This window comes from Uranotaenia lowii, chromosome 2 (assembly GCF_029784155.1).
Source record: "Uranotaenia lowii strain MFRU-FL chromosome 2, ASM2978415v1, whole genome shotgun sequence".
NCBI classification, from domain to species: Eukaryota; Metazoa; Arthropoda; class Insecta; order Diptera; family Culicidae; genus Uranotaenia; species Uranotaenia lowii.
In genome coordinates this window covers 82,773,507-82,845,249 of record NC_073692.1, presented here as the reverse complement: position 1 = coordinate 82,845,249, position 71,743 = coordinate 82,773,507, and the positions used below count along the sequence as shown (strand labels likewise).

Here is a 71,743-nt window from a genome sequence, read left to right as displayed (position 1 = left end):
CTCATATCCCAAAAATTCGACAATCCTAACCTCTCCCGGTATGTCTCCGCGCCATCTTCATCTCCATCTTCATCCTTAGAACCAGCGATATTTCATCCCCCGCCCCGCAGTCATCTCAAGAGGAGATGAAAAAAGATTAACCTACACGCGTGATGGGCGGCTGCTTAACTCAAAATTCCTCACCTCTCCGTGTTCTTGGCTGATGCGCGGGCGGGTGTGTATGATTCAGATCACATTTCTCTGCATCCTCGCTAAGAAAAGAGGGGGGAGAAAAAGTTATTCATAAAAAAAATGAATCTATAACATCTCACTCTTCACGGTGGGTAGGTAGATCTCGTTCATGCTAGACAGCTCAGCTCAGCTAACTCACGTCCAACGCAGATGTCGCTGTCTCCCCACCACCGTGCTGGGGAATGTATGTTGGTATTTTTAATGAAACTTATCAAATATTTAAGCGTTACTAATATTTCTCTCGTTCCGAAGGCTGTCCGGAGGGAGAACGATGATGGTTCGTTTGTTTGTGTAACATCAAGTTCCTCATGCCCGGGTTGGAAGCAAAAATGAGCCCCCCACTGAAATGGTGGGTAGCTAGTGGAGTAATCTATTGGATTAGTTTTTAGTTATCGTTTTGGCTTAAATCGCATGATTAATACAAATTTATTAACTATTCCCACAAATGTCATCATATCATTTTTTTTTTTGAAAATGTGGATATTTGTTTATTTTACATTCAGTCCGAACAATTCGCCATTAACATCTGTAGCTGCAACATATACTTAACAACTTTTTTCAACAATTAAATTTAAAAAAAATCAAAATAACTTTTGAAGCTAATCCAGTGATAAGCCTTGACAACGATTGAATCAGAGTATATCTCAGGGCAGTAGAGAGATAATGCCGATGGTTTCGAGAACGATGAAGAAGCGTCACGTCAAATTGATTCATGCCAAGCCTTCAAAATCTCTATCCCTCTACGTTACTTTATAGAAGCGTTCCGTGTATTGTACCAAGCGACCGAAGAAGCCTACGCCGCTGCTGCGTATTTTAGTATTCATATTTCCTACCTACCTAAGGGTCCGGCGCCGATTGACCAACGCATAAGGCTGATCTCTACTGCTGGCGATCCGGAGCCAGCGTCTTCACTTGCTGCCAGCCAAGGTTTTCGTCAACTGTGCGGAATTCAGCGGCTAGACTACGCCGCCACGAGCTTCTGGGCCTGTCTCTTCTTCGATGCCCATCTGGATTCCAGTCAAGAGCATCTCTGCAAATCTCGTTTTCATCTCTTCGCAGCGTGTGTCCAATCCATCTCCACTCACGCTCCCGAATCTCGATTTCTAGCGCCCTTTGAGTACACCGGCGATGTAGTTCCTCGTTTGCGATCCAGTTGACAGGCCACCAAGCACGGATGATTTTCCGCAGGCAGCGATTCACAATACGGATTTGACGTTTGAGTTGAAGATTAGGATTTTTATTCAAAGAGAGATCTGGCGTGAGTGCCAGATGTTTCGGAGACTCGCAAACGCACATCGGGCTTTTCTGGTTCGGGTTTCGATGTCTTTTTGATACTCCCATCAGGCGTTACTTGGCTAACAAGATACTGGAAGAACTCCACTTTCTCAATCTGTTGGCCAGCTACCATGAAACTGGAGGCATTTTCTGTGTTGATCTCCATCGAATTGATCTTTCTGACATTGACTTTGAGACCTCCTGCCTTGGAGCTTTCGATGAGGTCTTCGAGTTTGTTCTGCATATCCGGTTGTGTTTGGGCGAGCAAAACAATAGATATCGTTTGCCAGGTCAAGGTCGTTTAGTTGCTCCAATTTCGAAGGATTCTACGGCAATCCTCAGTTTGGTTTACAGTCGATCCATCAAGTCAAGACCTCATCCATAACGATGAGAAAGAGTAGCGGTGATAAGATACATCCTTGTCTCACTCCAGCAGTTACCGGGATTGGATCAGACAAGACACCGACGTGCAGAACGTAATGAGATGGACTATTTTCTTTGTGACTCGTCGCCTTAGAGCCGCCCAGATGTTTTCATGCTTCAGTCGGTCGAATGCTTTTTCGAAATCAATGAACACCAGCATAAGAGAGTTCTGGAATTCGTTGTGATGTGGTCCACACATGATCGGAATCCAGCTTGTTGCCGTCGGATTGTGACATCAAGTTTCTCCTAGATCCTGTTTGGGATCACTTTGCAGAGTTTCTTCGAGACCATTACGAGGATACCCTGCATCCAGTCGGTCGGGAATCCCAGAATCAGCGAAAAAACAGTGCAACATATGCGCTGACAAGGCAGGTTCGGATTTGAACATCTCAGCAGGAATGCAACCGATTCCAGGCGCTTTATTAGATTTCATGTCTTTGATTGCCGCTGCTATTTCAGCCAGCGAGGGCGCTTCCGAGTTAACGCCATTAATGTGACTTACTGTTGGCGTTTCAAGCTGCGGTTTCTGTTGGCCATCGCTATTTGTGACTCGGAAGAGTTGTTGAAAATGCTCAGTCCTACGCTTGAGCTGATATGTTCGATTTGTCAATAGCTGACGTGCTCGATCTTTATGCGGCATTCTTGCATTCACTCTGTTGTGAGCCTACTTGGTTGAATGATTCAACTAAATAAAAGCAATCGAAAGATTCCTTTTAATTCAACCACGGTTGAATTAAAAGGAATCTTTCGATTGCTTTGATTCATTCTTGCATTAGTCTTTGCACCACTAAGGTGGCGAGAAATGGATATCTCCAATGGCGGCGGCTCTTCCTCCCTCTTCGACTAGGGAGTTTATCCATGTTATCTTGTCGCGTCTCGTTTAACTGCCTTTTCCAGCTCCGCATATCGCAAGTGGGCGGCTGCTTTGGCTCAATTCCGACTTTGGCCTTTCTCCGATCATCGACCAACTTCCAGGTTTCATCTGACATCCATTCACTTTTTCTTCCACAGACTTTACCGAGAGCACCATGGCTCGTCGTGATAAATTCTTGATTCCACACCAATGTTCTTCGACTGTTCTGTCTGTCGGCAATTCCGAGGCTCGGGATTCAAGCTGTTCAACGTATGCCCTTTGCACCTCTGGATTCTCCAACCGACTTTCTCCTCGCGCCGTTGGACACGCGCAATTCTCAGTCGTATCTCGCCAATGACGAGGTGATGGTGAGATGCGATGTCTGCGCTTCGTTTGTTGCGGACATCAAGAAGGCTTGTTCTCCATTTTCAGCTGATGCAGATGTGGTCAATTTGATTTTTTGTTCGACCATTTTGGGATACCCAAGTGACCTTATGTGCTGGTCGATGGGGGAAGAGCAATCCACCTATCACCATGTTGTTGTTCCACAAAGTTCTACAAACAGATCTCCGTTTTCGCTCATCTGTCCTAGATCATGACTGTTCAATTGACTGTATAACTGCTCTTTCTTCCGCAAATCGGCAACGTCAATTGGCACATAACACTGGACCAAGGAAAAGTTTCCAAACCGTGTTCTGAATCTGGCTACGATTATTCGTTTGTCTATCGGTTCCCATCTAATGAGGGCCGCATGGGCTTGTGGGCTTAACAGGAACCAACTCCTCGTTCCCGAGTAGCGTGTTCTACTCGTATGCCAGAGTAAAGCAGGACTTGCCCGGACTGTGTCTTGTGCAGGCTTCCGAAAAGTACAGCTTGCTATGACAGCTTTTTTCTTGCCAAACCAACTGTCTGGGTTTTCCTTACCACACGGTTCGCTGCTGTACCGTCGGTAACGAATCGTAATGCTTCGGCTACATCGCACACGTGCGAGAACCCAGGTTGTACCTGAACAATCGGCTCAAAGCATGCGTTGCCGAAAATGTTGTGCTTTAAGCTGTAGCGAACCCAACCGACAGTTCGGTTTTCATCCCTTCATGCCTCCTGTTTCGAAAATAATTTCATCCTAACTGTCGGCTGCAGGGCGTGACAGTTTTTGCAGGACTGTCACGGGTGACTGTCGTGCCCATACCGTACCCATGCCCGACCGTATGCGCTGCTGCTCGGTTCGAATAGCCATCTATTTGCACCGAGCAGCAGCATACGATCGCCACGCAACGCGATGTGTGGTGCCGGTGCAGGTTAGGCGAGAAGGGAAGGGGAGGGTGATTGGGGTGATCACCACCCGCAGTAGCTTCAAGCAAAAGGAAAATTCAAACGTTCGTTTGAAATTAACTCGGCCCGAGCGAATCTCGGCTACAGTCGGACGGAGTAAGTAGTACCTACTGTCATGCGAAATTCAACGCATTGAAAACTGTCACGAAGATTTTCCCAAAACTGTCACGAAGCTTAAAAAACTTTCATACCCACGAGCAAACTCTCGCATGAGGTAAAACAAGCCATCGCTGTACATCGCATGATCGCTCTTTTTAAAACTGTCGGGGAAGAAATATTCGGGAAGCTTTCATCGAGGTGCATGTGCGTCGTTTGCAAGAATACTGTCGTTCGCCAGTACTTTTCGGAAGCCTGGTCTTGTGTTCTCCAGTTTTAGGCCAATGGACTTCGCTCAGTCCCAGAATTTCAAGCTTGAGGCGGCTAACTAGCTTCTCTAGCAAGTTGAGCCAGCTTGCCTTGCTGGGCAAGGGTTAAAACGTTCCAAGTTCCAATTCGTGTCCGTGTTTTCATGCTAACAGTCGTCGCCAAAGTTCCAGGTCGGTCATTTCTTTCGGATTCCGTAAAAATTTTATAAATCGGGAGCAGTAGGTTGTTAGCCTAAGGTCCCTATCCCACGATGGGGCTGCCATCTTGGACTTAGCTGGTGGGAGTCGCATTTCATAAATTTAGGCGCTCGCTGAGAGACAGACGCTGTTTGAACCGCCCCTGACCTGGAGAACAGACGCTTGGTTGATGTTGCACGCCGCTCCTGACCTAGGGAACAGACGAGTGAGGCCACTATCTCAGTCTGCATGCGACCAAAGCTACCCACCGGGGTAGGGTACCCGATCTCCGCTCAGGTTACTCGCATCCCAGCTAGCCAATGGTCAAAAAATGGAATTTTGAAAAAAAACATCCAAAATTTTAAAATTATGAAAATTATGAAAATTTCATAAAATTTTGTGAAATTATAAATTTTTCTGTGATTTCGGTAAACCTTGGCCCTAAGCCCATCCAGCGGAATATTCATACGTGCTTACATTAATTCGGCCTCAAGATCTTGAGGCCTTCTGCTTCATGATCAAACATCAGCCAAATATTTTTCGGCCGAATGTACGGCCTTCAACAGAAGTATGAATGTATTATCAAAAACCTTGCATATTACCTTTGAAACATTGAAGCACAAAAAAATACTCAAAGAGCAAACAAAATGTCTCAATGTGTTTGTTTGAACTATTTCTATTAAATTTAAAAATTTTGTCAAATGTTATTTTATCAATAACTTTATTATCTTAATTTATTGAGGTATAAGGAAAGAGTATATATTTGTTTAAAGATCATCAGATAACTATATTTAAAAGAGTATTTTAAAAGCCACTTAAAAAAAATTGTCGTAAACTCTACGTTGTTTCCTCCATCAAATAGTGTTTCTGTGCATGTTTGTAATAAATTTCGTGCTAAAGCTTACGCCCCTGTTCAAACAATACATACACTCGAGCGAGAGCTCTCAGAAAGGCGCGCATTCCAACCACTCCCAACGAGTGATACCCAACCTCCAAACAAATGAAGACTGTTGAAATGAATATGTTTCAAAAACACAAATATTCCAATGCACTCCATACTTCCCAGTTCCAACTGGGAGCATTATATCAATGTGAATTTTTTGGCGTGCTGCTTAAAGGTGCCGGAGTTAACATTGGGCCTTCATAATTGGCATTACTAGCCTGACCGCGCTGCTGAGCGCTCTCCCACAGACCACCCGTGAGCTACTAGGTCGTTTTGGAAAATCAATTCGAGCCTATGCGTAAGCTTGCTCGTTTGGTTGCGATTAGCCGTTTCGAATCGCTGCTATGTGTGTTGCATTTTTATCTGTACCATTTGCAGGTGTTGGAGATTTAGTAAGAAATACTAAATGTACGTTGATAGCATTCCCGGAGTCATTAGCATCAGATTTCACATTGCCCACACTGCTAATGGGCAATAATGGCATCTTGTTTGGTTCAATAGCGTAACGGTGTGCTGAATTTGTGTTTTATTATAAATCTAAATCGCTAGGTATGCAGGCTGTGCGTATCGATTTCAACGATGATGCCCTGATGCGCACAGCTTTAACTGGAAATGTAGTCACATCAGGTGTAAAAAATTACCATTTGAGAAGTGTTGTAATAGTTGAAAGTTATCTCTAGTCGCTACCAATAATGAGCTACCTATGTGATTACATCACGATGTATTCGAAGGAAAACTTCAAGCAATAATGGATTGCCTAATCAACTGCATTAATCACATATTAGCAAAGATAATTCCAATACACAAGCCTTCTTCTAACTAATCACAAAAAAGGTTCATTTATAGTCAGTGGTTCAAATAAATGTTTATTTTCATAACAACAACTTGTTTTTGTTTTTTATATTTTATAGAAGTTTATCTAAAGCGAGGCCCAAAGCTCGAGGTACTAAAATAGAAGCTCTCTCTCCAAAACGATCGTGTCAATGAGGAAAAACATAAACCACTGTTACGAAAAGTTTGTAAAGATGACAAGCTCGGATAAGACGCACAGAAGGGTTGATTCCGGCACTTTATTGCTTGGGCTGCGTATTTTTCTCCGTTTTAATTAATGAAAAAAAACAAAGGAAGGTGTCCTCGGAAAATGGGGTGCAGCTTTTCGAGTTGGTATCAACACTGTCGGGAGTTTTTTTTCTCCCTCTCTGCCTCCATTCACGCCATGAACATAATAAACCTGGCAATTATGGCGGCAGAGCTTGTAAATTAAGGGTTGATTTTCTCTATCAACATGCTTGCTGCTGCCGGCTGCACCAGGAGGGCCAAGAAAAACGCGCTCTCAAGTCTCAAGTTTATTAACCAACGCGAGTTTGGAGCTTTCACGATATTGTGCTTAAATTAATTAAATTTAGCATTATTACTGCGCGCAGCCAGGCGACAGTAAAATGAAGGTTTTATGGAAATTTATTCTACCGGTGTGAGCATGGAACAGAACAGAAAATAAAAATCTATTTCTAAGGAGAGCTTATTATGCACGGAATGTCTTGACGTAAATTTAACATTGTTGATCTGGAACAGCAAAGACTTGAGCAGTAGATATGTTTTTATAAAATACATATCTTATGAAGAATTGAAATACCTTTCAAGGTATGTTTCTGTAATATGTTTATGAATTGAATTACTTTATATAATTCAAAGCAGCAAAAGATTCAAGAAAATTTCTATAGATGCATGTTCTTCTTACTACTCAGAAAAATCTAGATAAGCTGAAAATTTTATGAAGCGGTTTTTTTTTTCAATGTCTTTTAAAAAGTTAGCTCAACCTACCTTAAATGAGCCAAGATGCAATGGCTGGCATTGGATGTGTTTTAAGGGTTTATCAATTTTATTGTTGATAAACCAGTGGTTCTAGCTGATCCTTTTATTCATCCTCAATATAAAAATAGATATTTTAAATTAAAGTTGTGTAGCCCGAGATATTTGAATCTACGATTCCTTTTAATATTTTTACAAAATTTGCATATTTGGAGCATACCTAACTCAAAACTATTCTACTGAAATTTGAATATCATTTTCGGATTCAGCGCCCGTGATCTTCAGTTTTAAAATGCTGTAAACTAGTGTTATTTATACAAAATTTAAAATAGAAAACGATAAAAAAAATGTCTAACGGGTTTTTATGCGAGGAGGGGCATTCATTATTTCAATTTAGACACGAATGCCATAATGCTGGTAAAGTGTCAAAAATAAAATCTAAAAAAAAAATATTTCAATTGATAGCTATCATGCACGCAAATCGTTTCCAGCAAGGAATGGGACGAAATATTTATATATATATTTATTTCTTGCACACAATAAGGCGCGAATAATATAGACATCAATTAATGCATAAAAGCAAATTTAAATCAAAACTCTATTTTCAAATGATCTTAGAAGTTGTCTTTATAGAGAGGAATTTTTTCCCTTATATTTTCTACATAGAATCTATACAGTGAGCGAAACAAGAATAGTATCACAATGTGTTTCGCTTGTTAAAATATAAATGATTGAAAATCGTAAAAATTTTCTTCAAAAATTTGTTTTAAATTATTCAACGGATAAATCAAGCATATGTATGTTTACTTTTATGGATGAAGCAATTGGCGTTGAGGATCAAAAATATGAATAAAAAAAAAGTAGGTGCGAGATAAGAATACTGTCCAATATGTTTTTCTACAAAAATCAAAATTGTTTCTTGAAGTTTACTGTGTAAAAGTGAATAATAAGGCTTCTTCAAACTATTCCAATCAATAACTGCATTTTAGGCATTTTCTAGAATTCCAATAGCTTTAAAGAGATTTTGAGTGATTGTCCCCTAGTACCAAGGAATTTGACAATGGGGGTGGTATATTCTTGTGCTGCTGGTGAGATTTTGCAAATCCAGAAATGCTTTCTTCAGCGCCCAGCAAACATGAAATCGTATCGGAAATGTTAGCTCAAGTCGTTTGCAATGGTGTTGCGAATCAAAATTCCAACTGCATAGTGAAAATGTCGTCTGAAGTCAGTTTAAATTGGATATGATAGAAAGTCCGCCATCTTTGTATATTTTGAAATGCTTTTGCTCTCGCGCGGGCTTCAAGCGAGAAAGTCATCGTCATGTTCTCTCTGCAACCAGCAGTAAATCCAGATGGCTAAAAACCAAATGGAAATTGTGCAATATTGACCAATGAGAGAACTTGAAAACATTGTCGCTGGCAACAGTTTGAAGGCTTTGAGAGCAAAATCTTGCCCTCCCTTGCATTTTTCGGATAGGTACGAATAAGGTGTCAGAATAAGTCGGATAACGCCCAATTGATCGCTGTAGAAAGAAATGAAATTTATGTTTGTATATTGCCTTTGGTAGGTGAATGTTGTTTTTTTTTTTCAACTTTTAACGATCGTTTTATAATGTATATGGAACGTATTTTAAAACAACATAGAAATATAGCTACCAGACATGTTAAAATCGTGAGTCTACATACTCGCACTTTGCCATATTTGCAGATCGATTTTATTTCGTTAAACTCAAACTGCAAGATGCTATCGGTAAGTTGCACTCGGACGGAAAGCATCAGTAAATTAACGTACAGTGTACAGTTCAGCGTTTCAGGAATTGCCTGATTTTTGAAGGTCCATCTTGATAACCTGATAAGCCTCGTCTTTTCTCTGATTTTTTGGTATTCACATAAAATGTGTACAGATCCGTTCAAAACTCAATAGAAATTCAGTGCTTGCTTGTCGTCACTCCAGCTTTGAACTTCACACTCTGTTGGATTCAGATCTTCTATCAATGTTTTATAACTGGTTTTGGAAAATTTTGGCGTCCTGAACTCAATTTTCTTGTCAGATTTTGTCTATCGCGTCCAGTTTAACTGACGTTTAAAAAAACAGTTTTATGATAAATCAATCATTGATATCATTTTATTATTTTTTACTTCTTTGTTGAAGACTTCAAAGCGTTTTGACTGATACTTTAAAAAATATCTATAATTTATTTTGGTTTTAAATTTTATAGGAATTTCGATTTAATAGAACGGGGAAAAAATGAATAAAATTTCCTTAACTTCAAAGTCAAAATTAAATTAACTTCAAAGTAAATACCTAAATACTGGACGTTTTACGGAAAAACATATCATGTTTTCACCCAACAATCAGACAATATTGTCGCCGAACCCCCAAACCGGAGTTTTTGCCAACATCAGCGACGGCGATATCACTGACGATATTGCATGTTGACCTGACATCTATCAAACATCTTCCTCGTGTCGGAAACAAACAAGAGAAAAGGTTGCCGATTGACGAGGTGTTCGGTGAATTTTTCATCGTCGCTAGTTGGCACGGTTGCCAATCACCAGCGCGAATACTTCAGATTTTAAATGCATAGACAATAGCATAATCTTCAAAGTAATAAGTATAGAAACGGAATGAATGATTGATTTATTTTTCAAAGTCTGAATGATCTTGGCGTGATCCTCGTTGCGCAGCTTACTTTCAACAGTCAACGCTCTTCAGTTATCAACAAAGCGAATCGTCAGCTCGGCTTCATCACCAAAGTGTCACGTGAATTCAAAGATCCTTTGTGCTTGAAATCACTGTACTGCGCCCTCGTCAGATCTATAACTGAGCATGCTGCTGTAGTTTGGGCTCCGTATCAACTAAATTGGATCTTGAGGATTGAACGTGTACAGAAGCGGTTTATCAGATTCGCCTTGCGACACCTGCCTTGGCGTCATCCCGAAGATCTTCCAGCATATTCAGATCGGTGTCAGCTTTTGGGTCTCGAAACCCTCGAATGTCGCCGAAAGACTCAACAGGCTTCTTTCGTTGTTAAGATTATAAATGGAGAAGTTCAATCGCCAAATCTTCTAAGGATGATAAACCTCAGTGCCCCATCGAGAACTCTGCGATATAATTCGTTGCTGTCGCATCAAATCCACCGAACATCGTATGGCTACAATGAACCACTCAGTGCAATAATGCGTATGTTTCAGGATGCTGAGCACTTGCATCAGTTCGAAGAATCATCCAGCCGATTTATTCGTCGAATTCGTCAGTCCAAATTGTTTTACTAATTTGATTGTAACTAAATCTTTTCATTTAAACATTTATGTTCGATGAATTCAATTATAATAAATAAATGAATAAATAAAGTCAGCAACTTAGACAAATGTACATTTTATACAAATTAATTGAATAGAAGACTAATGACTGAAAAATATGATTGTCATATACAAACATTTCTATAGAAATCGGATTTTTTAAAAGTTTAAATAACGGTTTTTGCGAATCTATTGCTACGAAAACTTTTAAAATCCGTCACATTTAAGCTTAACTTTGCGAGAACTACTATAATTTTTTTTTTCAAAAACCTTTCCTTAGTCTCTCAAATATTAAAGTTTGAATAAAACAAGTTCAAAAAGGTAAATTTCCAAAAAAAACTGCTGAATCACATATCACATACTTGAAAATCGCATCGTGAAAATCGCGTTCGTGCGCATTTTGTGTTCGGTAAGCTTCGTTCTGTTGTTTCGTTGTGAAGTTTTGTTTCTGCGATCAGAGATCAGGCACATTGATTTTTCAGGATTTGCCTGATTTTCCGAGGCTCAGTCTGACAACCTGATAAGCCATTGATTTTGCCTGATTTTTGAAAATATGCCTGATTTTGCCTGATTTTTACGAATGTGATGAAAAATGGGTAGTAAGAAATTGGATTAGGAACTATTGCTGAATTTATAAAGTGAAAATGTGGCTGAATCAAAGCAACCAAAGGTTCCCTTTAATTTATATTTAAAAAAGGGAATTAAAGGGAATCTTTCAATTGCTGTGGTTCAGTAGAATTATTCAACCAAGTAGGCTCACTAAACATATTAGTAATTAGAGTGAAAATGTGGAGTCATGACCAAAAAAAAGGTCATCACTTTGAGCGTAATATCTGTTACTTTTACGTAGCCTGATTTAGCCTGATTTACATTTAACCAGTTCCCAGATTTTTGAAAAAAAAAATGTTGGCAACCCTGTCTGCGATGCTTCGAAATCATCAATGTAGAACTGTTCTCTTCGTTTTGTGCGCTTTGACGTAATGATTGGAACGAAGATAAAATCAATCTGCACATAAAACATTAAACTAGGACGAAATCAGAAGAGCGATTTTTTCCGAAGCGAGTTTACGCATGCCTGATGTATGTATGTATGTATGTAGATAATCCATAATGGGTGTACAAATTCACCGCAGTTTCGCCAACGTATGCGCTGAATTGTTCGGCTAATCTTCGATGCAAATCACCACATACCCGACATCATGGCTTCGTGTGAACTGTCATGTAATTTTTTTTTTTAAGTTTTATTAACGACACTTTACCATCCTTATGGCATTCGTGTCGAGGAACTGTCATGTAATGAATGTGTTTTATGTATGTGTGAGTTTTATTTTGGAGAACGAGACAATCAGTTTCGCAACCGCAAAATTCATCACATTTTAAGTGTTACGAAGTGTTCCGCACTCGTGTATATACCTGGCCAGCTTGCAACTGATTGAACATTCTTATTATATAGTCAGATATAGGAGGAAACACATCTTATCTTACTGATGGGATTCGAACCCAAAAGTTTTCTTGCCGATACCGGGAATCGAACCCCCTGGCATACCAAAACCAGACTCGCGCCAGCCTATCCGCTAGACCACATCGGCGCTGTGCGAGTTTATGCATGCCTGATAGCAACAAAAATGTTTTCTGGGCGTGAACTCCAACAAAATTCTGTTGGAAGATTACTTCGGAATGATGAATGTGGGCCTAAATTAATCCAGGAAATCAATGTTGAGACTGTGTGGTTAACTGAAAAAAAAAGTTTTGAATTTATTTTTACCGATTTAAAATTAACCCAGAACGGTTTTTTATCATTTCACGTCATAATAACGACGAAATTAAGTAATTTGATGAATTATTACAGCTCAAATGTCAAATTCCTTGCTGCTAGATGAAAACTTCTTAAAACCCCTTTTAAAACGTTTGGAATACTTGAAAACGCCTAAAATGCAGTTATCTATTCAAATAGTTCACAGAAGCCTGTTTATTCACTTTTGTACAGAATTTTTTTAGGATAATCTTGATTTTTGGGTTAGTGGTACTATTCTTATTTCGCACTTTTATTCATATTTTTGGTCTTCAACGCCAATTTCTTCTTCAAAAAAAAAAGTAAATTCATGCTCGATTTATTCGTTGAACAATTTAAAACAAATTTTTGAAGAAAATTATGACGATTTTCAATTATTCATATTTTAATGAGCAAAAAATATATATATATATTTTATCAATTACAAATACCGAAATACCGAATTTAAAAAAAACGGTAAAACCGACCACCCTAGATACCTCGTACTTGATCCGCAATGTGCTTATCCATAAAACTTGTTATTACATACAAACTTTTGACATTTCATAATCATGTTGTTTAATAAAGGAAACATAATGAAACTCAAGCAGTCAGTTTATTTTTAACTCAACAATTTAGCTGTTTTATAATTTTAATATGGATGTTTTGTAAACAAGTTTTATTATTGCTTTATAGCTATCTAGTAAACTCCTATATAGAACCTGATGAAAATTTTATTTAAGAGTTTTGTAACGTTTAGGGTATTTTTCTATATTTTATTTGATTTGTATAAAAATTGTTGATACTTACGGTTTCCTTCAGCAGCAGCACAGCGGCACAGCAGCAAACTTTCGCTGCCACGAGCGAAACCAAAACAGTTCGTTTTGGTTCCGCATGCTTTGAGTCAATTCGCAATTGAAACAATAGCGGTGATGATTGATGATGACAGCTGATGATGGTAAACACGGTATAAATGTTTACATCATCACACGGTTAAGCGAGACAACACAAATTGGGTTCGTGGTAACTCACCAGTGTTGCCAGATATTCTGAGTGGTTAGCTCAGAATATCACACGAAAATGAGAAAACTAATAAGTGAGGATATCATTTCAGTGAATATTGTAAATAGCTATCGCTTATGTTATAAGTAGTTCTTTAAGGACTTGACCTGCGTTTTCAACAGGTTATGGGCCCAGATACGTCTGGATTTTTGGAAATACGAGTTAGTGAGAGGGGTACTCTCAAGTTTACCAGACTTGCGGTTAGCAAGTGCTTCAGCAGCCAGCGCAGTAGGACCAGCCAGGTCGAGGAGCCAGCCACCAGCCAGAGGACCACCGAAGAGGGCCAGCCAGCTGATGTTGGACCAATCAGCGCCGAGACGAGCCAACCTAGGGTCCCCGAGCCAGCGGAGATGGACCAGCCAGGGCAGAGGCCAGGCAGCCAAGAGTCCACGGCCAGCCAGGAGGTATCGCCAGAGTCCGGGGAGGTTCGCGGATTGAGAGGGTTACTCTCGACGCCGTCACGAGCCACGTTGCGGTTAGCAAGCGTGAGCTCACGACCGACGGCCGGGAGGAGTCCCAGGATCCGCAACCGAGAAGGTACAGCGCGAAGGTCGATATATCCACCCCGGAAATATTGGGTGGAGCTGATAGCCGAGAGGGTTACTCTCGTGCTGTGGTTGTGCGCTGTGGTCAGCAGCTATGAGCTGATCAAATCGCAGAAAACCACCAGCGCAGAGGATCGTCAGCGCAGAGGCCACGAGATGCTTCAGGTCAGCCAGAAGGTGCCACTGAAGTTCGAGGTCGGGAAGTCGAGTTCCGAGAGGGTAACTCTCGATGCCGACACGAACCGCGCTGCGGTTAGCAGCATGGTTTCATTTCCGACGGCAAGGAGGAGTTTCAGGATCCGCAATTGGGCTGCGCAGGGGAGGAAAGGTCCAGCTGCAGCAACACGCCGGATTAATTGGGTGGTGCTAATAGCCGAGAGGGTTACTCTCGTGCTCTTGTTTTGCGCTGTGGTCAGAAGTTTTGAACTGATCCAAGCGCAGAGGATCACCAGCGTAGAGAATCGGCAGTGCAGAGGCCAGGAGATACTCCAGGTCAGCCAGAAGGTGCCAATGGAGTTCGAGGCATGGAAGTCGGGTTCCGAGAGGGTTACTCTCGATGCCGACACAAACCGAGCTGCGGTAAGCAGCGTGAGTTTATTTCCGACGGCCGGGAGGAGGACTCTCGGGATCTGTAACCAGGATTGGTCAGGTCCGAATGCTCCAGATGGAGGATTAGCCCGTATCGGAGATTGGAAGAAGGTTACTCTCGTGATGTGGAGCTACGCTGCGATCAGTACGCGTGAGCTTATCCAAGCCTACAGTATGGTTTTTCTGTGGCTTTGGAGATGTTTTGGGCGACGGTTAGTTGCCAGCAACTTCAGTAACGCATCAGAGCCAGACCGGGCTCATGCTGCTGAACGTTGCTCTCCGGCTTTTTGGAGCGCTCGAAGCATTGAAGCAGCGGGACGAAAGTCTATGGAGCTGCAATTCGAGAAGATCGTTCTCATGCTTTTAAGCTGCGCTGTGGTTAGCATGCGCGAGCTTGTCTTCGATATTTGGAAGTTGTTCCGGGTGCTGCGGAGGAGGTGGTTCAGGCGACGGTTAGTTGCCAGCGATTTCAACCACTTCTTGATTTTTGCGGCATTTAGGACGAGTGCTGCCGATCGAAGTCAGGCTAATTCTCGGAGCCACCGAGAGAGGGCTTTGTTAGCTACAAGAGGATGCTTTTCTAGGGTTACCAGAACACAACACTCAAGATATGTTGTACGATCGCACGCTGAGGTTATCAGCCACCAGAGTCAACGCAAAATTAGCGATTCTGGTGCCCGTCAGCGTAGGGTGCGAAACGAGAGCGACTTCAAAGGTAGCAATGACGACGATGACGATGATGATCAAGATTCCGTCAATCCAGAACCTGCCAAGAAACGCAGCCAGCGAACACGAGAAGCTAATCAACGCTACGTGGTTAACGTAGCCGCTAATGATAAGGAAGAGCAACTTCGAATCGTCAGTAAGCTCAAGGGCCAAAGGGACTGCTTTTTTTCCGGAACACCACCGCAGCCATGAAAGGAACGAGATTCGGGCTGAACGAAGTGAGGTTATCACTGAGCAGCCGTTCAACGATTTGATCGGTTGTTTGCAGTTTTTGAGGCCGAACATCAGTGCTGCGGTTGGCGTACTAAGCAGCTATCGAGCAGCCCTGGATGAGAGCGAGATTTGGGAAGCGGTTAGCTTAACCCAGGTTACAGGAAACCCATTCTGTTTCTGACACGAATGTTCGGTTGCCGCAGCAGAACGATGGTGAGGTTATCACCGAGCAGCCGTTCAACGATCTGATCGATTGTTTGTAGTCATCTTGGAGTTTAAACATCAGTGCTGCGGTTAGCGCACTTTGCAAATACCAGGCCAGCCCGGCGGATAGGCGTTGGTCAGGTCTAAAGCGTGTTCTGCAATACCTTCGACGTATGACCGATATGTCGTTGGTATGCCGCAGAAACGAGAAATAGAAACCACTCATCGGATATGCTGATGCAGATTTTGCCAACGACTCAGATGATCGAAGATCTGTATCAGGTTACGCTTACATGATCTTCGGGAATCTAGTTTCGTGGTCAACGAAACGTCAGCAGACGGTCAGTCTGTCGTCGACCGAAGCTGAGATAGGAGCCCTTTGCCATGCGGTCAAGGAAGGTTTGTGGTTAACAAACTTCCTTGGTGAATTGGATGTGGTTAGCACTCCTTTCACGTTAATGGAAGACAACATCCCTTGCATCCAGTATCTGGAAGAGGCGCGGACTCATCAGCGGATGAAGCATCTGGATGTGAAGTATGCTTTCATCAGAGACATCATAAGAAGCGGTCAGCTATCTTTGCGACACATCTCCACTGAGGATCAGCCAGCTGATGCGTTCACGAAGGCGTTACCAAGGGCGAGGCACGCGAAGCTGTTGAGCATTCTCAATCTGCGAATTGAGGGGAGGTGTTGATACTTACGGTTTCCTTCAGCAGCAGCACAGCGGCACAGCAGCAAACTTTCGCTGCCACGAGCGAAACCAAAACAGTTCGTTTTGGTTCCGCATGCTTTGAGTCAATTCGCAATTGAAACAATAGCGGTGATGATTGATGATGACAGCTGATGATGGTAAACACGGTATAAATGTTTACATCATCACACGGTTAAGCGAGACAACACAAATTGGGTTCGTGGTAACTCACCAGTGTTGCCAGATATTCTGAGTGGTTAGCTCAGAATATCACACGAAAATGAGAAAACTAATAAGTGAGGATATCACTTCAGTGAATATTGTAAATAGCTATTGCTTATGTTATAAGTAGTTCTTTAAGGACTTGACGAACAAAATGAATAAAGATCAACTCTATTCCACCACTGAAACCTGCGTTTTCAACAAAAATAAAACATCTCCGCGAATAACTCATTAAATAATTAAAATTGTTGGTAGATCTTATGATGTCAAAAAAGCATCAAATTAACTGCTGAATAATATTACACAACCCGATTCCTATTATGTATTTGTGAATCAAACTAATGACAGCGATATGAGTAGAAATGGAGATATACGTCTTAGAACACAATACAACGTTACCTACAAGATCAGCTGTAATAAAAGCATTTCAACAATTTTGAAAAGTGCGACCGGACCAGGTATCGCCAAGACTAATGTGCATTCCGCTTGAATTCGAATCATTCGAAAATTATCCGGGAATGTCGTTAAACTCGTTGCCAGGACAAGATGCTTCGCTCTTTCTCCGCCGGCTCTATGAAATTCATCACCTGCCTTGCCTGCCTTCCTTCCACTTTTCATAAACGTTCTGGTTCTGCTCGGACAACTCAGGTAGGTGGCGGTCTCTCGTTTTGTTTCTGTTTGATATAATAATAAGTTCTGATCGGGCCGCGTATTGTGACACAAAGTAGAATTTAATTTTCGACCCGTTTTTAGGTTTTCTACCACCTTCGTAGACAGCTAAATAGGGCTTGAATTCTGTTTTAGTTTTTTGAACCTATCATAGGTGAAGGTGATTTTGAGCTTGGCGTTATGGCAATGTTCATCGTTATCTTAACGACCTTCAGCGGCTTTTCGGATGGGTTGAAAACGGAGTTGTCTCTATTATAGATTAGAAGCAAGTTTCCGTATTGTATTAAGTCCTGATGCGGGGTGGTCTGTGGTCCAAAACATTACTGCGAGGCTCGAATGGATCCAATTCAAATTTTATCGCTCTCGGGAAAAACGATGAAAACAAAAGCTTTCGGCAACATCTCAAACCAAATTTATCTCGCAAATGAACGGTGTGGTAGCGGCGGTTTCTTCAATCCCAATCAGAAGAAGACGATATCAAAAGTTTAACACGCTACCGGGGGCGCTGATTGTCGTTATGTTTATATAGGCCGGTATAAAACGCTTCGATACTTATCCTCGGATGCTTCTTGGGTGGTGAGCCACTTCAACTGGGAGCTAACAGGAACCCAATTCGATACTCCGATGTAAATCAAACCCGTAACGAAGCGCACGATGCCGATTGAGGGTTTCCCGAAAATGGTTTCAGCCACCACAACCTTCAATTCCGGTGCGGCGAGAAGAATGTTTCCCGATATCGCGGCTTGAAGTGAGCATAAAATAAAATTGTTATCAACTCAATTATGATAACGACCTAATTCAGCTCCCATTCGGCAGGCTGCATCAATTGGACCCCGACCTCGAAGATTCTCAATGGAACCGTAAGATCGCCGGAGGACCACCGCCAAGAATGCCGTGAATAAGGCCCAACAAAACGAGGAAAGTGATATTAGCGAATGCCAGTTCAATATTAATGCGAAATAAAGCTCGAATAAAATTAATTCCAGAGTGGTGAGGAATTGATAAGCATGAATATTTATTGGCGCTCGCGTTCTTCGCGGTAAACATACGTCCGCTTGGGTCAACCAGAAAAGTAAAAACGATTTGCGATTGCTGCGAAACTGTGGGAGTGTTCTGTCTTTTTTCCATCTCCTGATGCTACACGGAATACAACTATCTACTACCAATCAATGCTCCATTTTAGCCGATCGTCGGCTGGTTATTGCTTTATTTATAGCAATGTTGGATTTCTGGTACAAATCCGAACACAAGAAGCTCATTTGAATTTTAAATATTTTCCTGTTGCTTGACCGGGTGGGATTTTGTGTGATGCTGAACGGATGCTCAAATGCTCAGCTCGCTGCTGTGAGAAGAAGCATCCATATCGAACCGAGGTTTAGGTGAATTCAATTTGTATTTTGCATGCCGACTGGGTGGAATTCGATCGGCAACTTCTGGTTTTTGGTTTCCGAAAATTACAAACAGGGAGCTTTATCGATTTGGAATTGTGTGATGGTTTCTGGAGAAGATATTTGCGATTGGTGACTCAAAAAAATGCAAGGCTACAATGAGCAGGGCCTTTTTTATAGAACAAGTATTAGTGCTACCGAAGCTAAGCACTGATTTTAAGCGCAAAATTGTAATACAAAAAATAGCCCAAAATATCTACGAATCAGTTGGCCCATGCACTGTACAAATAGGTGCAAATACGGAAACAGCTTTATAAACAACTAAACTTAACAATCAAGATTAAAACTGGCCAAATGCTTGCCCAAATAGTACCAGGCATAATCAAGTATGGCCGTAAGAACGGGAGGGAGGGCGGGGTTGGTGGTTAACATCCGTCCCCCCCCCCCCCCTTCGCCCACGGCCCTATAAGCTCCTAGGATAAACAAGCGAAGTACTCTATTCTACAATCAAAATTTTAACAAAAATTCCGCCAATGAAAATATATGGCTATAAAGCCAAGTTTTATGGTCAAGATCACAAATTGATGTTAAACTGGACCAATGTGACTCTCCCTTGGATTTGATCACGCATGCCAAAATTTTAATAGGAGCATATGTGCATATGTTTAAATAACTGTTTCGAAAGATTTAGGCGTCATGGATTCAAATATTTCGTCAAGATTTGGTGCAATGGCTCGTAAGTTTAAAAAATCGAGCGATTTTTATTTTCAGTTAATAAATTAATATATCTACATGTAGAGACGAACCAGCCAAAGGTTAAAAGTCTCTATGATAAAGATAAAAAAATACCTACATTGCAACCAAATACTGATTAAAGGATCCAGATTTTGCCTAGATTTTCTAATTTCAGATATACAATGCAATGCTTTAGGACAAGGTTACCAGAATTTTTTCAGATCGTATCCTGCCGAACAAAAAAGGGCAAATTGAACTAAAAAGCTGGCAAAAACGAGCAGTTGATTTCAAAATTTTCTTTTGAACTCAATAACTGGGCAATATTCGGGCAAATTTGAAAAAATTAATCATAAATTATTGCTTGAAAATCAAGAAGAAAAACTATTATTCTAATCAAAAGTGTATCAACCGAAGTTCAATTGTATTGTAGGCTACCATGAAATCGTTCATGTTAATTTTGACAAAACTTGTTCAAAAATTCATTTTTGGTCACAAAAATTAAAAAAATATATAGTTACTCGTTTAAAGTCTTTTGTTTGTTTTTGCAAATAAAGTGAAAAAATCCGGGAAAATCCGAAAATTTTTCCACAACATCCGGACAACCGGACCGTTCTTAAATTTTGAACTAAATATCCGGGCAAGTCCAGATATAACCGGGCAATCTGACAAGCTCAATTTAGAAAAAAAAATAGGCGTTTTGGTTTGATTTAAATTTATTTAACAACTATATACCTAGAAGACCGCTAAACGATTTGTTATCGAGTATATATAAGATTCATTTTGATTTAAGTTTTTAGGAAATTTGGTCAAATTCTTTTTTTTTCATAAAGCAATTCAAAAACCAAAAAGAACAGTTCTATAACTTTATCTCAGAAGTTAAAATAACTCGCAGTCATCGAGAAATTAATCATTCAATCAAGACCATTATTTTCAATGGCTATGTTACATGTTCCAGTTATTTAAAAAAATTACGCAAATTTTCAACACTCCTAAACTAGTCAAAATCAGTTCTTAATTTTTTCGCACCAATGTGGTTTTTGGTTGCCTTATGCTATCAGAAATTGCTCCATTTCATAATTTTTAAATTTTTTCTCAAACATCGTTTCGAAATATAGGGAAAATTGTGTCCTTCAAGGAATAAAAAACTTTTTTTCATTTTATGCATACCCTCTTCGTTGCAAAATTGTTACTATTCTGAACAAATGATTAAAATTTTATTTCATTCGTTTCAGATGGAAAAAAGTTTTAACATTTAATTATTTCCCCAAATTCATTTCAGAATTGTTGAAAACACAATATTTTCAAATAACTATTCTGAAAAATACCTATAACAAAATAATAGAATCAAATCCAAGTTTTCAAATCGGTTTTCAGTTCATAGAAATTCTATAACAAAAACTTTATCACAAATATGTGTTTTTAGAACAAAAAGTTGCAAAAAAAGAATCCATAAAATTTCTTTAGGAAAACACTAATGATTGTACTAATGTGAAGAAACTATGGAAAAATAAACAATTGAAAAGCTTCTTAAAATTTTCTTCAATCCAACAAAAAGTGATTTTTTTATCTAATAATTTTTATTTATTTATTCCGAGAGGTCCTTAATGAGCTCATTTGTCATTAATCTCAACTTCCTGGTATACAAAATACGAAATTTATTTGACAATCGTTTTTAAACAAAATGACAAAAATGACAAAATTGACAAAATTGACAAAATTGACAAAAATGACAAAAATGACAAAAATGAAAAAAATTACGAAAATGACAAAAATGACAAAAATGACAAAAATAACAAAAATGACAAAAATGACAAAAATGACAAAAATGACAAAAATGACAAAAATGACAAAAATGACAAAAATGACAAAAATGACAAAAATGACAAAAATGACAAAAATGACCAAAATGACAAAAATGACAAAAATGACAAAAATGACAAAAATGACAAAAATGACAAAAATGACAAAAAATGACAAAAATGACAAAAATGACAAAAATGACAATAATGACAAAAATGACAAAAATGACAAAAATGACAATAATGACAAAAATGACAAAAATGACAATAATGACAAAAATGACAAAAATGACAATAATGACAATAATGACAAAAATGACAAAAATGACAAAAATGACAAAAAAAAAAATACAAAAAATACAAAAATTTCAAAAAGTTAACAGAATGACAAAAATTACAAAAATTACGAAAATTACAAAAATTACAAAAATTACAAAAATTACAAAAATTACAAAAATGACTAAAATGACAAAAATGACAAAAATGACAAAAATTACAAAAATTACAAAAATTACAAAAATTACAAAAATTACAAAAATTACAAAAATTACAAAAATTACAAAAATTACAAAAATTACAAAAATTACAAAAATTACAAAAATTACAAAAATTACAAAAATTTCAAAAATTACAAAAATTACAAAAATTACAAAAATTACAAAAATTACAAAAATTACAAAAATTACAAAAATTACAAAAATTACAAAAATTACAAAAATTACAAAAATTACAAAAATTACAAAAATTACAAAAATTACAAAAATTACAAAAATTACAAAAATTACAAAAATTACAAAAATTTCAAAAATTTCAAAAATTACAAAAATTACAAAAATTACAAAAATTACAAAAATTACAAAAATTACAAAAGTTACAAAAATTACAAAAATTACAAAAATTACAAAAATTACAAAAATTACAAAAATTACAAAAATTACAAAAATGGCAAAAACTTCAAATATGTTTTATTTATGCGTCTGTTTATTAACAAAAATTACAGCAACTTATAAGCACTCACCAAAAAAACCTCTTAATCGTTGCTACTTTCTAAATCCCTCTCAATAAAAAGTTTAATAAGTCATGTTATTAATTCCGATATCAGTTTCACAATAAAGGCCAAATAATCAACAAAAATTATGCTTGGCTCCGTTACACTTGTCCTAGCATCGATTTTATTGACCATAACATAAGGAAGGAACACGTGCGGCAGGAAGCGGCTTTTCTAGCTTCCTGCCTCATTTTCCGAACTCATCCAGATGCGTCTTTTCCCTACGATAATTTTTAACAAGTAAAGGATGACGTGAACCAAGTGAAGAGTAAGCTCAAAATGAAAAAGTTAAATTTATTCATGACACGAACGGAATAAAATCTTTCATCCCGAAGTGCTGCATACTGGGTCAAATTAAAATCTTCCCCGTCCACTTTCATCTTCAGTCAGTGCCCATATCATGACGCTGAATAGTGCAATAAAAGCAATAATAGATCAAATCATACACATACTTTGGCTACCATAAGCTTCCCATTGAACAAATCGTCACCAGCCAGGACTAGAGGGTATTTTTTTTTCTTGCTTCCTTCCTTCAACCCATTGTTGGGCGTCAAAGGAAAAGCAAGTATTTGATTGCGATTTTCACATCCCTTGGCTTAGAAAAGGGTGAAATCTTCCGCTGAGCATATGTAACAGTAGGGAAGGGAGAATTTGTTGGTTTGCTCCCATTGAATGTTGGCAAAAGGGCAGGGGTTGTTTTATTTGCTTTTTTAATAAAAATCAGATTAGTTAAGGAGCATTTAGCGTCATGCAGCTAGGATTCGATACGATTGCAGGTGTCAGACTCTGGTATAAAAACCCAGAACTTTAAAATCGAAAACCGAGAATCGTTGAGCAAAAGAGTAATATGTTTTTAAGCTTTTGAACTAACAGATATTCTAAAAATCTATTTAGATTGATTTTTGTGTGGACTTAAAGTGCTGAGTATAAAATTGATTTTAAAGTTACAATTTAACCCTGCTTTTCGTGTAGTCATTAACAACACATATTTTTTAAGTGAAAAGTCTTGTTTTTAATTTTTTTATGACCACATAAAGTAATGTTCTGTTTAAAATGTTTCTAAGAGGAATAAAAAACAAGAAACAAGTTTAACGAATTTCAATTTCTCGTAAATATTTAAGTGAAAATACTGCATTGATATACAAATTTAAATCACAAGAAGCTCAATATCATATCCCATTGTGTAGGGAAATTTATTAAAAACATATGAATAAAGACGGAACTCTCCGTTTTTTCGTAGATGGTGCCAGACTCCTTAATTGCGTACACACTTGCCCTTGATCCCTTGTTTGTACATTTATTAGGTTTTATTAGAAAAGTCCTCTCGATGTAGCAGTCAACCATATCCTCGTTCCACACCCTCCGGGAGGGATAAATTGCGGCGGCCACTGACTGTCGGATGTAAAAGTAATACGGATTCAACACGAGGTAGTGGTTATTCTTGAATTTTGCTCTGTTCTTAATAATCTGTAAACTCGACTTTGGGAGTGGGTGTGGATTTCAATATCAAACTTTACTCCGTTCTACATAGTTTGATCCAGTCCAGTCAGATCATTGAAATTATCATTGCCACCCTTGAGCAGTAGACCTTGCCTAAAACAAAAATAAAGCAAATAATCAAAGAATCAATTTACAAATTCTTAATTTTAAAGAACATCTGATTTATGGAACAATCGGTGTAATTGATCGAAAAAATGAAAATGATAAAGTAGTAAACGTTCGATCTCGAATCCATTTGTGTTCATTTTTTCTGTGGAAGTATTTACGATTAGGGATTAGTGATAAGTGGATCAATCTGTCGATTTTTTCATTCATTAAATGTGTAACGTCACAATTATTTTTCAGAATATTCACATTCAAATTTTCGTAATACCTTATTAAATTACCCTTTACAATATATTTAACGTTTTTAAGAAAATGCTCTTTCTTATTGTGGGCTCCGAAAAATGGAATTTAAAAAAAAATGAGAGACTTTGTATTTATTGAAATACCAAAAATTCTTTATGATAAATTAGAAAAAGTTAAATATTTTAAAGTGATTTTGGAAAAAAATAAACCAAGTTCGATTGGGATGAGTGAAATGATCTTAAACAAATCTTTGGAACAATTTTTATAATTCAGAAGTTTATGTGGTCTCAACCGGTTTCTGGTAATCCATTTCACTGGGTGACATTATTCTTAAAAGATAGATGTTTTTTTCCCTTTCGATCGTCCAAACAAACTTTTAATTGTTTTTTTATATGTTGTCGTGTAAAAACATCGAATGGATAGAAAATCTCGCACATTCGATCCTTAACGTAAAATTTGAATTACGGCCAAGAAAAGCAATCGTCCATGCAACTGTTTTTGCGAGTAAATACGCATAAATTCAGCCATAAATATCATTGCAAAACTTCGTTCAAAGAAACGAAAATTTGCAATAAGGATGACGATGTTTCTCCTACACCCAAAGGAGAGGTGGCAATATTTCAATGTCGCTCGGCGCTTATTGTATGCCAAAAATGAGCTGAACAGTGTACTGTATCAAAAATGATATGATTGGAAAGGCACTATTGTCATCAAAACGCCAGCAGATCGTGGCCTAGAGAATAGCATCCTTGTCTTCTAAGCCAACGGTCTTGAGATCGAATCTCGGTCGTGAAATAACCTGGCACCAGGGATGCCAACATTTTTTATTTTTTCAAAAATCAGGGAACTGTTGGAAAAAAATTCGGCAAAATCAGGCTACGTAAGTAAGGGAAATTCCGCTCCAAGTGAAGACCCTTTTTTATCATCGCTCTACACTTTAACTTCAATATGTGTTGTTAGCCTACTTGGTTGGATAATTCTACTGTATCAAAGCAATCGAAACACAAAGCACTTTTTTACTTCAGCAATGCTACCTAATCCAGTTCCTTACTGCCCATTTTTCATCACATCACAAAAAACCAGGCAAAATCAGGCACATTTTCAAAAATCAGGGAAATTCAATGGCTTATCAGGTTGTCAGGCTCTGCAATTGTTGAAAAGATTTGTAATCGTTCAAATTTTAACTTAACTCATGTATCTCAGTTTAGGTGCTACATTTAAGTCTGTTGAGTTAATGGCTGCAGATTCAAAAGTAAACATCGAATTGTACGCCTCAATGATGCAGCACATGCATTTTACGGGATTTTCATACTGCTGAATAATTTAACCCCAAAAAAAAATTAAAGTGAGAATCGAACCCAACACAATATTCTTATATCGACTTGCCATAACCACACAGCGCTTGGTACATCATTCGACAATATCCTTGCTGGCTGATTGTTTCCATCTTGCAAACCCCCAAAAAATCTCTCAATTATTTTTTAAAACTATATCAAAAATTGGCAGCTTCTAAGATTTATTTTCGAAAGTTAAGATTCAAAATAGGTTAGGATTTTCTAGCCGATACCGGGAATCGAACCCAGTACGCCTGGCATGCCAAAACCAGACTCGCGCCAGCCTATCCGCTAGAGTCTAGACCACATCGGCGCTCAATTGAAAATTAAAGGGTGATACGGTCAAAATTTGGTCAAGGGAAAACGCGTGTAAATCGGTGAAATCGTTTATTTAAAAAATCAAATTAAATTTTTTTTTTTCAAGTTTAATTAGTATAAAATTCAGGAAAATATTCAGTTAGGCTTCCGCTTTTCCAAATCCGAATTTCCGGGCCTTACGCTTAAACCCTGCCATCAGATTTTGCACAGCCACCTTGTCCACCTTTTTCGCCGCAGAAAGCCAGTTTGCCTTGAACTGCTGCTCGTCCTTAGCAGTTTTTTTGGTCTTCTTTAGGTTCCGTTTCACAATAGCCCAGTATTTCTCAATTGGGCGGAGCTCTGGCGTGTTGGGAGGGTTCTTGTCCTTGGGAACCACTTGCACGTTGTTGGCGGCGTACCACTCCATGGCCTATTTACCGTAATGGAAAGATGCCAAATCCGGCCAAAACAGTACGGGACAACCGTGTTTCTTCAGAAAAGGCAGCAGACGTGTATTCAAACACTCTTTCAAGTAAATTTCTTGGTTGACAGTCCCGGAAGCTATGAAAATGCTGCTTTTCAAGCCACAGGTACATATGGCTTGCCAAACGAGATATTTCTTCGCGAACTTAGACAGTTTCATGTGCTTGATAAATATCTGCTAGCTTTCCCCTTCCTTTTGCCGTATAAAACTCCTGTCACGGAAGCTGCTTGTAGTCGGCTTTGACGTAGGTTTCGTCGTCCATTACCACGCAGTCAAACTTCGTCAGCATCGTTGTGTACAGCCTCCGGGATCGCGCTTTGGCCGTCGTATTTTGTTTATCATCGCGATTTGGAGTCACTACCTTCTTGTAAGTCGATAGGCCAGCTCGTGTTTTAGTACGATATTTGCGGCATCTTGGAGAGAGAGGTTAGGGTTTCGCTTGAAACTACCGGCAACTCTCTTTGTCGTCTTAGCGGCTTCCGGTTTTCGATTTTCCCCGATCCAGACTTCCTGACTGTCGAAAAACGTTCCCTAAACACTTTAATTTAATTTGGCAACTTTTAGCGATTTTTCCAGCTTTGCGTGCGAGTAGCTCGGATTTTCGCAATGCACGAGCAAAATTTTGATACGCTGTTTTTTTTTCTTGGACGACATTTTGACAACTGAAGAGTGAATTCCAAAATCAAAATAGGAGCAACATTCTACACACACACACCTTCCAAAAGAGGGGTGTTCAGGTTTTTTAAATGCAAAATTGAAAGAAATACATCAAGTTGACATTAACCAAATCACCCTTTACTTTATTTTAAAACATTTTATTCATGCGAAAACTAAAGAATCACTTCTGTTTGCTGATTAAAATTTTAATATATGATATTGAATTTTCATTCAAATCTTATTCTAATTCGATTTTCCTATGTTTTTTCTCATTATCTCAAACTTCTTAAACATTAATTATTAATCAGTGAAATCGCGTCAAACAAAAAATTATAAATAAAAATTTAATGAAAACTTCAAATTTTACTTTGGACCTGTTATCTTGTTTCAACAAAGAATGCAAAATTTTGATTCTAAATTTCATCGAAACATGAAAACCCGTTTCAATAAAAAAAAAACGCCAAATTTGGAAAAGATACTGAATTTTTATTTTGACTTTGTTAACTATTCAGAATTTAACCTTCGAAACCAACATAAAATGAAGATTTCCATAACATCGAAATTTTGGTAACCTGATTGTGCACAATCCATGGAATCCTGTGTAAAAAATGGAATTAAAGCAAAAACAATTTGAAATTTGTGTTTAGATAAATTAGTTTCACACAAAGTCTGTATAGCCTTTTTTAGCTTTTTTTATAAAACTCGAAAGAAACGCATGATAAAAATTTAAATTTTATAAGACGCTGAATTCGATGGGAATCTAAAACCCAGATTTGTAAGTACGTACATATTTAGGTACCTATATGTAAACCAAAATCACACATATAATTTTCCTCTGAAAATATTTAATCATTTAGACAAGTGCTATACGCAAAGGCAGCAAACAGAAAGACATTTCACTACCCATTCGGAGGAGTGGTGAAAAGTAATATAAAAACCATAAAACGATTTGTCCTTCTGATTATACCGTCCACGTGGCAAGTGCAGCAAGTGCTTGGGTCCGGGACGGATCACTTCAGCCTTCAGCCGAGGGGTGAGCGAAAATCAAATATTTGCACCCTTGAAAACATCCTTGGGGTGCGCGAGGTTGAAGGGAAGCAAATTTCTCTTGCCGCTGCGCTCGACGGAGGGTGCAGGAAGGGTGACTTCATCCACGTGTTCGGTATCATATAGGCGGCAAGAGACATATCCGCAGCAGCAAACCTTGGTTGGTGCGGATGCTGTTAATCGATTGTTGTCTGGTTCGGTCACGCTTGTTTCCACCGTCTTTCAATATGCCATTTGTCATATTATGAAGTTATTATTGAAATGAAGAGTGATTAATGCGTTGGCAAATAATTGTCATCATGAAAAATACCCATTCCGTATTGGGATAGAAACCGACTTGGATGGATTAAGTCAGGTGGCTCTGGCTGGAATCTGGATTCAAAACTTAGAGATTGTAGATTCAGGATTACTAACTTCGAATTTTAAAAGTCAATTTTAAATTCTATTTTCTTAGTTCTTTATTTTGAATTCAAAATTTAAAATTAAAGATTCAGAATTCAGAAATTTACATGCAGAGTTCATAATTTATATTTTATTAATTTCAATGTCTGAGTTCTGAATGTCGAATTTTTATTACCCATTTCTCACATTAAATTCTGAAACTAGAATTAACGATCCTAGATTAAAAAGAAAACACAATCCAGAATTCAGAATTCAGAATTCAGAATTCAGAATTCAGAATTCTGGTTGGTCCGAAGTCTACATGTGGTGAACACGTATACTCCGGACGAAAGACAAAAAGAATTAGGAATTCAAAATTCAGAATTCAGAATTCAGAATTCAGAATTCAGAATTCAGAATTCTGAATATTGAATCTGAATATTCTTGAAGAATATTCGTTCTTCAAGAATATACATTTCACCGATATGCCGAAAAATAATTTACAAAAATAATTCAGAGTTCTGAATTCTGAATTCTGAATTCTGAATTCTGAATTTTGAATTCTGAATTCTTTTTGTAAATTATTTTTCGGCATATCGGTGAAATGTATATTCTTGAAGAACGAATATCAGAAAATGAAATTGATGAAGATGGATAGAAAAGTGAGAAGAAAATTTACAGATGTTGAAAAGAGCGAAAGAGCATTTTTTTTTCTGAATTCTGAATTCTGAATTCTGAATTCAGAATTCTGAATTCTGAATTCTGAATTCTGAATTCTGAATTCTGAATTCTGAATTCCGAATTCTGACTTCTGAATTCCGAATTCTGAATTCTGAAAACAGGCACGCACAATTCAATATTCATAACTCTGTTAACAGCATTCCAAACTCTGAATTCAGAATTCAAAATTCAGAATTAAAAGCTTGAATTCAGAATTAAAAAATTTGAATTTCATCATTCAGAATTCCGGCTTTAGTTTTCTAAATTCAGAGTTAAGAGCTCAGATCTAAGAATTCAGAACTCGAAATTAAGAATTAAAATTAAGAATTCAAGTTTGTCGATTCTGAACTCTGAATTCTGAATTCAGGCTTATTAATCCTAAACTCTGAATTTTGAGTTCTGAATTTAGAATTCAGTGTTGATAATTCCTATTTCCGATTTGTGCATTCTGAATTTTTGGATCAGAAAACAGACACGCACAATTCAATATTCATAACTCTGTTATCAGCTTTCCAAACTCTAAATTCAGAATTCAAAATTCAGAATTAAACATTTGAATTCAGAACTAAAAATTTGAATTTCATGATTCAGCATTCAGGCTTAAGATTTATTAATTCAGAGTTCAGAGCTCAGATCTAAGGATTCAGAACTCGAAATTAAGAATTAAAATTAAGAATTCAAGTTTGTCAATTCTGAACTCTGAATTCAGACTTATTAATCTTAAGCTCTGAATTTAGAATTCAGAGTTGACAATTCCTAATTCCGATTTTCATTATTGAATATTCAGAATTCTGAATTTTAATTTTTGAATTTCAAATTTTGAATTTTTAGTTCTGAACTCAGAACTCCGAATTCTGAACTTCAAATTTAGACTTTTGAACTCTAAATTCAGAATTCTTAGTCTAAATTCAGAATTAAGATTTCATAATTCGGAATTCAGAATTTAAAAATCAAAATTCAGAATTCACGAACTTTAATTCGAAAAGGTGTTTCATTCTCAGATATTAGATTTAGCAATTTTTAAATCTTTTATTTTTTTAATTCTGAATTCCATGTTCTGAATTCTTAATCCTGAATTTTAGAATCTAAAAGTCTGATTTCTGTGCTCTGAATTTAGAATTCCTAATTCTGAACTATGAATTTTGAATTTAGAGCACAGAGATTTAGAGTTATGAATTCTTAATTTGTAATACTGAATTCTGAATTTCATTTTCGGAGTTCGAGATGCCGAATTGAGAATTGTTAATTCATATTTCAGACCAGAACTCAAAATTCAGAATTTAGATTTTAATAAATTTAAACATGAAGCAGTTGTCATTTAACGATTGCAGCGCCATATGGCCTTTGGTGTTCGTTTTCAGAAACTTAAGCTTCTTCCTAGACACAAACCTTTCTTCTTGGACACTTTTCGGAATAAGACAAAAACATTGGGCCTGTTCATCGTTATTGTTCAACAATTTTTTCAACCTTTTTTTATCAAATCAAATCAAAGCAACCCGATCGCACTTTTAGGCTTTTGTTTACATCGTGTTATGTAAAGAAAAAGTAATATTTTTAATCAGTTTCTAGTCAGATCGTTTAGAGAAGTAAAAATCAAATCGATGGAAAATACGGACAATCTATCGCCCACGGTTCAGCGTCCAGTTCTGACCGAGGAGGAACGTAAGTTCCGCTTCCGAGGTAACGATATCTTTGCTATTTGTATTGATAACAAAAATTTCAACAAACTGATTCCTTCCAGCTGCCGCTTTCCTAGCCGGAGTAGCCGGCGCATCGGCCTTGGCCGGTTTCAGTAAAACCCTGATGTCGGCCAAAAAATCCGATCCGCAGTTTTTCGAGAAGGGTATCCAGGGCAGCATCGTGATGCAGGAAACCGGAGCCAGCTTGGCTATGAGGGCACTCGGATGGGGGACGCTGTATGCCGTTCTCGGGACCGGTGCCATTTGCTTCGGAGTTTGGAAGATGACCGGTGCAACGAACGTAAGTAGGCGTTGGGAATTTTATTGGTCGTATTTAGATTTCTACGCATACCCGATTTAATTCCGGAATCTCATGCACACAGTAGAACCCCGCTTATCCGGAATCGGGAGTGATACCACCTCGAATTACATGAAGTCGGTTAAAAACTGTATCCTTTTGCTCTGAGTTTGCCTATCATCTAGGCACATTGCTCGATTTTGTTGTGCTTTTTAATCAATGTTTCTCTACGAGTTTAGAGTTTAACCTCACAGAAAAACGTCGATTAAACAGTATTTTAATATTAAATCGTCATGATAAAACCAATAAAACACAGCTATACATTGTTTTGTATAAATGATTATGTACTTGATAATAACATTTGCTCATTTGCTCTTGTTTTGCATACCTTCCAGGAGCATAGCTTGATAAATGTGAAGATTTTGTATAAGTATATGAATCGGGTGGCTAGGATGAGCGGGATTTGTGTATTAAATACTTTTGGCTTTTATAAAATATGTTTGAAATAGTGGGAAAAGTAAAATTCAAATTTCTGCGAGTTAAAAACTGCTATTCTTTAAATGTCCTTTTCGATACGGTGTTCATAATGAGAATGATCAGAGTTGATCTTAGCCAATCTTGGCGGTTCATTGTCATACTGAATGACCCCTAAATGTTTGAAACGCTTGTAGTTCATGATTCCGATATCCTACGGAATTGTATTCGAATAAGGGTGTTTAAAGCATTCAATCCGACAAAACCATCTTATTACAGTCACAACTGATTTTTCTCTCTTAAATTCATCTTTAACGGTTGAAGAGCAATATTGCCTTTCAAATGTTCAAATGGATATTTTAACTGTTACAGATGAAAGAATTCCGCGAGTCTATGGGGAGCATTCTGCCGCGAATACCGAAAAACGATCCGCCCCGCAGCAGAACCGAATTCGAGGGACTGACCGATCTGATGCAGTATCTCTCCACGTGGGGGCAGGAGGACAAATAATTTTTTAAGGGCGCTAGTTTGCCTTTATTTAGATTTACTCATAGTTTTAAAAACATTTGAAATAAGAAAGAAGCGAATACACGTTTAAATGCTCACTTTCCTGCAGATAACGTAACGATATATCACATTCACTAATTATAGGAGAGACACTCATCCTAATGTAGGCACCGGTTGTTTTGACTTGATTCTTTTTACTGGAAAAGTGTTACACATTTTAGTCCATCAATTGGAAACCGTCCTTGATTAAATCTTCGGTTCTGAAAGGAAATAAGTAACAGATTTATGAATTTTAAGTGCCATTTTCGTTAAATGGAAACAAACTTACGTGAAAATTAACGATTGCGTTGCAGAAACAAGGGATTCAACGTCCGGGCCTTCTCCGAAGCAGAGTAAACTTTGGTTAACGTTTTCGGCTCCCAAAGAATTCGCCAGTGTAGTAACCGTGCCGCCCAAGTGAAATTTAGGTGCCCCTGGTAATGTATCGTTCCTTATGATGGAAGGTGTTGTTGCTTCTAGACTAGCCGGTCCCATTATACGTTCGATATCCGGAATTGTTTCCGGTTTAGAAACGCTGCTAAGCTGTTGTGCTCCACCAGACTCGGTATTGTGCAGAAAATTCCATATATTATCGTTGTGCTCCAGGGTCATTTTAGCGATTTCCCGTTTAAACTTTTCCGCGTGTTCAAGAGCTTTTTCCAACGCTTTTTGAATCTCTCTCATTTCTCGGCGAATGTCCACAAGTTGTCTGAAAAGAAAAGCAAATTAGTAAACTTGAATAAAAACATTTCACCAACAGACTAACTGTTGCAACTCCTTGAAGCCGTAATCTCTCAGGAGAATGTCCCGCTTCTTGAGACACTCGTAAACGGTTTGCAGCATTTCGATGTGCGATTTTTCGTGCGTGTTTTTCTCCAGAATTTGTGCCCTCGCGATTTCGTAACGGGCTTCCAGGTTTTTCTGCCCGTAATAATCCTGCTGATCGTAGCCAGCTTTCAATACCTGATGGCCAACTGCTTCTCGGCTTCGCTTCAAAACGGAATCGTAGCGCTTGGTGAGCTTATCGGCCACTTCTAGTAGTTTGGCTATCGAAGCTTCCATCCGGGTGCACCGTTCCTCCCAAAGTTTGAACGATTGTTCCAGTGTTGGAAATGCAATCTAGGTTATTCAAACGATATAAAATAAGATTAACTTCAATTCGCGATAGAAAGAATTTTTCACTTACCATTTTTGGTTTCAACTTGTCTTTGAAGTGGTTCAAACTCAGCTTGTGGTACTCCAAACCGCCACTTATGCCATAGGTGATTTTATTCATCCGACTCACCTCGTTCTTAAACTTCACAATTTCTTCGTTCAGCGTCAGGCCGTAATTTTTTATTCCATCCAGGGTCGTCACATAAACCAGCTGTTCGTTGCTGACGAAGTAGTGTGCATTGCAAATAAACTGTTTCAACATGTGCGGCTTCAATTTGACTTTGATGTTTTGGAAAACATCAGACACGCTACCGGGGATTGTCGGTTTTGCATCCTGTTGAATCATAAACCCTTGCTTGACGATGAATAGCATCGGTTTCTCGAAAAAGTTTGGCAAAAAGAGATCGATCGGTTTGGTAGTTTCTGTGATTTGGCCTATTTTTTGCTCCAGAGGGAGCACAAAATCAATACTGTCTCGCGGGATAGATGTTTGAAGCTCAATTTGTGCCTTCAGTTCATCCATGGTTGTATTTTCATCGATTTCGATGGTCAGAAACTTCAAATTGAACATGTTGAAAATGGTAAGGAATTTTTTCTGAAGGATAGTGTCAAGCAAAGTAAAAATTTTCAGCACTTGAACAGGCTGATCAACGTTGTCTGCGAACTTCACTTGTTTCATCTGTTGTTCGGTCAATTCTTTGGAACCGACCTCAAAAACGTAGCCCCTTTGCTTTGGATTCCATTCCAGTGCCAGCACTAACCATTTTTCCAAATTTTCTTTTAAACCACGGGAAATGTGATTCTCGTTAAACATTTCATTGTGATAAATGTAGTTCTCTCGATTGTCTTCAGTGATAGCAATGTTGGTGGATTTCTTCTGCTGGACGTGCATCATCCATTTAGCCACATTGGAATGGGGAACAAAAGGACGAATTCCGCAAACGATTTCAAATCCGATGATTCCCATAGACCAATAATCTACTGAGCAGTTGTATTTGTCGCAATAGATCAAATCCGGAGCAATGTATTCCACGGTTCCAACCAAACTTGCATTCAAACTCTGCTTGTCGAGTGCCTTGGCGTAACCCAAATCCGTCAACTTGTACACCGTGCGATCATTCTCTTTCTTGAGCACAATATTTTCGGGTTTTATATCACGATGAGTTATTTTTAGTCCGTGTAGGTAAGAAATCGCATTCCTCAACGACTGCAGAATCTCTCGAACTTCCGACTCGCGAAGCCCACTGCAATTCCCTACTTTATTGAGCACCCGTCTTAAGTCTCCACCCTCACAGTACTCCATACAAAGTATCGGAAGTTTACCGGGGGAGGTTTTCATAAGTTCCTTCATGAAACTTTCCGGTTGAATCTGTACCGTGCGGACAATGTTGTCATTTCGAACGGTATTGTTCATAAGGTGAACTTCATTGCGCCATCTTTCACAGTGTTTATCGGTCATTTCGCTTTTATCAAGCAGAACGTGAAACTTTTTTATCGCTGAAAAAAGCCTCAATATTAACACAATTAGAAAAAAAAACCATCCTCAATCCGATACTCACCGACCAGTTGCTTGGTTTTTGTGTTGCGCCATAGGCTGACCACTCCGAATCCACCGCTTCCGAGGCGCCTTTCCCGGCACCAGTCTCCAATGACCGGATTGTCGGTTTGAGCTTGGACTTGCATTCTGTGTGTTTTCTCCCGGATGAGTCACGCCCGACTGCGAAAAATTTCCACACTAGGTAATCGGAAAAATGGTTCCCGCTTTGCCTAATTATGACAAAAGCTCATCGAGAGGGAGAATTTTGATTCGCCGCTGCTGCTGCTACTGCTGATCTATTTTTAAAGTTGGTGCGCCAAATAAGCGGGCTCTAAACGTTGCTAACAAATAAACACTATCGCTCCGTATCCCGTTCGAAATCGGTGTGTGCAGTGCGTGAATTTCGTGAATAGGATAATATGCGATCTAATTTTGTGCAACCGCTGATGTTTACATTTTAATTTTGAAGTTTTGCTGTGTCCTCGTTCATCACCATCTAGCTGTTTTCATCTTCTTCATTCGTGTTTTGTTTTGCTGTAGTGAAAATTGAGAAAAAGAGTTAAAGCAATCGTAACAAAAATTACAGACATTTACGATAACGTAGGGGAGATGAGGGCATAACGAGCACCCGAGGCATAATGAGAACTACGCTTTTCTACGAAAGTGCGTATTTTCTTAAATAAATTTTCATGAGGATTTGTTTCGTACTTCCTATAGTATTAATTTTTCACAAAAAAAGGAATCTCCTTATCATCTTTACAGAGATATTTAAAAAAAACTAGCTTGGTTCTCAAGTTACGAAAATATTATAATTTTTGAGCACCACGAAATAAGCTCTTATGATCTTAAAATAACCTTGATCTATAATGTACGCACTGCAACATGATGTACACATTGTTTCTCAATTTTTACCATCAAAAAATTTTTGATTTTTCACTTTTATCAATTTTAAAACACGTTTTTACTTAAATTTGTTGACTAGAGGCATATAGAGCACCATATTATCGAGGCATAATGAGCATTTTCTGCCGTAGAATCTAGCAGCGAATTAAAATTGATTTATAGCGCCACACCTTGAATAGTTTTCATCCGACAATTTAGCCTATTGGTAAGGTGTCGGAGAGGTAATCAAAAGACTAGCGTTCAGGGATTGAAAATTAAGCTCATTTGAGCGAGCTTCATAGCTCTTTATTTCCATAGCTCCGCTTACAAAGCAATCGACGAAGCTCCTATCGTTTTTGTCTCCGGAGCTTCGTATTGCTAAGCTCTTATTTGGAAGAAACCTTAGCTCTTTTTTTCCCTCGTGAGCCCGTTAGCTCATGCCTCCAGAGGAGCTTGAGCTTGTTGGCTCAACCGATTCAAAATCGTTGAGCTTGTTTTCACTGCTGCTGTTCGAGCCAACGCCTGCTTTTTTGTGCACAAGTGAAGTAACTAATGGCGTATTTTTTTTTGATTCCGGATTTGGCTCTGGAACCGTCAGAATAAAAAAGCAAGTTTCGGGTTTCGAGTTATTCCATACGTAGGTGTGCGTGAGAACGAGCGCAATGTTTACATGCAGCTGTCATTTTGTCCTCCCTTCTGGATTCCTTCATTCGGTTCTTCACATCCGGATTGCCGTTTTTCGTGTCCGGATTGCACTGGACTGCAGAATAGTACGATTTTGCTTGGCTGAGAGGTTCAAAATCGCGGCAATAATCATTTGCCCGTTCATTATTTCAACTGTTTTGTTTTCAGCCAAAAACAGCTGTTTAATGTTTTGACAACAACGTTGAGAGTATTGGTGAGCTTCTCGCAAAACTGACTTTTTTCTCAGGGCGACTCCGTCCCTTTTTCGAGCGAACCTAGGTTGCCTCTCGAGCAATAAATGAGCACGATGACAGCAGTTAGAGCGAACCTAGGTTGCCCCTGGGTTGCCACCAGGTGAAAAAAAATACTCTATAATAAAAGGGCTTGTCGCATGGATTTTTAAAATAAATGTTGGACGGTTTTAATAATTAGTAAAAGTTACCAGCACTAGTAACTATGAAATAGTAAAATTTACAATTTTTCGGGAAAAACGCCAAATGAAAGGGCTTTTTGCGAGGATTATTAAAATCAATGTTAGGGAGTTCTAGTTACTAGTAAAAGTTACCAGCACTAGTAACTATGAAATAGTAAAATTTACAATTTTTCGGGAAAAACGCCAAATGAAAGGGCTTTTTGCGAGGATTATTAAAATCAATGTTAGAGAGTTTTAGTAACTAGTTAAAGTTGCCAGCACTAGTACATATGAAATAGTAAAATTTACAATTTTTCGGGTAAAACGCCAAATGAAAGGGCTTTTTGGGAGGATTATTAAAATCAATTTTAGAGAGTTCTAGTAACTAGTTAAAGTTACTAGCACTAGTAACTATGAAATAGTAAAATTTACAATATTTCGGGAAAAAAGCCAAATGAAAGGGCTTTTTGGGAGGATTATTAAAATCAATGTTAGAGAGTTCTAGTTTCTAGTTAAAGTTACCAGCACTAGTAACTATGAAATAGTAAAATTTACAATTTTTCGGGAAAAACGCCAAATGAAAGGGCTTTTTGGGAGGATTATTAAAATCAATGTTAGAGAGTTCTAGTTACTAGTTAAAGTTACCAGCACTAGTAACTATGAAATAGTAAAATTTACAATTTTTCGGGAAAAACGCCAAATGAAAGGGCTTTTTGGGAGGATAATTATAATCAATTTTAGAGAGTTCTAGTAACTAGTTAAAGTTACCAGCACTAGTAACTATGAAATAGTAAAATTTACAATTTTTCGGAAAAAACGCGAAATGAAAGGGCTTTTTGGGAGGATTATTAAAATCAATGTTAGAGAGTTCTAGTTACTAGTTAAAGTTACCAGCACTAGTAACTATGAAATAGTAAAATTTACAATTTTTCGGGAAAAACGCCAAATGAAAGGGCTTTTTGAGAGGATTATTAAAATCAATGTTAGAGAGTTCTAGTAACTAGTAAAAGTTACCAGCACTAGTAACTATGAAATAGTAAAATTTACAATTTTTCGGGTAAAACGCGAAATGAAAGGGCTTTTTGGGAGGATAATTATAATCAATTTTAGAGAGTTCTAGTAACTAGTTAAAGTTACCAGCACTAGTAACTATGAAATAGTAAAATTTACAATTTTTCGGGAAAAACGCGAAATGAAAGGGCTTTTTGGGAGGATTATTAAAATCAATGTTAGAGAGTTCTAGTAACTAGTTAAAGTTACCAGCACTAGTAACTATGAAATAGTAAAATTTACAATTTTTCGGGAAAAACGCCAAATGAAAGGGCTTTTTGGGAGGATTATTAAAATCAATGTTAGAGAGTTCTAGTAACTAGTTAAAGTTACCAGCACTAGTAACTATGAAATAGTAAAATTCACAATTTTTCGGGAAAAACGCCAAATGAAAGGGCTTTTTGAGAGGATTATTAAAATCAATGTTAGAGAGTTCTAGTAACTAGTAAAAGTTACCAGCACTAGTAACTATGAAATAGTAAAATTTACAATTTTTCGGGTAAAACGCGAAATGAAAGGGCTTTTTGGGAGGATAATTATAATCAATTTTAGAGAGTTCTAGTAACTAGTTAAAGTTACCAGCACTAGTAACTATGAAATAGTAAAATTTACAATTTTTCGGGAAAAACGCGAAATGAAAGGGCTTTTTGGGAGGATTATTAAAATCAATGTTAGAGAGTTCTAGTAACTAGTTAAAGTTACCAGCACTAGTAACTATGAAATAGTAAAATTTACAATTTTTCGGGAAAAACGCCAAATGAAAGGGCTTTTTGGGAGGATTATTAAAATCAATGTTAGAGAGTTCTAGTTACTAGTTAAAGTTACCAGCACTAGTAACTATGAAATAGTAAAATTTACAATATTTCGGGAAAAACGCCAAATGAAAGGGCTTTTTGGGAGGATTATTAAAATCAATTTTAGAGAGTTCTAGTAACTAGTTAAAGTTACCAGCACTAGTAACTATGAAATAGTAAAATTTACAATTTTTCGGGAAAAACGCGAAATGAAAGGGCTTTTTGGGAGGATTATTAAAATCAATGTTAGAGAGTTCTAGTAACTAGTTAAAGTTACCAGCACTAGTAACTATGAAATAGTAAAATTTACAATTTTTCGGGAAAAACGCCAAATGAAAGGGCTTTTTGAGAGGATTATTAAAATCAATGTTAGAGAGTTCTAGTAACTAGTAAAAGTTACCAGCACTAGTAACTATGAAATAGTAAAATTTACAATTTTTCGGGTAAAACGCGAAATGAAAGGGGTTTTTGGGAGGATAATTATAATCAATTTTAGAGAGTTCTAGTAACTAGTTAAAGTTACCAGCACTAGTAACTATGAAATAGTAAAATTTACAATTTTTCGGGAAAAACGCGAAATGAAAGGGCTTTTTGGGAGGATTATTAAAATCAATGTTAGAGAGTTCTAGTAACTAGTTAAAGTTACCAGCACTAGTAACTATGAAATAGTAAAATTTACAATTTTTCGGGAAAAACGCCAAATGAAAGGGCTTTTTGGGAGGATTATTAAAATCAATGTTAGAGAGTTCTAGTAACTAGTTACCAGCACTAGTAACTATGGAATAGTAATGCAGACCCCGTTCGTTTTTGGCAACATTCGATTTTGGCAACATTCGATTTTGGCAACATCCGATTTTGGCATATGTGCCAAAATCGAACGGTTTTTAGAAGCGACATTACCTTTTAGTTTTCTCTATAACAGGACCCATATAATTTAGACAAACATAAAAAAAACGTTTTTACATTCAGAAATGGTGATAGAATACAACAACAAAAACAAAAGTTTTTTAAAAAACTTGTAAAGTACTCAAAAATTACAAAAACATGAAAATTTTAAAAAAATCAAAAACAAATACAAACAAAAGACTTTAAATGACAAAATCATCTTAAAAATGATAAAGAATGACGAAAACAGCAAAAATGACAAAAAAAAAAAAAGATTATAAACAAAAAAAAAGTAGTGTAAAATGCATCAAAAACCTTAGAAACAAACTTTTAAAAAATCTAAAAACGGTCGGAAATTGACTTAAAATAACGTTAATGATAATCAAAATAGTTATTTTAAAAAAATAAGAGAAAAAAGTTTCAGAAAAAAAACCGTTCGATTTTGGCAACACAAAATGTTCGGGCATGTCGGGGTCTGTACTTAAAAAATTTTAACACATTAGCATTGATTTGTATAATCTTCGCAAAAAGCCCTTTCATTTCGCGTTTTTCCCGAAAAAATGTAAATTTTACTATCTCATAGTTACTAGTGCTGGTAACTTTTACTAGTTACTAGAACTCTATAACATTGATTTTTATAATCCTCGCAAAAAGCCCTTTAGTTGGCGTTTTTCCCGAAAAATTGTAAATTTTACTATTTCATAGTTACTAGTGCTGGTAACTTTAACTAGTAACTAGAACTCTCTAACATTGATTTTAATAATCCTCTCAAAAAGCCCTTTCATTTGGCGTTTTTCCCGAAAAATTGTAAATTTTACTATTTCATAGTTACTAGTGCTGGTAACTTTAACTAGTTACTAGAACTCTCTAACATTGATTTTAATAATCCTCTCAAAAAGCCCTTTCATTTCGCGTTTTTCCCGAAAAATTGTAAATTTTACTATTTCATAGTAACTAGTGCTGGTAACTTTAACTAGTAACTAGAACTCTCTAACATTGATTTTAATTATCCTCCCAAAAAGCCCTTTCATTTGGCGTTTTTCCCGAAATATTGTAAATTTTACTATTTCATAGTTACTAGTGCTGGTAACTTTAACTAGTTACTAGAACTCTCTAACATTGATTTTGATAATCCTCGCAAAAAGCCCTATCATTTGGCGTTTTTCTCGAAAAATTGTAAATTTTACTATTTCATAGTTACTAGTGCTGGTAACTTTTACTAGTTACTAGAACTCTCTAACATTGATTTTTCTAATCCTCGCAACAAGCCCTTTCATTTGGAGTTTTTTCCGGAAAATTGTAAATTTTACTATTTCATAGTTACTAGTGCTGGTAACTTTAACTAGTTACTAGAACTCTCTAACATTGATTTTAATAATCCTCGCAAAAAGCCCTTTCATTTGGCGTTTTTCCCGAAAAATTGTAAATTTTACTATTTCATAGTTACTAGTGCTGGTAACTTTAACTAGTAACTAGAACTCTCTAACATTGATTTTAATTATCCTCGCAAAAAGCCCTTTCATTTGGCGTTTTTCCCGAAAAATTGTAAATTTTACTATTTCATAGTTACTAGTGCTGGTAACTTTAACTAGTTACTAGAACTCTCTAACATTGATTTTAATAATCCTCGCAAAAAGCCCTTTCATTTGGCGTTTTTTCCCGAAAAATTGTAAATTTTACTATTTCATAGTTACTAGTGCTGGTAACTTTAACTAGTAACTAGAACTCTCTAACATTGATTTTGATTATCCTCGCAAAAAGCCCTATCATTTGGCGTTTTTCTCGAAAAATTGTAAATTTTACTATTTCATAGTTACTAGTGCTGGTAACTTTTACTAGTTACTAGAACTCTCTAACATTGATTTTAATTATCCTCGCAAAAAGCCCTTTCATTTGGCGTTTTCCCCGAAAAATTGTAAATTTTACTATTTCATAGTTACTAGTGCTGGTAACTTTAACTAGTTACTAGAACTCTCTAACATTGATTTTAATTATCCTCGCAAAAAGCCCTTTCATTTGGCGTTTTTCCCGAAATATTGTAAATTTTACTATTTCATAGTTACTAGTGCTGGTAACTTTAACTAGTTACTAGAACTCTCTAACATTGATTTTGATAATCCTCGCAAAAAGCTCTATCATTTGGCGTTTTTCCCGAAAAATTGTAAATTTTACTATTTCATAGTTACTAGTGCTGGTAACTTTTACTAGTTACTAGAACTCTCTAACATTGATTTTTCTAATCCTCGCAACAAGCCCTTTCATTTGGAGTTTTTTCCGAAAAATTGTATTTTTTACTATTTCATAGTTACTAGTGCTGGTAACTTTTACTAGTTACAAGAACTCTCTAATATTGATTTTATAATCCTCACAAAAAGCCCTTTCATTTGGCGTTTTTCCCGAAAAATTGTAAATTTTACTATTTCATAGTTACTAGTGCTGGTAACTTTTACTAGTTACTAGAACTCTCTAACATTGATTTTAATTATCCTCGCAAAAAGCCCTTTCATTTGGCGTTTTTCCCGAAAAATTGTAAATTTTACTATTTCATAGTTACTAGTGCTGGTAACTTTAACTAGTTACTAGAACTCTCTAACATTGATTTTAATTATCCTCGCAAAAAGCCCTTTCATTTGGCGTTTTTCCCGAAATATTGTAAATTTTACTATTTCATAGTTACTAGTGCTGGTAACTTTTACCAGTTACAAGAAATCTTTTACATTCATGTTAATAATCCCAACAACCACTTTCACAGTTTCTGGTGCACAAAAAAACGCCGTTGGCTCACACAGCACCACAATGGCAAAGTCAATACACATCACTAAGCTGAAGTGTTACAATTTTGCTGAGCCAGCAAGCTCAAGAAATTTCGGCTCTTTGAGCTAACAAACTCAAAGCAAAATGCAAAACCTTGTCTCCTAGAGCCCGAAGAGGTATGAGCTTAATTTGAGCATTTATTGTTGGGCTAGAATTGGCTCCAGCTTTCTTCGCTCTCGAGCTTCAAGAGCATTGATGCTCAGCCGCTTGAGCAAGAGCATTTCAATCCCTGCTAGCGTTAGATTCTGTTCGAGGTGATTTTTTTCCATTCACAATTCATGATCGATTTTTTTATTGTTACATTATACGGCTAGTAGCATCATCCTCCGAACAAAGCACTTAATGTATGAGCGTGCGTGAATTGTTTGTATTCTACAAACAGACCTAGATTATTTTGTTATTGCTTTGTTTGATTAATCTACGACTTACCTGACTTCATCGAATTGAATTCGCTGCTAGATTCCCCGGCAAAAACGCACATCTTGCTCTGATTAATGGTGCTCATACTGCCTCAGGGGGGGTTCTCATTATGCCTCCACAGTGGCTGGTTTTCAGCTTTTTGCAAAATTTTTTAAAATGCATTTTTTAACGTTTTCATCCAGTTTTTCACGTTTCAGCCCGTTAGGGAATAGGCTTTTCAAGTGTCTGAACACGAAACAATAATGTAACCTCCATATTATAGCTATTTTCTATGGTTAAATAACCGTTTTCCTTAAGGTGGCCATTATGCCCCCATCTCCCCTAATGCGTAATACGCATACATTTTAACTTTTGTACCGAAGGATCCACTTTTTATATCATTAAATCCTATATATCAACAAACTGACGTTCAAATAAACTTTTGGATTTTTGAAAATAGTTAAAAAATATTTTGGTTTTAAACTTGTTTCAAAACACACGAAAATGATTAGAATATCAAATGCGAACTGCTTTCGACCTTCCGACCCATTCGACGCTTTTGAAGTTTCTGTCAGCCATTTAAAAAAATCAAATTCCCACATTGCATTGGCAGACCCCTCGAATCTTTTTTGACTTTCCTCTATTGGCTTCTGTTTCATAACATTTGGAGCAAAACTGACCACGATTCGGAAAAAATTACGTGAAAAATTTGTGTGCTGAATTTTCGATCTGATAAAAGCTATTTACGCTAGTTTCCGTATGCTTTGTGGAGCTATGAAAATTTGAAAACATCCAACGAACCATGGGTAACGATCAATCGCAGTTGAAAGGATTGGAAATCAGCAAAAAGGCCATCCAAGTCACTGACTATTGGTCGCTCTATAGTGGAGAAATTCCCACAGAATCGGTGGTGACTTATATTTCGATATTCCAAGGAGAAACCCTGGTCACCGGTCAGTTTTGGGCAAACCAAAACCCTTTGGAGCGAGCGATTAAAAATCTCAAAATATATCGGCACCCGAACATTTTGAAGTACATCGCATCATGGAACAAGGGTTCGCTCAAGATGCTGGCTACAGAACGATGTCGGCCATTAGCAACGTGTCTCAATATCACTAGCGATGTACAGATATGTCTAGGACTGCGAAATGTTCTATGTGCGCTAATATTTCTTATCGAACAAGCAAACGTACGGCACTTGAGCATCAGCATCTCTTCGATTTATGTAACCGAAGATGGAGCATGGAGACTGGCCGGGTTTGAACACCTTTGGAGAAACTCAGATTTCTCATTAAATTTGTTGGAAAAATCCGAACCCTATCGTTACTCAAAGGCCATAGATCCGGATGAACTCAAGAATAAAGGTCAATGTGTGGAACAATATTCTTTCGCCGTAATGTGCGAAGAGATTTTGCACAATAAAACTGACAGCAACATTCCAGCAGTAGAGGATTTCAAATCCTACTGTACAACACATTTGAAGCATAACAATGTGGCCATGCGGCCAAAGTTGTCGGCAATTTTACTGCATCCACTGTTTAACCACGATTTTATCCTTATACATTCTTTCCTGACGGAACTTCCTTTGAAGAGTTCACAAGCTAAGCAGGAGTTTTTCACCGGACTGGCCGATCGACTGCGCACCTTCGACCCCGAGACCGTAGCAGAGCAGATGGGATCGTTGCTGCTGTCACGAATAGTTCTTCTGGACACAACAGCGCAGCTTTGCGTTACACCCTTTATTCTTAGACCGAAAAGCGATGATCTGGCGTTGGGACTATTTGCACCGAAAATATTTTCTTCGTACATTATCCCCAAGATCAAGCAAGTGTTCTGCGTCCAAGACGCTCAAATTCGTCTAACAATCCTTGAGTATTTCCCCGATTATGTCGATTTTTTCAGCAAAGAAGACCTCAAGGAGGATATTTTGCCACAGGTGATAAGATTGCTTAATGTACCCTAAACGACTCTTGGATCTGACATGTTTCTTTCTTTTCAGCTTTTGCTAGGAATAAAAGATACGAATGATGTACTGGTCGCCAAAACGCTTCTCTGTTTAGCAGACTTGGTACCGATTTTGGGTTCAGCTGTCGTCATTGGTGGCAACCGAAGCAAAATATTTGCCGATGGCCGCCCTCAAGGGGTTCCTGACCAATCGCTTCCGTGGAGCGGAGTTCGATCGATTACACCGGTGATAGGTTCGGGAGAATTTCTGTCGGGAAGTCCCATTCCAGGTGGTGGTTCCGCTTTAGGAATAATAACGGGTGACACGAGTGCGTCATTCAGGTCTATCATTCAAGGTGGACCAGAGTACAATTTTATGCCGCAGCGTTTATCACCCGATGGTGAAGACACTGATACCAACAGCGATGTAGAGGTGGAGGTTGATGAATGGAGCGATTGGGACAATGATGGAAATGAGCATACTGTTAGTCACCATATCAATGAAGAACACAGAATAGAATCAGTAAAAACCGTCTCTGATGCTGCCGTATCTATAGCAGGCAATAAGTCAAACACACCTCAACCAATGAATGTGCAAAACGATCGTAGCTCTACCGCCCTAAAAGATACCTTGCCACCAAAACAAAAAACCGACGATAATATAGATAGTTTAGATATCAAATCACAAACTTTCAAAAAACTGGAATCGAATACCGCCGAGGAAATAGATTTTTTCAAAGACATGGAACCGGTTATTCAAAAAGCCAATGTACTGCTTATTGGCGAGGAAGATCCCGACGAACTGTCGCCATTGAACGACAAGCCGAATGTGGCTAAACATGTTGAAGCCAGGAAAGATCAGGAAGCGCCATTGGTAGATGTGGACACCAGTAGGTTCCAGATCAAAGTTGACGATTTGGAAGCCAATGGGGAAGATGGCTGGGATAACGAGGAAAGTGAGTGGTAATGAAAGCGGCAGCCGAGCTGTTATTTTTACCATGTGTTAAAGTACTATTCGAAACTAAGCTGTACTGTAGAGGATAGACCGCCATTAAACAATAAACACTTCATTGGTTATTCAACGGAAGTTTTTGTTATTTTTACTGAACTGAAAATATTGAAGTGAAACTACGCCGAAATCGTATAATTGCCATCTTTTAATAGAATTTGTTGATTACTTAACCAAAAAATTACAGCGCCTCAAAGTTATTCTACATTTAAATTTTTGCATCATTCTAATTTCGAAAAGAAAACAAGCAAAGAGATTCGGAGAATCCATCTCCTGAACGAAATGTTACAACTGTGTGAGTGTTATGCATGCAGTTCATTCATAAATTTTGCCAAACAGAAAACATACCCAGCACACAACTACACCCAACGAATTCATTGTCAAACCTGAAGACTGTAGCGCCAAAGAGAATTCCTGTTTTATAAAAGGTGTGTTCAACAGAACTGAATCGAAATCAATTGAAATGGATTGACAGTTGATCAGCTGTTTTTCCAATTGACTTCAATCGATTTCTATCAGGCTGCTGAATGAACGGCCAGACACTAATACTAACGCGCTGTTTTTATTGTCATTTTCTTATTCAGCTATACTCTATGAGGTTTCAGGATTAATTTTCTTATATAAAAGAAGCAAAATCGTAATGGTCTTAAATTTTACTTTTAATTAATTTTTCGATTCCCGATGCGTCTCCGCTAGAATTGAAAAAAAAACTGAGTTTATGATTCGACCCCACAAAAAAGGAAAATGAAAAAAATTACGGATAAAGTATTTTTTAATAAAGATTATTTATTTCTGGAAAATTTTGTGTCTATTTTCCGGCTGGCTATCACAAAATACTGCATCTCTGACACAGCACCGCCGACACCACATCGACCGACATCAATTTCACTGGCACAGCACCATCGACTCAGAATACCTGGCAGACTACGACTTTCACAGCAACACCGACCCAGCATGATTGGCACAGCACCACCGACACAACATGACTGACACAGCAGCACCGACCAGCATCGACCAACACAGCACTACCGACACCGACTTAGCACGGCACAGCACCACCGACTCAGTACACGACAGAGGACACCGCACCGAATGACATCACTTTCAAACTTGAATATTAAAAAACAAAACCGAATCAGCTGTTTTTTGACAGTAAACAACTGCATTTGTGTTAGTGCGATAGAAACCGATAGAAACGAATCCTGCTCTCGAGCTTGATCGATTTCGATTGGTTTCGATCGATTCCGATTGGCTTCATTGAACGTCAATTGGATTAGTTTCGATCACAACATTGGCTGAGTGAACAACAATTTACCAATCGAAATCGATTGAAACCGATTTCAATTGGCTGTTGAACGGGCTTAAAATAATTCTAAACTTAAGAGAATCTTATGAATTTTCGACTGTATCGGCAGGAACAGAATTAGTAAATCAACTAAAAATACGTAAATAAAAAAAATAGGATAAAAAACGGAGTTTTCACGAAAAAAAATTAAACACTACTTACCTCTACACTTTTCACAGTCTTCGATTGGGAGCAAACTCTTAAATCTGCCATCTCGTTTGCTCTCGCGCGTTTCCTGTATACGTATATAGTGCTGATCGTTTCATTCTCGCGTACTTTTCCATTCATTTGTTAACTCGAAGCTGAAAGCGAATCAGCAGCAGAGAGGAAAAAACCAACGACAAGAACCCTTGAAGAAGATTACGAATCCATGAGCAGAAAAAGTCAAGTCGAATTTATAATCTCGTGAAAATGTGAATTGATGCTGTAAATTGTTAGTTTTTCTGTTGATTTAATGTCGTAACAGTGACGTCCGTTAGTTGTGCATCGAATGTGATAGTTTTCGAGACGTGGATTCGTTCGGAAGTGATGTAATTTGTGGTTGAAGTTCGGGATTCTGAACCTATCGGAAAGGTGCATCTTGTACATACGAAAATTAGTCATCCCCCGTTGTCTAATTTATTGGTTAGCATCCATTAGCTCCCAGTGAATCTAGAAAGTGAAGCAAAAAATAGTTGGAAGAACTTGCATTTGTAAGTTTTCAAATTGGGTTCCACGAATCCATTTCAAATGTAAAAATGCAAAATTATTTCTAATAAAAACTGAGCCAACAAGTGGAAGCTGGGCAGCATCCAATGGGGTGCCAGAGTTTCGAAGGATAGTTGAACTGTATCATCTGCGTAATACGAAAATCGGAAAGTTACGATTCGTGGGCTCATCACGAAAAATCGTGATCGACGATCCCTTGCCTGTGTAGCCTTGCCAAATACACAGCAGACCTCGTCATTGCAATATACATAAACACCGCGAGGGAAGGAAGACAACGAGAAAGGGCACTTCACCGCAGCATCATAGCTGCTAAGCTAAGCTAAGCTCCTTGCTAGCGAAGGCGACCTCCAAAAGACAGCAAGCACAAAAATGGCTTACATCAATGTGGCCGAATGGAGCAGCGATCAAGTCACGGATTGGCTCAAAGGTAAGGAAGAAAAAGCGATAGGCAAATGCTACTAGCTGGGTGTAGAGAGGCTCATCGTTGTTTGTTGCGATTTCCCATCATGATGGCTTCGCGTTTTGTGAGCCTAAACGAAGCTGACCTAGTTAGATGTAGCTGGGACAAAAGGGAATTTAAGCTTTCTAACAGCTTGCCTTTGCAGAACATATTGATATAGCTTAACAATTTTGTAAAAATGATTGCTTTTTCAAATTAGCGTATACGAGGAAGAATGACCTTAATAGGTTAAATTCTAGAAGAAATAGATAACATTGATTTTTGATACATTTGTATTGGCAGTTTTCACAAAAATGTGCTACTATAGAGCTATGCTACAAAACTACTGTAAGTAACGAATTTTTAATGCTAGAAACCAATAATAATTTAATGGAACGATTAGCAAAATTATTCTTTTATTCCAATAATTTTTTTGTTATTGAATAAGATTTCTTGGAAAATATAAAAAAAATAATTTCGATGGTATTACTTAGAATTACAAATTAGGTAGGTATCGTAATTTCGAAATATTTTAAAATTTCTTGCTTTCCAAACTTTTAGTTTATTGAAATAATCATTTTCAATCGATAACGTACTTTGAAAAAATCTCAATTTAACTTCAATATTCTTATAACCCACAAACCAACTTTTTAGAAAGTCAGAGATAAGACATATCCCAAAAATCTGAAAAACAGCTCACCGAAATAATATTTAAATTTCAGAATTCAGGACATCACATTGAAAGTAAATGCACCAACATACATAAGTTATATTTTTTTTGACCTTGCAAAGTTTTTACCCTAATCCTAACACACTATCTAGAGTACAAAAAAAAATAATCAAGGAGACATTTTTTCACTTCATTTTAAAGAACTTTCTTGATAAGAACTCCCATCAGAAAACTTTATCGTGCAGCAAATTAGGTCATTATCTGGCAGCTTCCGCACTTCGGTTGTGCGATGCATTTGTTATCATCATCTCACAATACCAATGTATTTTTTTTTTTGCTCTCTTCCCTTCAATCAGGGCTCGACAATTCCATGTATCACTATGTGCAGTCCTTCACCAACAACGAAGTCGGTGGCAAACAGCTACTCAACATCCGGCCCTACGAGCTGGAACAACTTGGCATGTACTCGATCGGGCATCAGGAGATTGTGCTGGAGGCGGTGGAATATTTGAAAAATTTCGTAAGTATTTGATGTTTCTCTCCGTTTAATCATTATTCTAAAAAATATTATGTTTGCAGAACTACAATCTCGACAAGGAGAATTTGCAGTTTCTCGCGCTGCACGTTGCATGTGCTGCAAGGTCCCTCTGTAAACAACTGGAATACTCGGATCAAACCAAACTCGAAACACAGATATTGAAGGATATTACCAGGACCGTTGCTGTAGTGAAGCCTCTGATTGGGTGGTTGGACCGTAAACCTTTTAGAGGTAGTGTTAAATACACCACACTTCCGTTCCATTCAGCAATTTATCTTTCGATTTTGTTCATTAATTTCCAGGACAACATAATTTCGATGAGTTGAAAAAAAGAATAATGAAGCTGGGCTTAGAAATGGCCACCATGGCTATGCGAGATAGATTTTCAGTTAAACCGGTAGAAACCGTAAGTAGCCGATAATAATTATGTTCCCTGTTAACTGATTGTTACAACTTCCTTTTGACTTTTCAGATTCACAACGTAGCTGATAAACTGGCCAAAATAGCAGATTACATAATTCAAGATATTTCTGATCCAATGGTTCTACAGCCAGCATCTTTGGATTTGGTCACACTCAAGAAACGAGAATCGGACTTAGGATTTCTTGTCATGCCAAGCTTGAATGGAATCCATAGGTTTGTGTTTTATTTTTCTAATTAAAAACCGTTTTATTAAAGTTTTATTTTATTCTAGGATTGCTGAAATAAAATTTAACTCGCCCGCTCACAATTCCGGAAAGGTAGAAGAAGGAGATGAAATAGTTCAAATAAACTACCAAACTGTCGTTGGCTGGGAATACAAAAAAGTGCTACTACAGTTGCAAGAATCTCCGCCAGGTATGCAACTTTTACTAACATACCGAACTGAATTCTGAACCTCTTATTTACATGACCCATTTTTACAGATGTCCTACTTACATTGAAAAAACGACCGAAACACACGAAAATATACGGACAAATCTACATAAAACCGTTTCGATTGCCGAGCAAAAAGCGATCCCTCCCCTACAGGTGGGGAGAAAGTTTACCCAGTCCACGCGCCGAACTATTCACCCTTCAGGATTTCAGTTTACCGCTGCCACGAGTTCCCGAGAAGCACGTTTCGGACTCGGAATCGGAAAGCAGTGATATCCTGACCCCGACGGAAGTAAAGAAATCCGAAAAGGATATCCGTTTATATTTGCCCAAGCCGAGGGCTGTGCTACAGAGACGGCACACGCTTTCCAGCTTTAAGGATTTAGTGAGCGTTTCTTTCTGGCACGAGCGACAAAGCAAACTACTTTCCAACGATCCCCAGAGCATTCGGGACAAATCTGTTTCGTTCGGGTTCGGGCTGGAAATGGCTCCCCGGCCTACAACCGTTTTGGGAATGGTCAATGGTGCAAACGGAACGAATGGGCAGGGTAAATTTAACAGCTTCGGGGGCTTGAAGAGCTCGTTGCCTGATATTATTCCTACGGAAAAAGGTGACGGTTGTCCTCTAGAAAGCTCTAAACAAGGTGCCGGCGAACAGAGCGAGGAATATAAACCAGGTATTTCAAAAGTCGTGCGTTTTGAATCGAACATGAAGTTTGAAGAGTGTCATGTAGACACCAAGTACACCTGCAATGTTGACAATACGGTGCTGGAAGCATTCGAACCGATTCCCTACGTCGATGAAGAGGTTCCCGTTCAATCGGTAAATGCACGTGTCAAGCAGTTTGAATCGATAGCCAACAAAAATAGTGCCAACAACAGCAACTCAAGGTCAGTTTTTTTTTCATTAAATTTCAATTTACAATGTTCCTTATAAGTTTTTTTCTTGTTTATAGTAACGCTGAGGCTGGAAGACTGGTACAAGCCGTTAAAGACGCGAATGCTCCATCGGACGATAGCTCAAAAAATATCAGCAATAAGGAAACGAACAATTCCACCAGTATTAGTAACACTTCTGCTGCACCTAGCAAGCCTGCGTATAAACCGATACCGATGCAAAGGCAAATTTCGAGAGAAACGGATATCGCCGAAGCCATCAACACGGTGCTCATCAATCGTGAAATGGTTAAGCGAGGAAGGTTGGACAAAAGTTACAGCACCCCTGCCTACGACGATGGTACTTTTTATTAAATGTCCAAACTAATCTGTAGGATAAAATAATAAATTCTTCATTTTCTTTTAGATATTCCACCAGCGATTGAACCACGCAAAGAACACCTGATGAAAATACCACCGGTTCCCCCGCCGCGTCCAAAGAAAACGTTAGAATCCAGTGTTCCGCTTGTGCCGGAGAAACCTCCGCCACCTTCACCAGCGACTACTGTGCCCAGTTCAACTCCCGCAGATTTGGGGTTTATCAATCCGCAACAGATTTCATCTGGTAGCTACGAACACGGAGAGGACAACAATAAATCTAAACTGGCCAACTTGGTTGATTTAAAGAATCGGGAACCTTTGGAACCGACTACACCACCGCTAGTGTTGTCACCTCCACCGAAACCGGCGGAGCGGATGATGTCACCTCCGAAAAGAATTCCTCCCAGCAAACATTTTTTAGAGGAGCCTTTTGAAACGCCTTCTGAACTTTTCACCCCAAACAAAACCAAGAGCCTGACGCTGAAGAAGAAAAATTCGCTCCTTTCGAAACGCCGCAATGTGTCCCTAAAAACCCTATGCATAAGCGATATTCAAGGACATCTTTATCGGCGCACCAAAGATCGTAGCGGATTAGCTTATTGGGCGAAGTACTATTTCGTTCTCATAGAAACTACATTGTATGGGTTTAAATCCAAAGAGTCTCAAAAGGCGAACAGCATGATTTTCCTATCTGGATTTACTATTTCTTTGGCAAAGGAAGTCCATTCTAAACCTTTTGCTTTTAAAGTGTATCATCCAAATAAAACGTTTTATTTTGCTGCTGAAACACAGGAAGCTCTAGGTCAATGGATGGAGTATATTAAACAGGCTACTTTGAAGGGCAATAGCAATGCACCTGGTAGCGGATCAGTGGATCACAGTGTCAAAGAGCTTTATTCGGAAACGGACAGCTCCGAGGATGAATTTAGTATGATGGATAGTCAGACCAAGCTAAATCTCCTCTGCACCCCATCCCCTCAATTATCCTCTTCATTGGGTCGTAACACGCATCATCGTTCGACACATGTCGATGGACATAATACTACACCAACATCATCTACTAAACAGGAACGGTATCATTTGAACTTCGGTTCTCTGAAAAAATTTACCAAAAGCAATCCCTTTAATTCGGACAACCACAGCACCGGAGGAAGCAGCGGGCACAGTGAAAGTAAATTTTTCGGATTTTTCAGTTCACATAAAAATGTCGAAAAATCAAATTCCAGTGAAATGCCCGTGCCAACTTCGGGGTTTCGTAGTTATCGAAAAGTTCCGGGTGCCGGAGGTCTTCAAATAGGCACCAACTCCGTGTCGACCGAAGTTATTCCTAACGCCAGCTCATCCATCGTTCCACAAGAAAGCATCACAGCTAGTAATTTATCACTTGCATCCAATACCAGTACCCAACAGCAGATTCCAGTTATCCAGTTACAACCTCCACCTACACCTACTGTGGAAGACAAACCGCATCCCATATTCATTGAACCCTACCCTCCTGAACCATCAACACCAGTCCAGCATGATGCAGCCGAGCTTTTGAACCGAACTAAAAAAACGAAACGTGTTTCTCCACATAATTACATCCACGCATCCAACCCCAATCTGGTTGAGTTCGATTTCCAAACATCTAAAAGCTTGTTACAAACATCAGCCAACTGGGACAACAACCCTTCCCATAGCAACTTGCATACGATGATTACGCTGAAAGATCTGATGTTGCAGAAACAAGCCGAGGAGGCTCAGGATATGTACAATAAGCGAGTATGCCTGGGAGTAGAGAAGTATGACGATCGCAGTTTGAAAAAGTATTTGGCCAAACCAAACGAAACAAGGACAGAAAATGTGACTTTAAACGTACCGGAAGCCGTTATCAAGATACAGAAACGGCGTCTACCGGTAACTCCAGATTACGCTCAAAGTTTCAAACTAGATGATCAAGATATTATGTATACACGAAGCAAAGAAGGTCAAAAGTTGCGTGACTTTGGATACGAACTAATTTCTGGGGACGATTCGTCTAATTTGAAAAACACCTTAAATCCAGCCTTAGCTGGTCCCAGTAGCACCAATCAGAACAGTGAACTACGCAGACAAGAAGGAAACGGTTCTATGAAGAAGAAATCCCGAAATTGGTATTCATCGGACAGGCGTAACGAAGAATCCTCTTCATCTGATCGATCCCTGAGGGACAGCTTCAAACGATCCAAAAACAAAGCTGTTATCGCTAAGCTGGACAACATTAAAGCGAGCAGCGAAAAGTTGTTTCAGTTCAAACACAGCAGTAGTAATAACGATAAAGAATCGTTGAAAACTAAACAAATGGAGAAAACAACGCCTGCGTTAAATGTAAACCTGAAGCAGTCGGAACAATTCATTAAACATCAGCCGAGCACTCCGTTAGGTAATCAACAATCTTTTTTCTCTACAGCCACCAGCAACAGTAATTTTGTTGCCATAAACCCAACCCTACAATCTGCTGGCTCCAATACCAATGCAAACATCATACCCGGTTGCAGTATCAAAAAATCAAACACCATAAACAGCTCTTCAGATTTCAAAGAAAATTCATCTAAAATTCAGAATTTGCGAAAAAACTCCGCCCCCGAACGTAGCACCTCCTACTTCACAAAGCTTTCGTTCAGCAGTTCCTCAACCAAGGCACCACCCAAGGAAAAGAAACTGCTCGGATCACCAGGTCTGCACCGGGCAATCTTCGGCAAGAATCAGCAACAAAGCCAGGATCAACCGACGGTGATCGATCATGAGGTATTTTCTCCGATAACTTATACTAAGGTATGATTTATTTTTATTTTTTGAGTTAACTTCGTGTTTTAAACAAAAGAATATAGGGCAAGAAAGAGATGTTCAATGGAAATTTAGTTTTGTAGTTAATAAACTTTTTTTTCCTTTCGCAGATCGTCCCATCGGATGGCAACAGCTCTGTGCTACAGTCGGCTAGCACAACTTCCATTGGAAGTATATTATCAACTACGTCTACTCCAAGCTCAGTTCTTACCACCAATTCTTCGAATCGAGCGCCACCGGACTATCCAAACATGGAGTACCCACCGGTGTTCGAACCGGAAACGTATTCGCTTAGTGATCCCGGTATGACGCTTCTGAAGCGACGCCAAAATCATCCGCATAAATGACGACTCGGAAGGGGCAAGAAGCGCCTGGCCACCCTGCGGGAGCATGAGTGTGGCTAGCTTAGTATTAGATGTGTGCCAAGTGTCTAAAAATAACTCTACTTTGTTTGCTAGATATTATTAGAATGGGAAATGTTGATAGTTTCCTTCAATTACTCATTACGTTCTTCCGGTAAATCATATGGTGCTGTATTATAATATTATAAAGATTGTGTAGATCTAGGAGAAGAGTTTGAATACTATTAAAACCTATTTATCTAAAATGATTAAAAAAGAAATGTGAAATCAAAAATATATCTAAGTTTTGCACTGGATTCTCTAAAATAATCAATACTAAAATTGTGATCCTACTAGAATTAAATTACACAGAATATCTTTAAAGGGATAATAACAGAGTTGCGGCCAATTTAGCTGACACTTAACAAATGAAATACTTGGGTATTATAAATACTTAAGCTATATTTTCATGATCCATGTCTTGATGGTTCTGAAACAAACAAAAATCATATGATTTCAAACTTTAAGTTGAAATTAATTACATTTCGTTCGAATTTTTTGCTGTATAGGTGAAGATTTACTTTTTTCTTACAATATAGGTATTTAAGTATAAGCCAAATTTAGAATATGTACCATTTTGTGATTTTTTTTTGTTTGATTTAGTACTGTTCATAAACGTGCCGAAGGCAAAGATTAATCATTAATCACCCTCACAACTGCTTATGATATTGTAAAGTTGGTATTGAACAAGAACGCATAAGCAAGATAACTAAGTAGCGTAGTAAGAACATTCCTTATTTGTCAATCGATTCCTAGCTCGCCGTGCATTGAATGTGCCGAATATGTGGCTCAAATTGAACCGTTTGATTTCACCAACTGCATAATGTGTACTACTAATAATGACACGCAATGTGTTTTTGTTGTACCACATACCTACCTAAATTGGTTAGCATAGTAGCGCGTTTTAGAGTGCATATCGATCCAGCTCGCATGGTTGTAGAGAGACATATTTTAGTGATCCCGCGTCGGATAGTGCCTTATTAATGATTGAGTTTTGAATAAAGCTGTATCAATGTTGCAATGTTGGATTTCACACAGTACAATGCTGAGTAATGTTATTTTTTTCTGATGACAGTTTTTCCATTGTATCTTGTATCATAGAATCTTGAGTGACTTGAAATTCTTTCTTAGTGCCTACACCTTCATAAGAGCCAAACCAAAAAAGGAAAAATGAAAATTGGTAAATTTCACGACCTTGGCCTGAGACCTGAAACATGAAATTTTAGACCTGAGACCTTAGACCTACGTTTCATGTTTCAGTTCCCGTGTCGCATGTCTCGTGTTATGTGTCTCGTCACATATGGCCCTGATTTCAGGACTCGTTCAGGGGTATTATGCGTACTGTGTAAAGACAAACCCGTGCACAACAACAGTTAATTTCTGAAACCCGTTTGAAAAAACCGCGAGAAAAATGTGCTTATTGCAAGAAACGTACACCGAAAAAAAATCATGGTAACCGTTACCATATCCGAGGGTAAATTTAAAAATAAAAACAGATGGTTTTTTTGAGTACGTTTTTGTTTATCTTGAACAACAGATTGGTTAAAATTACCATGTGAACGTGTTATGGTGCGTTATGGCAGAATGACGGTCAATTTTACTATGCCATGGTATTTAAGAAAAAATTATGGTCATTTATCCATGTGTTCAATGAAATCATTTAAATTTTTTAAATGCTGGTTTATTTATTCATCACTGTTATTATCCCCGTTTTTTTCACATATAATATTGTTGTCATTAACACTAGATCAGGAAATATATGCCAAAACCTAACTTGATGAAGGTTCCTTCGACATTTTGTTTCCGGTGTTTTTATTTTGGTCTTCTCGAATCGCCCCGTGCCCTAAAAATATAAAAAAAAAGTTAAATATTGTGCAGAAATACTAATAAAATTTACTTACTCTTGAACATTTTATAAACTGTTGAAATAAGCGGCTGTTGATGACTCTGCTTGCACTGCAGATTGTAATGGCCTTCTGCGGATAAATAAAACATAATATCTTTTGTGACATATCCCACACCAAAACACTTTACCTTAACCTTCCTAGGCCGTTCGGGTCAATATGACCCGAAGCGAACTTTAAAATCGGCTCTCGGCTAACTCTTTTAAAAAAAATCGGAAAAATATGAAATTTGGAACATATTACTTAAACCACGAGATACATAACCTGTAGAAAAAGCAACTTCCGGTGACCACCGGAAATGCCACAACTGGCAAGCCGAAAAAAAAAGTTACACATAAGCCGTTCGGGTCAATATGACCCGAGAGTTTGCGCGCGTTCCCCTGATGATATGTGTTAACCGATTTTCATGATTTTACATTCATGGAAAAAACCCCTGAAAATAATGTCTTCTCAGAATTCCCATATCTTCTAATTGCTTTGACGTATTGAAATTATTTTATAAGTTTTGAAATTGTGAAAAATAAATCTTTTTAAACATATAGAAAAATTGAAAGTCATATGAAATCTATGGTCGCTAGCGTGGAATTTCTGAAAAAAGCTTCTTTTTTTTAACTTTTGCTTTGCAGTGGTGTATCTCATTCTTAACTGAACCGATTTCCAAAATTCTATTTTTATTTTTATTTTGATAACATGATCATCATTTTTACTGAATACACATATTAATATTACTGTTATTCGTAATACGAGAATGAAAACAAGAAAAAAATCGTGATTTTCGAACCCGTCTGTTATGATACGCACATTTCTCATTTTGTTATTGTGATTTCTTTAAACTGTTCATCAAACCTGCCCACTTTTTATATACCCAATGATAGATTTTAATCTCTACAATCGCTTGATATGCTGTTTATGTGGTTTTTCAAAAATTTGTAGCAACGTTTTCCGAATTTACTAAAAGATATCGGAATTCGATCAGATTTTCAAACGTTTTGTAGCAAGCAAGCACAACCCCCCGGGAGAGCTTAAATCGAACAAAATCCATGGCTCTCCCGAAATCTGCTTTCCTATAGCAGACTGAAGGAATCGCCCGCAAGGCTACGTAGGGTGGTTTGTGCTGATACATATGAATATTTTTACGTAACTCATAGCTAAGTCATTGTCTTCATAATTTTGATTGTTTTTCAGCTTTTCAAAGTTTCAGATACCTAGTTCAGAAAGGTTTTAAGATATTGTAAAGAATCCTTATTTTGCAAAATAATTTCGGCATCTTCTTTGATTTTTATTAGGGGCCGTTAACATACCGCGTTGACAACTTGGGGAGGGAGGGGGTATGGAAATGTCCACGCTTGTCCACGGAGAGGGGGGTAGGGGTTTTGTTCATGTCCACGTGGACATACTTACTTTCAAAATATTTTCTAAACGTAAATAAGTATTACGATGTTTAAATCAAAATCTTAAAATTTCAAAGCTTTCCAGTTAAAGTTTATACAAGTAGTAGCTACTTGAAAGCATGTCATAAATATGATAATTAGGAAATTTCAAATTTTTTAAATTGTTTTCTACCAGGAAATGATTAACCGTTTTTTTTTTTTTTTCAAAATCAGCCATTTCAATAACAAAAAGGCAAAAAGTGGTGTTTTCTTTTCAGAAAAAAAAATCTTATCTGTCTGGGTGGACACCTAGGGAGGGGGGTATGGGTTTTCCAAATGTCCACGCTTGTCCACGGAGGGGGAAAAGGGGGTAAAAAATCTAACTTTTCTGTCCACATGGGATCTGAACCGCCCCTTGTAAAATAAAATTTACATACATACATAATACTTTCACACAAGTGTGAATGTTTTCGATGGTAATTTTTGAAATATTTCAAAACCATACGTATTAAAATAAAATTTGCTGTTTATATTTCAGATTACTAATCTCAACTTCAAATCCGAATGATGAATAAAATTTTAGAATAAATAATTCAATATTACCGATTCATATTTCTTTGTTCACACTTTTTTTTTTTAATTCAAAACTTAAATCGGAACTATGAAATTGTTGACAATACTAAGCTTTCAAAGGTGAATTTTGAATTAAAAGTCCACAATTTTTCATTCTTTTTTAAACCCCAATTTAAAAAAGATCAACATCACGATTGAAAATTCGTACTCAAAAATTAAAAGTTTCATATTTATGATACTTAATTCGAAACTGTCAAATTTGAATTGGAATTCTGATTTTTGTTGGGCTATGAATTTAGAATTAAGAATAAGCAATTCTTTTGTCTTAGTTTTCAATTATTTATTAATTCATTACAAATTCTGATTCTGAACTCTTAGAAAAATGTTAATTTGAATTGCAAAATTCATATTTGGAAAGTCAAACATTTAAATAATAAAATCCGAAATACTAGTTTTGATCTCACAATTCGAAGAACAGCATTATGAATCCATAAAATCATTTTTGAAGTTTGAATCATAAATTATTAATAATTTATTTGGAGTTTTTTAAAATTTTTGTTCTGAATCCTGATATTAAGTTAAAATTATGAATCTTTTTGAAGAAAACATGAGTAAAATAATAAAAATCACACTTATGTAAATGAAGAATGTCTATTTCAAATAATATCACTAAAACAAAAGATGTCGATCAAAATATTAAGCAATATGACAATTTTCTGGAACACAATGTTTCAACCTTTTAAAACATGACTTTTTTTTATAAATTGATATGGCAATTACTAATTCATTTAAAGCATCTTTTAATTCTCATAACACCGCGAAGAGTTCAAACTATGATTTAAACTAGTTTTATGCATATTTTGTCTACCTTATATTTCACATGTAAATTAAAACTCGATATTTATAGTAATATAAACTTAAAGATTTAAATCGTTGTAATATTGGTTGTGATTTTTTTTGAATATAACATCATCCACGCGCTTCCGAAATAATGTAAATTAAGTGTCGTTTTGAAACCATACAATGCATTAAAGATAAAATAAATTCTGAACTAGGTATCTGTAACTTTGAAAGACTGAAAAACAATCAAAATGATGAAGACAATGACTTAGCTAACCACCCTACGTAGCCATGCGGGCGATTCCTTCAGTCTGCTATAGGAAAGCAGATTTCGAGAGCACGACCGGGAGAGCCATGGATTTTGTTCGATTTAAGCTCTCCCGGGGGGTTGTGCTTGCTTGCTACAAAACGTTTGAAAATCTGGTCGAATTCCGATATCTTTTAGTAAATTCAGAAAACGTTGCTACAAATTTTTGAAAAACCACATAAACAGCATATCAATCGATTGTAGAGATTAAAATCTATCATTGAGTATATAAAAAGTGGGCAGGTTTGATGAAAAGTTTTAAGAAATCACAATAACAAAATGAGAAATGTGCGCATCATAACAGACGGGTTCGAAAATCACGATTTTTTTCTTGTTTTCATTCTCGTATTACGAATAACAGTAATATTTGAGATACTATGCGTATTCAGTGAAAATAACGATCATGTTATCAAAATAAAACTAAAATATGAATTTTGAAAATCGGTTCAATTAAGAATGAGATACAGCGCTGCTAAGCAAAAATGTCACCTCTTTTAAAACTTGAGAATTTTTTTTCCGGTAATTCCAAGATCGCGGCCAAAACTCCCATGGGACCCTAAAATTTTTATATATATTTGAAAAGATTTATTTTTAACAATTTCAAAACATATAAAAAAAATTTCATACACCAACATATACTGCAGATATAAGAATTTTAAAGTGATGTCTTTTTTCTGTTCAAAGCATTCTATAGGTCAACTTCTAAGTCAAATCGATTTAAATTTTATATATTTAAAATCTTGAATAAATTACCTAAACAATGAATCTAAATTCATAAAAATCGGTCAAGATATGTGACCAGTGGAACGAAATCAATTTACTAGTCAAAACAAGCGAAAAATAATTTGTTCAAAATTTAGCGAACGGCCTAGGAAGGTTAAAGATCGCGGCACATTTCCTTGTAGGGGAGAGCACACATCCTAGCACAAAATCAATATTGTTTCCAATGTTTCAACAATAAATTAAAATTCAATTCCAATGGCAAGGAGGCAACAAAGTGCAAAATGACACAACTAATTGAATGTATTTTGACTATTGACAACCATGGTAAAATGTACCACAGTATTTTCACGATAACCAAAATTATATCTTCGAATGCACAAAACGTTCCGCATGGTAAAATTAAACCTCTTTTTATGTAGGTTTACCACATTTTCTTTTGGCTCGCATGGTAGCATTAACCAAAAGATCTTCAAAATAACCAAAACTTCATATTTATCAACAAATTTTGCGCATGGTAAAATTAAACCTCTTTTTTTCATTAAAGTTGACCATATTTTTTCTTGCCCCGCATGGTAAAATTAACCAAAAAGTCGTCAAAATAACTAAAACTTTATTTATATCGACATATTAACGTATGGTAAAATTAAACATTTTTATTCATTTTGGAATACCATGATTTTTCTTCAGTGTATGTATATGTACGTATGTATTTATGTTATACCCACCAGTGGTTGATAGGTCTTTCGACCCGAGTCGGTACGGGAAGTCTCGATCACACATTCAAATATTGTTCATGCTTAACTCATAAACAATATTTGCAGCACAACCAAGGGATCCGTTACCACTGGCTTGGGACAGGTTTGACTCATCTCACTCCCTTCCAACTGTTCGAAACAAATAAAGAATCCTGAAAAGGTACCTTAGGAGCCTACTCAAGATTCCAAATTTGCCGAGATACTCCGGCTGGCTTAAACCCACAATCCATTGTATATCAGTTTTTCGCTCGTTTGATGCCCTGTCCTACCCCCCTCTTATCCCCAATAATAGAGTTAAGCTATTTTTAATAAAAAAATATTAACACATTTTTAATCATGTTTTACATCTTACCTTATCAGCATCCACATCCCTTTTATACTTACCTCAGCATCTCTATAATGAAAGGATACTTATCGATATACAAGTACCACTAGAGATTTCAATTTTTTTTAGCGGCCCACGCATTGATGTGCGTCAAACCTAACTGAAACTTTCTAATGCCAAAGACCAAGAATCCATCCAACATAATACACTCAAATGCTACTTTCAAGTGCGTTTGCAATCTACATAATAAAAAAAATAACAAAGCAGGCATAGAAAATAGTTTCCACAAGCAGCTATTTCCAAATTAAACCAGAATATTTCTGTCGGACCAACTTCAAACCACGAGAACAACAATGATCTTCAAAATCTTTCTCCAGGAATCATTCAATAAAATTTGAGCACACATTTCACGGACCCCCTCGGACACTACTTTAACACTTTGGCCAGGGCGTCATTTCTTGTCTCAGCCTTCACTGCAGCTTAACCCAAAAAACAAAAATCAATAAAAGTGGAGTGATTTTATAATTCTTGCCCTCAACACGTTTCAAAAATTCACTTAATTCTTCATTCATTTGAGAAACTTTGTTCTCTACTATAAAAGACGTTTTCTCTGTACAAATGATAATCAAAACACACCGAACATAATTATCGCACTTAACAACTGACTGATTTCCAAAGATTATAATTTTTCTTCGGTGAATCTTTGAATTAAATCAAAACTTGTCTCTGTCAGCACCGAAAATAAATTTGTATTTGCAGTTCAGTACACACGTCAACTACCCGAGGACTACAAACACATTACAAAACAATCGCACCAAATGCCCACCAGATCCCGTGATTAGCTGATGATATTTTCTAATTTTTCCTACTATTTTTCACCTGAATAAGATTTTTTCCTAGAAAATTTTGAAGAGCGCAAAAAAAACGCCATGTGCTTATTGCAAGAAACGGTGTAAAAAATAACGTGTTGATTGCTAAGCATATAAACTTGAGACAATTTGACATGTAACCTTAGACCTGAGACGACTCTCGAGTCCTGAGATCTGAAACCTGACCTGATATTTAAGATCCGCGAACTGAAACCAAAGACTTGGGACATGAGCGATACCCGAAATTTGAGATCCATATCCCATTACTTAAGACCTGGGACTTTCTTTTTAATATTAGTGACACTTTAACCTATAAGGCTATTCGTGAGCTAAGACCTGAGGCGTGAGACCAGAAAAGTGAGACGTAAGAAGTATGACATGAAACGAAATGAAACAAGAAAGATGGAAGTGGTGAATATTTAAACGTAAGATGTTAGAAGTGAAACTTGAGAAGAGAGAAGTGACTCGAGACGCAAGATGTGATTTTTCGTCGATTTTTCTGATATTTTTTTGTATTTTAATAACATTTGTAAAGCTCTTTTTAGTGTAGTGTGTATGTTTTTTATCTTTAGAAATCTATGGTTGTTATTACGACGAATAAATTCGTAAATGTGTACCAACACAAACTTCCTTCATTTCGCCAAAACCATTTTGTTTAGTTCCCTTTGGATGGCCACCCCTCCTGGGATGAAAATCCGGGGTTTATGCGGGGTTTATGGGATGAAAATCCGGGGTTTAAAATCAGTCGCTGTTGGCTCCTGAGAGTTTTATCATCTTGTTCCAGTTTCGAATTTCTCACGTCTTATAACTCACTTCTTATTTCTCACGTCTCATACTCTCATGTTTCCCGTCTCATTTCTCACTACCCTTTGCTAACATTTAATTTTTACTTCCTACGTCTCATTTTTCACGTTTCTCGTCTCATATGACACGTCTCATTTCTCACTTCTCATCGCTCACTTCTTCCGTCTCAATTCTCACATACAGAGAGACAAAACAACACTGATTTTGATTCGAAAAATATTTTATTCAAAACTTTCTTTAGTTCATAAAGGCCTACATTTCCTACCAAAGTTGTTGGGAAAGTTGTATTTTCCGATACTGTTTTCAAAGTTCCTTTCCTACCAAAACAGAGTCGAAAAGTAATATTTTTCGATACATTTAAAAAACAGTATCAAAAAGTGCTACCTACTTTTCAACAATTCGACACGACACTGAAAACAGTTTCGAAAAGTACATTCTTGAAACTGTTTTTTTCCTCGCAAAAGTACAGTTTACGACTTACTTGATTAGACATTTTCAGTCAGGACATAAATAGGTTAGGATGGCAGCCAAATTGGTCATGTCGAATTTCGCAAACCGACCATATAAATTTTGTAGATTGGCTCAAAATACTAACCTGTGCAAAATTTCGGCTCAATCGGACTTAATTTAGTGTGCCTCAAAGCTCTTAGAGTTTCGTTTTTTTTTACCTTCAAAAATCACTAAAGGGGAACGACCAAAGGAAATCCGAAAAATAGAAATTTTAATTTTGACACCAGATACCTTACAAATGCATGAAAAATCGAGATCTAGTGTTATCTAAAAAATTAAAAAAATGGCCATAGATCGATTTTTAATTTGGTTGATTTTCATAAAAACGGCTAGGTCCCATAAAGTCGATTCTTGACCTAAATATTTTTTATAGATAACACCGAATCTTTACATATTTCTAAGTCATTTGGCATTGAAATTTAAATTTCGGTTTTCCAGATTTCTTTACGTGATTTTTTAAATTCTAAAGTCCATTTTTTACAAAAAATGTGTTTTAGATAAAACCAGATTTTTAAGTCGTTTGGCATCAAAATAAAAATTTTGATTTTCCCATTCCCATTAGTCCCTCCTTTGGTTATTTTTGAGGGTAAAAATATCGAAACATTGGGCGTTTTGAGGCACTCCTAAATCAAGTCCAATTGAGCTGAAATTTTTTTTCAGTTTTTTGGACCAATCTATAAAATGTATACGGTGTATATTTTTCCTATACATTGTAACCCCAATATAGGTATATACAGAAATAGTTCTAATTTATGTTAGTGAAGAAAACAAATAATTTACTATTATTATCCTACTTATCATGAAGCATTATTTGAAATCACAAACAACACGCCAAACACCCCCACAACTATTCACATATTTATAGTCCTGCGAAACGACGACGTGAACTAGCCAGCAATAAGAGTATCGACAAATGTATGCCAATTACAATAATCTAATGGGGGAGCAATTTTGCCCGGGAATGACCATAGTTCAGGTGAAACTTCGCCTCATTAGCAATAGCTTTTCCCTATAGGTATGTACAACTAACAACAGCTTAGTCACTGCTCCAGACACTAGAAAATAACATTACATTCGAACGTAGCACCGGTGAGCTTTGTGTATCGCAGTCTGTGAGGCGTTATATAGGGAGGGACACAGAACATTAACTAAATCTAAGTTTTGTCACGTTCTTTGAGATGAGCTCGCACATTTTCCATTGATGAATGAACAAAATATTTAAATTTTTCCTGGAGAACCGGCTATTTTTTTACACCTCTAGGAAGATGCCGAAGTGGTGATCAATGGAGAAGAAGTGAGTCTCGAAATTTTACCGCATCCTCCTAACACGCGGTACGCCTCAGCCTCACATAACACACTCGATGCCGATAGCTGTTGCGTCTGGAACCGAGCGAGCGCGCGAACAGGCAGATGGCGATCGGCACAAATATGATAATTTAAAAAGTAAACAAATCCTCGAACGGAACCGATGGATGACTGATCGTTGGGCTGGGCGTCGCGATGCGAAGTTTTGATAACGTCGGGGTATTTACATCGAAACTGCCATCGCAATTCATCTGAGCGATCAGTTTCCTGCCGATCGTTTGATCGAGAAGAAGGTTTTCCTTTCGGCTAAGCAGCGCCTCTTGTTGGCTGTTTTATAGTGAAGGTGATCAGTTCTTTGAGAGTTGTACGAAAATTTGTAGAAACAAACTTTAAAGCGTGCGAGTTTTCTTCAAAGTGAAATCAGTTTAATTGTGCGATTACACGATGTCGTCCTTGGAGGCGAAGATGTTACTGCTTGCGGTGTGCGTAGGAAGTTGTACGCTGGTAATTGGAAGAAGCCCGGCTTCGCGTGTTTCCAGCAGATTGGAGGAGTTGGCCAGTAGCAAAAATTTGATCGATGCAGTCATGTACGGAGAGGAAACTGTAGAAAAATCAAAACGTATGGAAAGCTCGATAGCCAATTCGAGGGTTAAAATGGTCAAAGGGAGCGTGTCATACGCACAACTTATAGATGGTTACCCGACTCCGAACGCCCAGAAACAAGATTATGTTGCTAAAACAATTCTTCAGGCGACTTCTTATTTCGTGAACCGTTTCTGTAAACCTCAAGGCATTTCTTCCTATGAGTGTGGAATGTTTTTGGCTGGCAGAGAGTTGCCACCTGGTAAACTTCTAGGAAAGTGTAGGAACATCGTAGGATTCAAATCGTTTGACGATGAGTATAGAAGATTACTACCAGCAAGTTATAGTGATGGGCTTTATGAGTTTAGGAAAAGCGTTACTGGATCAGATCTCTCTCATCCAAGAAGTATTTCGAGTATGTTCCATGATTCTTTGTCCCGATCTAGGCAAGATATCGAGCACAGCGTAGCTTTGGTGCAGTGGACTCAATTCCTTGAACATGACCTATCCAAAACTACTGTTCAGAGTATGCACGACGGAACTGACATTGAGTGTTGCACCAGCGATCACAAAACGGTATCACCAAGGTACCGCCATCCATCTTGTAAGCCATTATCCGTATCTGAAGATGATACCTATTACAAGGACTACCTTGTAACCTGTCTGAACTACGTTCGCAGTGCCTTATCCGTTGGCAGTAGCTGTAAATTCGGTCCCGCCAATCAGCTCAATCAGGCTTCAAATTTGCTGGATCTTTCTCAACTTTACGGAAATCACGAATCAGAAACCAAACCCCTACGAACCAACCGTGGAGGAAAGCTTAAGTCACAATCGTTCGAATCAACTGAATACCTAATGGAAAACATCGATGGAAAGCTTTGTGCTACAAACTCTTCCCAAAACTCTATTTGCTACAGCTCAGGTGATTCTCGAGTCAATGTGAATCCTTACATCACCTTACTCCACACACTTTTCTTGCGGTCTCATAATCGCATCGCCAAGAGATTATCTCTTGTAAATCCCCACTGGGACGATGATCGACTGTTCCAGATGGCTCGTTCGGTCAATATAAAAATTTATCAAAACATTATCCGAGACTGGGCCAAAGCAGTTCTGGGCGACTCAATCAAGCTCGAAACCGGAATGAAACCGCACAAAGGCGAATCCAGAGTCAGCAATGAATTTGCAACGGCAGCCATACGATTCTACAACACGATGCTGCCTGGAGAAATTACAAATCTGGTTCCAACCGGTCGTTACTCGACTTTCCAGTTGAAGGATCTGTTTTACAAACCTAAAGATTTACGCAAGAAAGAATACTTTTCCCATCTGCTCAGTTCCGTGCTGCAGCAGAATGCCATGTCTCTGGACACAAGCTACGTTGACGATGTGGCTCAGCTGCTGTTTAAAACGAAGAACATCGGAACCGACGTTCTAGCCCTAGATATTCAGAGAGGGCGCGATCATGGCCTAAGTGGTTACACCAGTTATTTCCAGCTCTGCACAGGTCGTTCCATCAACAACTGGACCGATTTATCTTCTGTTATCAACGCAGTTGATCTTGAAACGTTGAAGAAAGCATACGCTTCGGTCCATGACATTGACCTTATCGTGGGGGCCATTGCCGAAAAACCTGTCAACCAAGACGCCACGGTTGGACCCACCCTCAGTTGCATCATAAAAGATCAAATCGCTCAATCACTCGACGCAACGGAACGCACCAACCAACACCACAAACTCCTTAATATCCTGCTAGCGGATTACTCCGCCGCACGCTTCCTATGCGAAACGGCTCAGCTAGATCAAGTGCAACGCAACATTTTCCGGCTACCTTCAGCGGTCGATAACCCAACGGTCCGTTGCTCACAGTTCCCGCCACTGGATCTCAGCGCCCTGCGAGAAAAACTCTGAAAACCAGCACCAATCCGGCTGAGCCAATAACACGCATTTACTACTTAGCGAAACTAGTTGTAGGACCTATCGTCTATCGATATCGCCAATGAGCAAAGATGACAAAAACCTGTTCTGCGACGACGACGCCATAAACGCCTGTCCCGTCATAACAAAAAATACCTAACTAGAAAGCGTACCAGTCAAGATGTAAATCTTCGCATGCCTATGTGTTAAGAATTTTAAAACGCTTGTTATTCTACACTGAAACGTGACGCGTAAGTGCTGCAATAAGGAGATGAAAACGTCGTGCCTTGTGGACACTGAAAAGACGAAGAGCCATAAAAACTTAATTTTAAGGAAATATTTTAAACAGTGAAAGTATTTTTAGCTCTAATTAAAAAAAATAAAAACCACTGAAGATTTCTGCATCCATTTCAAATCGAGCTCGATTGTTTTTAATTTATATTTACCAAAAGTTGTGAAAAATATTTACTGTTTCTATGATGACGCCAATCGGTGCGAGGCGTTGGTGCGATAACGAAAGTTTGGTTTCAAGCTGGCAGCAGGCACCGGTACGGTTCAGTGAATGCGCGTCAGTAGATTACTCAGTGACCCTACTATATTGGTTCATCAGAGAGGTGCTGCTGAAGTTCTGTTGTTGATTAGATTTGTTTCTTCCGAGTGTTTTGGTTTGTGGGTGAGCTGACTATTTGAAATTGTATTAACGGGAAACAAAAACAAGATCAATAAGGTGCTACAGATGATTAAAAGCATGGAGATCAGAGCTTATAGATTAAATATTCAAATCATAAAAGCGTTGGAAGTTGAATCCGAATTCAAAATCCAGATTTAACTATAGTTATCGACGAGAAGTCAGAAAGTTTAAATGAGAACTTATAACATAACATGGGAAATCACGAAGATCGTTACTATGTAATTCAATAAGAGATTAGAATCCTAGGAAATCTCGAAACATTTTTAAACGAACACAAACACATATAGGATCTCAATGAAACTTGACGTTTCCTCGAAGAGATTCCTTTAACTTAACACTAAGCATACATCTTTCGAGGATATGATAGTTAGCATCTTACAAATGCTAAAACCACTAAGCCACAGAATGTGTACTAAATATGTAAAGCCGTGACCGGGAATCGATCTCATGAGAGTTGGCTTATTTAGAAAACTTGAACGCTATTTTCTAGGCCACGGGCGGCGACGAATAACTTATGTACGGTATTCCGTCTTAATTTCCTTCGGATTGTCATTTTTTTTATCTGATGATTTGCGAAGAAAGTCTTAAGTTTATCTCAAAAATTCAATTTTTTGCGGCTTAAAATATATGATTTTATGCGTATTTTCCAAAATTCTAATTAAAAAATCCTGGCATTAAAAATTTCAATACAAAATGTGGGCAATATCCAAGCAAATGTTGTCAAAACAAAGAAATTATTTAACAAAAATTAAGAATAAAAAAAGCTTGAAACATTTTTAATTTTCGTCAAAACGAATTATATGATTTTACAAAATCCGTTCATGGTTATTTCAATAAAACTTACTTTACGTGAGGGGTCTTCGAAAGCAAGCAAGGTACTCTACACTGAAAATTCGAAATTTTAAATACAATTTTGATGGTGGAGTAAGGTTTTTCGAGAGGAACAATCTTGACTCAGAACAAATTGTCAAAACATCGAAAATTAACCCCAGGTTCAGAATTTAACTACAGTTTTCAAAATTTTCTGACTTATTGATAGTCATTTATTTTTGAATATTAAATTAAAATAAGATTTAACTCATTTCGGAGGTTCTCGTTCCATATCACCAAAGTCGAGATTGTATTTGTGTTTCCATAAATCGGTTCTGTATCCAGTTAAGGATTCTTGATTTTCGGTTCGAATCATCATTAAAAATCAAAAGCTTTATTTAAAATCGTCGTTTAAATTTGGTTCAATATTTCATTCAAAATTTGATTCATCATTTAAATAACTCATACGAAATTTTTTCTTATGGAAATTCTAACAGAATAAAGCTTCAAATGGCGATTCAGATTCATCATTTAATGTTTTTATTTTAAATAAAGATTTGCGAGTCGGAAAAGAAATACATAAATGAAATATAGAATGGACATGTTTCAATCAGAATTATAATTATGGATACATAGTTAGAGGGCTCTGAACAAAATTTCAATCCTCGGCTCATATTTTAAATTCTAATCTGAAATCTAAATTCAGAAAACATTTGTACATTTCAGAAAATGTATTGAAATTCCGAAACAGATTGAAAATAAAAATTTTGAATTCTGGTTTGAAATTCAGATTTAGAATTTCCATTCAAAATTCAGATTCTGATTCCAATGAGTTCCATAATCAAAATATAATTATCAAGATGACTACTTCTGTAAGTAACTCAAGTTGAAAGAGATCGCAGGCTTCTAATTCTGATTGTTAGTTCGATTTAAAAATATCTTAAATGTCTTATGAAAAACTCTGGTTTTTATTTGGAACAAAAGCATCCACAGGAATTGATTTTAAATTAAAAGCATTTGATGATAAAAACACATGTTTTTTGTCTTAAAGAAATTGCAGGGAATTCCATGCGTTTTTAGCGTATTTTTCATCATCACCGTTTTTCAAGTGCCAAATTTAAAACCTTCGTTTCATATACAGAAATTACAATAAAAAAAAACAAAATTTAAAACAATTTTTCTTAACTAGGATAGAGTTTGCATGAATCCTTTTTAACCGATAAATTCTAATCTGTTACTTGTACTTTTGAAAATAGGATTTTATTTAATTAATATTTTTGAATTTGTACAAAAGTTTGAAAATTCAGCTTTTTTGGTTTGAACATATTAGGTAAAAGTTTTTCTTAAAAATTAGATGCTTTCATAAAAAAAGTTAGTAGATAAGTTTTAATCAAATTTGACTTGCTAGATAATAGATTTTAACCGGAATTGCCCGGATATTTAATTTCAAAAAAATGGGAAAGGCTCGACCCAAACCAGTTTCCCAAATTTCGTCGAAGGTGCTGATTTTGCCCGAATTTATTAAAAATCGAACGAAAAATTCATATTGCATTTTAATAATTTTAAATTTTTTCGCCCAAAATATAAATTTCTCAAGCAGAATGATTAAAATGAACACAAACGATTTTTTGGGAGCCGTTTTTCGATAAAAAAAAAAATGATACTAATGTTTTTTGGAAATTTGGAAATAAAATGCCCGGATTTGGCCAGGTTTATAATAAAACGTATCCCGGATTCGTGCGGGAGAACTTCTGATAACTTTAAGCTGAGTTCACCAGATTTTTATGCAAGTTCTAAGATTTCCACCACCGACGAGAGTAAGCTTCTCATATGTTACTAAAGGATTCTTTATTCAAATTTAAATCACCATTTCGAAGATTGTGGGGCGTATTTCAAAAGTTTCTATGCAAAACGAAAAACCATTTTTGTAAAAAAACGTAAAATTGGATAATCAAAGAATGATAAAAAAATATTTTTAATTTTTTATTCATGTGTTATTTGAGCAAAAATGGCATAGATAAAAATAGGTCACCAAACACCGCCCAGCCCCACCCCTTTTAGCAGTTCTTCCTACGGCCTTGGCTAAATGTGAGTTTTTTGTTTCATTTTGCAGATAAAGTGAAAAATTCGGTTTTTTTTCAATGAAAACCGGGCGGCACAGCACTTTTCCAAATTTTTAATAAAATATGGTTGCCAGAATTTTTCAGCACATAACCGGTCGGGGAAAATCCTATTTTATCTGAAAACTTGGCAAAATCCGGGCACTTCGTTTCAAAATGTTCGACCAAAAATGCGGGCAATGTTTAGGCAAATTTGGTCAAAACCCTGGAAACTGTCAACAAAAATCAAGAAAAAATTTTTTTTTTATTGGTTTGTCTTTTGTAAATTGACCTTACCGATTTTGTATCTTAAGACTAAGGAAAACTACTTAGAGCTAATTTAAAACTACGTTTACACATGATAAAATCGAACAGATGATATACTGAATTCGAACGTTCACAACATTTATCCAACACGGGTGATTTCGGCCATATGCAGTACGATGTTAGGGGATCCAGAGAAACTGGCGTTGTCGAACTGTTCGAGTGGTCGACACATAGGTACATGTTGAGACGTTGGAGAATATATGAGGAATCAATTCGGCAGGTTAGGGTATCAAAAATCAATGTTTGCTGCTACTCGGCTCGATGCTTTTCGAGTGTCGCTAAACTTTAACACCTAAACCGACAATAGACCTC

The 71,743-nt window shown here is 37.4% G+C and overlaps 5 protein-coding genes across 6 annotated transcripts; 4 read left to right on the top strand and 1 right to left on the bottom strand.

Moving 5' to 3' along the window:
* Positions 1–30,650: 30,650 nt before the first annotated feature.
* Positions 30,651–32,190, top strand: LOC129747130 (transmembrane protein 242-like). Its single transcript, XM_055741164.1, has 3 exons — positions 30,651–30,820; positions 30,882–31,120; positions 31,964–32,190. Exons 1-3 carry the CDS (start codon positions 30,742–30,744, stop codon positions 32,099–32,101), a joined length of 456 nt encoding a protein of 151 aa, XP_055597139.1. The 5' UTR covers positions 30,651–30,741; the 3' UTR covers positions 32,102–32,190.
* LOC129747128 (inhibitor of nuclear factor kappa-B kinase subunit alpha-like) lies at positions 32,092–35,336 on the bottom strand. The gene is made up of 5 exons (XM_055741162.1): positions 34,852–35,336; positions 33,324–34,789; positions 32,904–33,256; positions 32,427–32,846; positions 32,092–32,358 (listed from the first exon to the last, which is right to left on the bottom strand). The coding sequence occupies exons 1-5, from the start codon at positions 34,973–34,975 to the stop codon at positions 32,316–32,318; spliced, it is 2,406 nt and encodes an 801-aa protein (XP_055597137.1). The 5' UTR covers positions 34,976–35,336; the 3' UTR covers positions 32,092–32,315.
* Positions 35,337–43,341: 8,005 nt separating this feature from the next.
* LOC129747129 (protein-associating with the carboxyl-terminal domain of ezrin-like) lies at positions 43,342–45,780 on the top strand. The gene is made up of 2 exons (XM_055741163.1): positions 43,342–44,685; positions 44,749–45,780. Exons 1-2 carry the CDS (start codon positions 43,552–43,554, stop codon positions 45,658–45,660), a joined length of 2,046 nt encoding a protein of 681 aa, XP_055597138.1. The 5' UTR covers positions 43,342–43,551; the 3' UTR covers positions 45,661–45,780.
* Positions 45,781–47,353: 1,573 nt separating this feature from the next.
* Positions 47,354–55,768, top strand: LOC129746560 (uncharacterized). 2 transcript variants are annotated; one of them, XM_055740255.1, is made up of 10 exons: positions 47,354–48,182; positions 49,221–49,384; positions 49,444–49,633; positions 49,705–49,808; positions 49,875–50,038; positions 50,097–50,239; positions 50,308–51,148; positions 51,214–51,494; positions 51,561–54,280; positions 54,430–55,768. In XM_055740255.1, the coding sequence occupies exons 1-10, from the start codon at positions 48,125–48,127 to the stop codon at positions 54,664–54,666; spliced, it is 4,902 nt and encodes a 1,633-aa protein (XP_055596230.1). In that variant the 5' UTR covers positions 47,354–48,124; the 3' UTR covers positions 54,667–55,768. The 2 variants fall into 2 exon arrangements, with proteins under 2 accessions (XP_055596230.1, XP_055596229.1); XM_055740254.1 differs by having other exon boundaries at positions 51,561–54,307.
* A 9,473-nt stretch (positions 55,769–65,241) lies between these two features.
* On the top strand, positions 65,242–67,923 carry LOC129744986 (peroxidase-like). Its single transcript, XM_055737808.1, has one exon. It carries the CDS (start codon positions 65,450–65,452, stop codon positions 67,496–67,498), a length of 2,049 nt encoding a protein of 682 aa, XP_055593783.1. The 5' UTR covers positions 65,242–65,449; the 3' UTR covers positions 67,499–67,923.
* The last annotated feature ends 3,820 nt before the right edge of the window (positions 67,924–71,743 follow it).

What these genes read in the sequence shown, in the direction of transcription:
- LOC129747128 (XM_055741162.1), bottom strand. Translation starts at nt 34,975, where the DNA reads ATGCAAGTCCAAGCTCAAACCGACAATCCGGTCATTGGAGACTGGTGC. An exon ending in AAAAACCAAGCAACTGGTCG is followed by an intron (nt 34,790 to 34,851) that starts GTGAGTATCGGA and finishes GGCTTTTTTCAG; the next exon opens with CGATAAAAAAGTTTCACGTT. An exon ending in ACGCAATCGTTAATTTTCAC is followed by an intron (nt 32,359 to 32,426) that starts GTAAGTTTGTTT and finishes ATTTCCTTTCAG; the next exon opens with AACCGAAGATTTAATCAAGG.
- LOC129747129 (XM_055741163.1), top strand. Translation starts at nt 43,552, where the DNA reads ATGGGTAACGATCAATCGCAGTTGAAAGGATTGGAAATCAGCAAAAAG. An exon ending in AGGAGGATATTTTGCCACAG is followed by an intron (nt 44,686 to 44,748) that starts GTGATAAGATTG and finishes CTTTCTTTTCAG; the next exon opens with CTTTTGCTAGGAATAAAAGA.
- LOC129744986 (XM_055737808.1), top strand. Translation starts at nt 65,450, where the DNA reads ATGTCGTCCTTGGAGGCGAAGATGTTACTGCTTGCGGTGTGCGTAGGA.
- LOC129747130 (XM_055741164.1), top strand. Translation starts at nt 30,742, where the DNA reads ATGGAAAATACGGACAATCTATCGCCCACGGTTCAGCGTCCAGTTCTG. An exon ending in ACGTAAGTTCCGCTTCCGAG is followed by an intron (nt 30,821 to 30,881) that starts GTAACGATATCT and finishes GATTCCTTCCAG; the next exon opens with CTGCCGCTTTCCTAGCCGGA. An exon ending in AGATGACCGGTGCAACGAAC is followed by an intron (nt 31,121 to 31,963) that starts GTAAGTAGGCGT and finishes TAACTGTTACAG; the next exon opens with ATGAAAGAATTCCGCGAGTC.
- LOC129746560 (XM_055740254.1), top strand. Translation starts at nt 48,125, where the DNA reads ATGGCTTACATCAATGTGGCCGAATGGAGCAGCGATCAAGTCACGGAT. An exon ending in AGCTTGAATGGAATCCATAG is followed by an intron (nt 50,039 to 50,096) that starts GTTTGTGTTTTA and finishes ATTTTATTCTAG; the next exon opens with GATTGCTGAAATAAAATTTA. An exon ending in CACCCCTGCCTACGACGATG is followed by an intron (nt 51,495 to 51,560) that starts GTACTTTTTATT and finishes ATTTTCTTTTAG; the next exon opens with ATATTCCACCAGCGATTGAA.